Genomic DNA, 72,089 nt, shown 5'->3' on the forward strand with positions numbered 1-72,089 from the left:
CGAGGGGGCGTCGTACATGTTATAGGCAGGGGCGTACCTCCCTGATAGCGCATACAGTTAGGATTCGGTACAGGAGAGATTACGTCTTGAGGAGAAAGTTGAAAGAAGATAAGTCTAGGTACAGATAGATAAAAGATCTTCTAACTACCTAGCCTAACTCTATAGGAAACCTCCTGTCATGTAGGAAACCTCCTGTCATGTACACAATCCTCCTGTCGTATGATTGATGTTTGACACCCTCCCTTAATCACAACTTCACCAAGTAGAGACTATGTTTAAATTTTTCAAAACTACTTGTGGGCAAAGATTTTGTGAATCCATCTGCAATTTGATCTCTGGAGTGTATAAAGTGAATATCTAAGAGCTTGTTAGCAACTCTTTCTCTGAAAAAGTGGAAATCAACCTCAATTTGCTTGGTTGTGGCATGAAAGACTGGATTTACTAACAAATAAGTGGCACCCAAATTATCACACCATAAACAACGAGCTTGAGTAGTTTTCACCTACAGTTCCTTCAGAATAGACTACACCCATTGAAGGAAATATTCCCTAGAGGCAATAATAAAGTTGTTACTTATATTTCCTTATATTATGATAAATGTTTATTATTCATGCTAGAACTATATTAATCGGATGTTGGAAATATGCCCTAGAGGCAATAATAAATTGGTTATTATTATATTTCCTTGTTCATGATAATCGTTTATTATCCATGCTAGAATTGTATTGATAGGAAACTCAGATACATGTGTGGATACATAGACAACACCATGTCCCTAGTAAGCCTCTAGTTGACTAGCTCGTTGATCAATAGATGGTTACGGTTTCCTGACCATGGACATTGGATGTCGTTGATAACGGGATCACATCATCAGGAGAATGATGTGATGGACAAGACCCAATCCTAAGCCTAGCACAAAGATCGTGTAGTTTGTATGCTAAAGCTTTTTCTAATGTCAAGTATCATTTCCTTAGACCATGAGATTGTGCAACTCCCGGATACCGTAGGAATACTTTGGGTGTGCCAAACGTCACAATGTAACTGGGTGGCTATAAAGGTACACTACAGGTATCTCCGAAAGTATCTGTTGGGTTGGCACGAATCGAGACTGGGATTTGTCACTCCGTGTGACGGAGAGGTATCTCAGGGCCCACTCGGTAGGACATCATCATAATGTGCACAATGTGATCAAGGAGTTGATCACGGGATGATGTGTTACGGAACGAGTAAAAGAGACTTTCCAGTAACGAGATTGAACAAGGTATCGGGATGCCGACGATCGAATCTCGGGCAAGTATCGTAACGATGGACAAAGGGAATTGCATACGGGATTGATTAAATCCTTGACATCGTGGTTCATCCGATGAGATCATCGTGGAGCATGTGGGAGCCAACATGGGTATCCAGATCCCGCTGTTGGTTATTGACCAGAGAACGTCTCGGTCATGTCTGCATGGTTCCCGAACCCGTAGGGTCTACACACTTAAGGTTCGATGACGCTAGGGTTATAAAGGAAGTTTGTATGTGGTTACCGAATGTTGTTCGGAGTCCCGGATGAGATCCCGGACGTCACGAGGAGTTCCAGAATGGTCCGAAGGTAAAGATTTATATATGGGAAGTCCTGTTTTGGTCACCGGAAAAGTTTCGGGCTTTATCGGTAACGTACCGGGACCACCGGGAGGGTCCCGGGGGTCCACCAAGTGGGGCCACCAGCCCCGGAGACTTGCATGGGCTAAGAGTGGTAAGGGAGCAGCCCCTGAGTGGGCTGGTGCGCCTCCCACAAGGCCCAAGGCGCAGCTAGGAGGAGAAAGGGGAAACCCTAGGCTTAGATGGGCCTAAGGCCCACCCTAGGGGGCGCCCCCCTCTCCCCCTCTTGGCCGCCCCCCCTTTTCCCATCTAGGGCTGCCGCCCCCCTAGGGGTGGGAACCCTAGAGGGGGTGCACCCTCCTCCCCTTCCCCTATATGTACTTGAGTCCTAGGGGCTGCCCAACACGCGATTTGATCTCTCCCTGTTGGTGCAGCCCTACCTCTCTTTTCCTCATATCTCGTAGTGCTTGGCGAAGCCCTGCTGGATCACCACGCTCCTCCACCACCACCACGCCATTGTGTTGCTGCTGGATGGAGTCTTCCTCAACCTCTCCCTCTCTCCTTGCTGGATCAAGGCATGGGAGATGTCACCGGGCTGTACGTGTGTTGAACGCGGAGGTGCCGTCCGTTCGGCACTAGGATCTCCGGTGATTTGGATCACGACGAGTACGACTCCTTCAACCTGTTCTCTTGAACGCTTCCGCATAGCGATCTAGAAGGGTATGTAGACGCACTCTCCTTCCCCTCGTTGCTGGTTTCTCCATGGATAGATCTTGGTGACATGTAGGAAAATTTTGAATTTCTGCTACGTTCCCCAACAGTGGTATCAGAGCTAGGTCTATGCGTAGTTTCTATGCACGACTAGAACACAAAGTAGTTGTGGGCGTTCATTTTGTTCAATATGCTTACCGTTACTAGTCCAATCTTGTTTCGACGGTATTGTGGGATGAAGCGGCCCAGACCGACCTTACACGTACTCTTACGTGAGACTGGTTCCACCGTCTGACATGCACTAGTTGCATAAGGTGGCTAGCGGGTGTCTGTCTCTCCCACTTTAGTCGGAACGGATTCGATGAAAAGGGTCCTTATGAAGGGTAAATAGCAATTGGCATATCATGTTGTGGTTTTGTGTAGGTAAGAAACGTTCCTGCTAGAAACCCATAGCAGCCACGTAAAACATGCAAACAACAATTAGAGGACGTCTAACTTGTTTTTGCAGGGTATGCTATGTGATGTGATATGGCCAAGAAGAAAGTGATGAATGATATGTGATGTATGAGATTGATCATGTTCTTGTAATAGGAATCACGACTTGCATGTCGATGAGTATGACAACCGGCAGGAGCCATAGGAGTTGTCTTAATTTATTTATGACCTGCGTGTCAACATAAACGTCATGTAATTACTTTACTTTATTGCTAACCGTTAGCTGTAGAAGTAGAAGTAATAGTTGGCGAGACAACTTCATGAAGACACGATGATGGAGATCATGGTGTCATGCCGGTGACGATGATGATCATGGAGCCCCGAAGATGGAGATCAAAAGGAGTAATATGATATTAGCCATATCATGTCACTATTTGATTGCATGTGATGTTTATCATGTTTATACATCTTATTTGCTTAGAACGACGGTAGTAAATAAGATGATCCCTCATTAATATTTCAAGAAAATGTTCCCCCTAACTGTGCACCGTTGTGAAAAGTTCATCGTTTCGAAGCACCACGTGATGATCGGGTGTATAGATTCTTACGTTCGAATACAACGGGTGTTAACGAGCCTAGCATGTATAGACATGGCCTCGGAACACATGCGAAACACTTAGGTTAACTTGACGAGCCTAGCATGTACAGACATGGCCTCGGAACACAAGAGACCGAAAGGTCGAGCATGAGTCGTATGGTAGATACGATCAACATGAAGATGTTCACCGATGTTGACTAGTCCGTCTCACGTGATGATCGGACACGGCCTAGTTGACTCGGATCATGTAATCACTTAGATGACTAGAGGGATGTCTATCTGAGTGGGAGTTCATAAAGATGAACTTAATTATCCTGAACATAGTCAAAAGGTCTTCGCAAATTATGTCGTAGCTCGCGCTTCAGTTCTACTGTTTAGATATGTTCCTAGAGAAAATTTAGTTGAAAGTTGATAGTAGCAATTATGCGAACTAGGTCCGTAAACTGAGGGTTGTCCTCATTACTTCATAGAAGGCTTATGTCCTTAATGCACCGCTCAGTGTGCTGAACCTCGAACGTCGTCTGTGGATGTTGCAAACATCTGACATACATGTTTTGATAACTACGTGATAGTTCAGTTAAACGGTTTAGAGTTGAGGCACCGAAGACGTTTTGAAACGTTGCAAAACATATGAGATGTTTCGAGGGCTAAAATTGGGATTTCAGGCTTGTGCCCACGTCAAGAGGTATAAGACCTCCGACGATTTTCTTAGCCTGCAATCTAAGGGAGAAAAGCTCAATTGTTGAGCTTGTGCTCAGATTGTCTGAGTACAACAATCATTTGAATCGAGTGGGAGTTGATCTTCCAGATGAGATAGTGATGTTTCTCCGAAGTCATTACCACCAAGCTGCTAGAGCTTCGTGATGAACTATGATATATCAGGGACATATATGATGATCCTTGAGATATTCGCGATGTTTGACTCCGCGAAAGTAGAAATCAAAAGGGAGCATCAATCGTTGATGGTTAGTAAAACCACTAGTTTCAAGAAGGGCAAGGGCAAGAAAGGGATACTTCATGGAATAACAAATCAGTTGTTGTTCTAGTGAAGAAACCCAAAGTTGAACCCAAACCCGAGACTAAGTGCTTCTATAATAAAGGGAACAGCCACTGGAGCAGAATTACCCTAGATACTTGGTAGATAAGAAGGCTGGCAAGGTCGATAGAAGTATATTGGATATACATTATGTTAATGTGTACTTTACTGGTACTCCTAGTAGCACCAGGGTATTAGATACCAGTTCGGTTGCTAAGTATTAGTAACTCGAAATAAAAGCTACGGAATAAACGGAGACTAGCTAAAGGTGAGATGACGATATGTGTTGGAAGTATTTCCAAGGTTGATCAAATATCGTATGCTCCCTCTACCATCGAGATTGGTGTTTGCGTTGAGCATAGACATGATTGGATTATGTCTATCGCAATATGGTTATTCATTTAAGGAGAATAATGGTTACTCTGTTTATTTGAATAATACCTTCAATGGTCTTACACCTAAAATGAATGGTTTATTGAATCTCGATCGTAGTGGTACACATGTTCATGCCAAAAGATAGTAATGATAGTACCACCTACTTGTGGCACTTCCACGTAAGTCATATCGGTATAAAACGCATGAAGAATCTCCATGTTGATGGATCTTTGGGCTCATTCATTTTTGAAAAGTTTGAGACATGCGAACCATGTCTATTGGTGTATATGCATGAAGAAACTCCATGCAAATGGACCGTTTGGACTCACTTGATTCTGAATCACTTGAGACATGCAAATCATACCACATGGGCAAGATGACTGAAAGCCTCGTTTTCAGTGAAATGGAACTAGAAAGCAACTTGTTGGAAGTAATACATTTTGATGTGTGCAGTCCAATGAGTGCTGAGGCATGTAGTGGATATCGTTATGTTCTTACTTCACAGATGATTTGAGTAGATGATGAGTATATTTACTTGATGAATCACGAGTCTGAATTACTGAAAGGTTCAAGTAATTTCAGGGTGAAGTTGAAAGATCGTCGTGACAGGAGGATAAAATATCTATGATATGATCATAGAGATGAATGTCTGAATTACGAGTTTGGCACAGAATTAAGATATTGTGGAAATTGTTTCACAACCAATACAGCCAAGAACACCATGGTGTGATGGTGTGTCCGTACATCATAACTGCACCCTATTGGATATGATGCATACCATGATGTATCTTATCAAATTACCACAATAGTTTATGGGTTAGGCATTAGAGACAACTGCATTCACTTTAAATAGGGCACCACGTAATTCCGATGAGATGACACCGTATGAACTATGGTTTAGAGAAACCTAAGATGTCATTTCTTAAAAGTTTGGGGCTGCGACGCTTATGTGAAAAAAAGTTTCAGGCTGATAAGCTCGAACCCAAAGCGGATAAATGCATCTTCGCAGGACACCCAAAAATAGTTGGGTATACCTCCTGTCTCAGATCCAAAAGCAATAAGGGATTGTTTCTAGAATCGGGTCCTTTCTCGAGGAAAAGTTTCTCTCGAAAGAATTGAGTGGGAGGATGGAGGAGACTTGATGAGGTTATTGAACCGTCACATCAACTAGTGTATAGCAGGGCACAAAGAGTTGTTCCTGTGGCACCTACACCAATTGAAGTGGAAGCTTATGATATTGATCATGAGACTTCGGATCAAGTCACTCCCAAACCTCGTGGGATGACAAGGATGCGTACTACTTCAGAGTGGTACGTAATCCTGTCTTGGAAGTCATGTTGCCAGACAACAATGAACCTACGAGCCATGGAGAAGTGATGGTGGGCCCGGATTCCGATAAATGGCTCGAGGCCATAAAATCCGAGAGAGGATCCATGTATGAAAACAAAGTGTAGACTTTGGCGAAACGGCTCGATGGTCGTAAGGCTGTTGAGTACAAATGGATTTTAAAAGGAAGACGGACAATGATGGTAAATGTCACCATTAAGAAAGCTCGACTTGTCGTTAAGAAGTTTCCCGACAAGTTCAAGGAGTTGACTATGATGAGACTTTCTCACTCGTAGCGATGCTAAGAGTCTGTCGGAATTATATTAGTGATTACTGCATTATTTATGAAATCTTGCAGATAGGATGTCAAAACATTGTTTCCTCGATGATTTTCTTGAGGAAAGGTTGTATGTGATACAAACGGAAGGTTTTGTCAATCCCAAAAGATGCTAATAAGTATGCAAAGCTCCAACAATCCTTCTAAGGACTGGAGTAATCATCTCAGAGTTGGAATGTATGCTTTGATGAGATGATCAAAGATTTTGGGTGTATACAAAGTTTATGAGAAACTTGTATTTCCAAAGAAGTGAGTGGGAGCACTATAGAATTTCTGATGAGTATATGTTGTTGACATATTGTTGATCAGAAACGACGTAGAATTTTTGGAAAGCATATAGGGTTATTTGAAAAGTGTTTTTCAATAGAAAACCTGGATTAGGCTACTTGAACATTGAGCATCAAGATCTATGAGGATAGATCAAAAACGCTAAATGGTACTTTCAAATGAGCACATACCTTGACATGATCTTGAAGGTGTTCAAGATGGATCAGTCAAAGAAGGAGTTCTTGCCTGAGTTGTAAGGTATGAAGTTAAGACTTAAAGCTTGACCACGGCAGAAGAAAGAGGAAGGACGAAGGTCGTCCCCTATGCTTTTGTCATAGGCTCTATACGGTATGCTATGCTGTGTACCGCACCTGAAGTGTGCCTCGCCATGAATCAGTCAAGGGGTACAAGAATGATCGAAGAATGGATCACAGGACAGCGGTCAAAGTTATCCTTAGTAACTAGTGGACTAAGGAATTTTCTCGATTATGGAGGTGGTAAAAGAGTTCGTCGTAAAGGGTTCCGTCGATGCAAGCTTAACACCTATCCGGATAGCTCTGAGTAGAGATAACAGATACGTATAATGGAGCAACAATTCAGAATAGCTCCAAGTAGAACAGTTATTTGAAGTGGCTCCAAATGTAGCGTAGTAGTTGCATCCACAAGATGACATAGAAATTTGCGAAGTACATACGGATCTGAATGTTGCAGACCCGTTGACTATAACCTCTCTCACAAGCATAACATGATCAAACCCAGAACTCTTTGGGTGTTAGTCACATGGGGATGTGACCTTGAGTGTTAATCACATATCAATGTGAACTGGATTATTGACTCTAGTGCAAGTGGGAGACTGTTGGAAATATGCCCTAGAGGCAATAATAAATTGGTTATTATTATATTTCCTTGTTCATGATAATCGTTTATTATCCATGCTAGAATTGTATTGATAGGAAACTCAGATACTTGTGTGGATACATAGACAACACCATGTCCCTAGTAAGCCTCTAGTTGACTAGCTCGTTGATCAATAGATGGTTACGGTTTCCTGACCATGGACATTGGATGTCGTTGATAACGGGATCACATCATCAGGAGAATGATGTGATGGACAAGACCCAATCCTAAGCCTAGCACAAAGATCGTGTAGTTCGTATGCTAAAGCTTTTTCTAATGTCAAGTATCATTTCCTTAGACCATGAGATTGTCCAACTCCCGGATACCGTAGGAATACTTTGGGTGTGCCAAACGTCACAACGTAACTGGGTGGCTATAAAGGTACACTACAGGTATCTCCGAAAGTATCTGTTGGGTTGGCACGAATCGAGACTGGGATTTGTCACTCCGTGTGACGGAGAGGTATCGCTGGGCCCACTCGGTAGGACATCATCATAATGTGCACAATGTGATCAAGGAGTTGATCACGGGATGATGTGTTACGGAACGAGTAAAAGAGACTTGCCAGTAACGAGATTGAACAAGGTATCGGGATACCGACGATCGAATCTCGGGCAAGTATCGTACCGATGGACAAAGGGAATTGCATACGGGATTGATTAAATCCTTGACATCGTGGTTCATCTGATGAGATCATCGTGGAGCATGTGGGAGCCAATATGGGTATCCAGATCCCGCTGTTGGTTATTGACCGGAGAATGTCTCGGTCATGTCTGCATGGTTCCCGAACCCGTAGGGTCTACACACTTAAGGTTCGATGACGCTAGGGTTATAAAGGTAGTTTGTATGTGGTTACCGAATGTTGTTAGGAGTCCTGGATGAGATCCTGTACGTCACGAGGAGTTCCGGAATGGTTCGGAGGTAAAGATTTATATATGGGAAGTCCTGTTTTGGTCACCGGAAAAGTTTCGGGTTTTATCGGTAACATACCGGGACCACCGGGAGGGTCCCGGGGGTCCACCAAGTGGGGCCACCAGCCCCGGAGGCTTGCATGGGCTAAGAGTGGTAAGGGACCAGCCCCTGAGTGGGCTGGTGCGCCTCCCACAAGGCCCAAGGCGCAGCTAGGAGGAGAAAGGGGAAACCCTAGGCTCAGATGGGCCTAAGGCCCACCCTAGGGGGCGCCCCCCTCTCCCCCTCTTGGCCGCCCCCCCTTTTCCCATCTAGGGCTGCCGCCCCCCTAGGGGTGGGAACCCTAGAGGGGGCGCACCCTCCTCCCCTTCCCCTATATATACTTGAGGCCTAGGGGCTGCCCAACACGCGATTCGATCTATCCCTGTTGGTGCAGCCCTACCTCTCTTTTCCTCATATCTCGTAGTGCTTGGCGAAGCCCTGCTGGATCACCACGCTCCTCCACCACCACCACGCTATTGTGCTGCTGCTGGATGGAGTCTTCCTCAACCTCTCCCTCTCTCCTTGCTAGATCAAGGCATGGGAGACGTCACCGGGCTGTACGTGTGTTGAACGCGGAGGTGCCGTCCGTTCGGCACTAGGATCTCCGGTGATTTGGATCATGACGAGTACGACTCCTTCAACCCGTTCTCTTGAATGCTTCCGCATAGCAATCTACAAGGGTATGTAGATGCACTCTCCTTCCCCTCGTTGCTGGTTTCTCCATGGATAGATCTTGGTGACACGTAGGAAAATTTTGAATTTCTGCTACGTTCCCCAACACCGGAAACTTAGTACATGTGTGAATACATAGACAAACAGAGTGCCACTAGTTTGCCTCTACTTGACTAGCTCGTTGAATCAATGACGGTTATATTTCCTAACCATGGACATGAGTTGTCATTTGATTAAAGGGATCGCATCATTATAGAATGATGTGATTGACTTGACCCATCCGTTAGCTTATCACGATGATCGTTTAGTTTGTTGCTGGTGCTTTCTCCATAACTTATACATGGTCCTATGACTATGAAATCATGCAACTCCCGAATACCGGAGGAACACTTTGTGTGCTACCAAATGTCACAATGTAACTGGGTGATTATAAAGGTGCTCTAGAGGTGTCTCCAATGGTGTTTGTTGAGTTGGCATAGATCGAGATTAGGATTTGTCACTCCGAGTATCGGAGAGGTATCTCTGGGCCCTCTTGGTAATGCACATCACTATAAGCCTTGCAAGCATTGTGACTAATGAGTTAGTTGCGGGATGATGCATTATGGAACGAGTAAAGAGACTTGCTGGTAACAAGATTGAACTAGGTATTGATATACCGACGATCGAATCTCGGGCAAGTAACATACCGATGACAAAGGGAACAACGTATGTTGTTATGTGGTTTGACCGATAAAGATCTTTGTAGAATATGTAAGAACCAATATGAGCATCTAGGTTCCGCTATTGGTTATTGACCAGAGATGAGTCTCGGTCATGTCTACACAGTTCTCGAACCCGTAGGGTCCGCACGCTTAACATTCTGTGACGATTTGTATTATGAGTTATGTGATTTGATGACTGAAGTTTGTTCGGAGTCTCGGATGAGATCGGGGACATGACGAGGAGTCTTGAAATGGTAGAGACGTAAAGATCGATATATTGGAAGGCTATATTCGGATATCGGAAAGGTTCCGAGTGATTCGGGTATTTTTTGGAGTACCGGAGAGTTACGGGAATTCGTATTGGGCCTTAATGGGCCATACGGGAAAGGAGAGAAAGGCCTCAAGGGTGGCCGTGCCCCTTCCTCATGGACTGGTCCGAATTGGACTAGGGAAAGGGGGCGCCCCCTTCCTTCCTTTTCCTTTTCCCTTCCCTTTTTCCTATTCCATGTGGGAGGTGGAATCCTACTAAGACTAGGGAGTCCTAGTAGGACTCCACACTTTGGGCCTATGAGGGTCGGCCTCCTCCTCCCTCCATCCTGTATATACGTGGCCAGGGGGGACCCCATAGACACACAAGTTGATCATTGATCTCTTAGCCGTGTATGGTGCCCCCCTCCACCATAATCCACCTCGGTCATATCATAGCGGTACTTAGGCGAAGCCCTATTCTGGTAGCATCATCATCACCGTCATCACGCCGTCGTGCTGATGAAGCTCTCCCTCAACACTCTACTGGATCATGAATTCGTGGGACATCACCGAGCTGAACGTGTGCAGATCGCGGAGGTGCCGTACTTTCGGTACTAGGATCGGTCGACCGTGAAGACGTACGACTACATCAACCGCGTTCTCATAATGCTTCCTCTTACGGTCTACAAGGGTACGTAGACAACATTCTCCCCTCTCGTTGCTATGCATCACCATGATCTTGCGTGTGCGTAGATTTTTTTTTTGAAATTACTACGTTCCCCAACAGTGGTATGAGAGCCAGGTCTATGTGTAGATGTTATATGCACGAGTAGAACACAAAGGAGTTGTGGCCGTGGGTATATACATATTGCTTGTCATCACTAGTTGATTCTTGATTCAGCGGTATTGTTGGATGAAGTGGCTCAGACCGACATTACGCGTACGCTTACGCGAGACTAGTTCTACCAACGTGCTTCGCACATAGGTGGCTGGTGGGTGTTAGTTTTTCCAACTTTAGTTCAATCGGACTCAATGAATAGGGTTCTTTCTGAAGATCAAAAAGCAATCACTATATTGCGTTGTGGTTTTTGATGCGTAGGTAAGAACGGTTCTTGCTCAACCCGTAGCAGCCACGTAAAACTTGCAACAACAAAGTAGAGGACGTCTAACTTGTTTTTGCAGGGCTTGCTGTGATGTGATATGGTCAAGATGTGATGATATATAAATTTTTGTATGAGATGATCATGTTTTGTTAAAGTTATCGGCAACTGGCAGAAGCCTTATGGTTGTCTCTTTATTGCATAAGAGGCAAGCTCCATATAATTGCTTTACTTTATCGCTATGCGATAGCAATAGTTGCAAAAGCAATAGTTGGTGAGACGACCATGTGACGACACATTGAGAGAGATCAAGATGATAGAGATCATGGTGTCATGCCGCTGATGATGGAGATCATGACGGTACTTTGGAGATGGAGACCAAAGGCACAAGATAATGATGGCCATATCATGCCACATATTTTGATTGCATGTGATGTTTATCTTTTATGCATCTTATTTTTCTTAGTAACGATGGTAGCATTATGAGATGATCCCTTACTAAAATTTCAAGGTATAAGTGTTCTCCCTGAGTATGCACGGTTGCGACAGTTCTTTGTGCTGAGACACCACGTGATGATTGCGTGTGATAAGCTCTACGTTCACAAACAACGGGTGCAAGCCAGTTTTGCAGATGCAGAGTACTCAAGTTAAACTTGACGAGCCTAGCATATGCAGATATGGCCTCGAAACACTGAAGACCGAAAGGTCAAACGTGAATCATATAGTAGATATGATCAACATAGAGATGTGAACCATGGAAGACTACTCCATCTCACGTGATGATCGGACATGGTTTAGTTGATATGGATCACGTGATCACTTAGATGATTAGTGGGATGTCTATCTAAGTGGGAGTTCTTAAGTAATATGATTAATTGAACTTTAATTTATCATGAACTTAGTCCTGATAGTATTTGCATATCTATGTTGTAGATCAATTGCTCGCGTATAGCTTCCCTGTTTTATTTATGATATGTTCCTAGAGACAACTATGTTGAAAGATGATAGTAGCAATGATGTGGATTGGATACGTGATCTAAGGATTATCCTCGTTGCTGCACAGAAGAATTGTGTCCTTGATGCACCACTAGGTGACATAACTATTACAGGAGCAAATGCAAACATTATGAACGTTTGACAAAGCTCGGTATGATGAATACTTAATAGTTTAGTGCACCATGCTTTACGTCTTAGAACCGGGACTTCAAAAATGTTTTTGAATGCCACAGAGCATATAAGATGTTCTAAGAGTTGAAATTGGTATTTCATACTCATGCCCGTGTTGAGAGGTACGAGACCTCTGACAGTACTTCGCCTACAAGATGGAGGAGAATGGTTCAACCAGTGAGCATGTGCTCAAATTGTCTGGGTACTAAAATTTCTTGAATAAAGTGGGAGTTAATCTTCCAGATAAGATAGTAATCGACAAAGTTCTCTAATCACTATCATCAAGTTACTAGAACTTAGTGATGAACTATAATATGCAAGGGATGACGAAAGTAATTCCCAAGCTCTTCGCGATGCTGAAATCGGCAAAGGTAGAAATCAAGAAATAGCATCAAGTGTTGATGGTTAACAAGACCACTAGTTTCAAGAAAAGGGCAGAGGGAAAGAAAGAGGAACTTCAAAGAAGAATAGCAAGCAAGTTGCTGCTCCCATGAACAAGCCCAAAGCTAGACCCAAGCCTGGAACTGAGTGCTTCTACTGCAAAGGAAATGGTCACTGGAAGTGGAAATGCCCTAGATACTTGGCGGATAAGAAGGATGGAAAAGTGAACAAAACTATATTTGATATACATGTTATTGATGTGTACTTTACTAGTGTTTATAGCAACCCCTCAGTATTTGATACTGGTTCGGTTGCTAAGAGTATTAACTCAAAACGGGAGTTGCAAAATAAACAGAGACTAGTTAAGGGCGAGGTGATGATGTGAGTTGGAAGTGATTCCAAGGTTGATAAGATCACCATCGCACACTCCCTTTACCTTCGGGATTAGTGTTGAACCTAAAATAAATGTTATAGTGTTTGCGTTGAGCATAATATGTTTGGATCATGTTTATTGCAATACGGTTATTCATTTAAGACAAAGAATAATTGTTATTCTGTTTACATGAAGAAAACATTATGAGGTCATACACCCAAGGTGAATGGTTTATTGAATCTCAATCGTAGTGATACACATATTCATAATATTGAAGCCAAAAAATGCAAAGTCAATAATGATAGTGCAACTTATATGTGGTAAGATTGGTTCTTGCTTAAGCCCGTAGCAGCCACGTAAAACTTGCAACAACAAAGTAGAGGACGTCTAACTTGTTTTTGCAAGGCATGTTGTGATGTGATATGGTCAAGACGTGATGAGATATAAGTTGTTGTATGAGATGATCATGTTTTGTTGAAGTATTAGCAACTGGCAAAATCCTTATGGTTGTCTCTCTATTACATAAGATGCAAGCATCCAATAATTGCTTTACTTTATCGCTATGCGATAGCAATAGTTGCAAGAGCAATTGTTGGCAAGACGACCACGTGATGACACATTGATATAGATCAAGATGATGGAGATCATGGTGTCATGCCGGTGACGATATAGATCATGACAGTACTTTGGAGATGGAGATCAAAGAAGCAAGATGATGATGGCCATATCATGTCACATATTTTGATTGCATATGATGTTTATCTTTTATACATCTTATTTTTGCTTAGTTTGACGGTAGCATTTTAAGATGATCTCTCACTAATTATCAAGAAGTGTTCTCCCTGAGTATGCACCGTTGCGAAAGTTCTTTGTGCTGAGACACCACGTGATGATCGGGTGTGATAGGCTCTACGTTCAAATACAACGGGTGCAAAACAGTTGCACACGCGGAATACTCAGGTTATACTTGACGAGCCAAGCATATACAGATCTGGCCTCGGAACACGGAGACCGAAAGGTCGAGCGTGAATCATATAGTAGATATGATCAACATAGTGATGTTCACCAATGAAACTGCTCCATCTCACGTGATGATCGGACATGGTTTAGTCGATTTGGATCACGTGATCACTTAGAGGATTAGAGGGATGTCTATCTAAGTGGGAGTTCTTATGTAATATGATTAATTGAACTTAAATTTATCATGAACTTAGTCCTGGTAGTATTTTGCAAATTATGTTGTAGATCAATAGCTCGCGTTGTTGCTTCCCTGTGTTTATTTTGATATGTTCCTAGAGAAAATTGTGTTGAAAGATGTTAGTAGCAATGATGCGGATTGGATCCGTGATCTAAGGTTTATCCTCATTGCTGCACAGAGGAATTATGTCCTTGATGCACCGCTAGGTGACAGACCTATTGCAGGAGCAGATGCTGACGTTATGAACGTTTGGCTAGCTAAATATGATGACTACTTGATAGTTTAGTGCACCATGCTTAACGGCTTAGAATCGGGACTTCAAAGACGTTTTGAACATCATGGACCATATGAGATGTTCCAGGAGTTGAAGTTAATATTTCAAGCAAATACCCGAGTTGAGAGATATGAAGTCTCCAACAAGTTCTATAGCTAAAAGATGGAGGAGAATCGCTCAACTAGTGAGCATGTGCTCAGATTGTCTGGGTACTACAATCGCTTGAATCAAGTGGGAGTTAATCTTCCAGATAAGATAGTGATTGACAGAATTCTCTAGTCACCATCACCTAGTTAGTAGAACTTCATGTTGAACTATAGTATGCAAGGGATGACGAAAACGAATCCCGAGCTTTTCATGATGATGAAATCGATGAAGGTAAATATCAAGAAAGAGCATCAAGTTTTGATGGTTGACAAGATCACTAGTTTCAAGAAAAGGGCAAAGGAAAAAAGGGGAACTTCAAGAAAAATAGCAAGCAAGTTGCTGCTCATGTGAAGAAGCCCAAGTCTGGTCCTAAGCCTGAGACTAAGTGCTTCTACTGCAAAGGGACCGGTCACTGGAAGCGGAACTACCCCAAGTGATTGGCGGATAAGAAGGATGGCAAAGTGAACATAAGTATATTTGATATACATGTTATTGATGTGTACTTTACTAGTGTTTATAGCAACCCCTGAGTATTTGATGCTAGTTCAGTTGCTAAGAGTAGTAACTCGAAACGAGAGTTGCAGCATGAACAGAGACTAGTTAAGGGTGAAGTGACGATGTGTGTTGGAAGTGGTTCCAAGATTGATATGATCATCATCGCACACTCCCTATACTTTCGGGATTAGTGTTGAACCTAAATAAGTGTTATTTGGTGTTTGCGTTGAGCATGAATATGATTTGATCATGTTTATTGTAATACGGTTATTCATTTAAGTAAAAGAATAAATTGTTGTTCTGTTTACATGAATAAAACCTTATATGGTTACACACCCAATGAAAATAGTTCATTGGATCTCGATCGTAGTGATACACATATTCATAATATTGAAACCAAAAGATGCGAAGTTAATAATGATAGTGCAACTTATTTTGTGGCACTGCCGTTTAGGTCATATTGGTGTAAAGCGCATGAAGAAACTCCATGCTGATGGGATTTTGGAATCACTTGATTATGAATCACTTGGTGCTTGCGAACCATACCTTATGGGCAAGATGACTAAAGACTCCATTCTCCTGAACAATGGAGCGAGCAACTGACTTATTGGAAATAATACATACTGATGTATGCGATCCGATGAGTGTTGAAGCTCACGGCGGGTATCGTTATTTTCTGACCTTCACATATGATTTGAGCAGATATGGGTATATCTTCTTGATGAAACAAAAGTCTGAAACATTTGAAAAGTTCAAAGAATTTCAGAGTGAAGTGGAAAATCACCGTAACAAGAAAAATAAGGTTTCTACGATCTGATCGCGGAGACAAATATTTGAGTTACGAGTTTGGTCTTCAATTAAAACTATGTGGAATAGTTTCACAAATTCATGCCACCTGGAACACCACAGCATAATAGTGTGTTCGAACGTCACAACCGTACTTTATTGGATATAGTGCAATCTATGATGTTTCTTACCGATTTACCACTATAGTTTTGGGGTTATGCATTAGAGACAGCTGCATTCACGAAAAAAGGGCACCATCTAAATCCATTGAGACGACACTGTATGAACTATGGTTTGACAAGAAACCAAAGCTGTCGTTTCTTAAAGTTTGGGACTGTGATGCTTATATGAAAAGGTTTCATCCCGATAAGCTCAAACCCAAATCGGAGAAATATGTCTTCATAGGATACCCAAAGGAGACAGTTGGGTACACCTTCTATCACAGATCCGAAGGCAAGACATTCGTTGCTAAGAATGGATCCTTTCTAGAGAAGGAGTTTCTCTCGAAAGAAGTGATTGGGAGGAAAGTAGAAAACTTGATAAGGTAATTGTACCTTCTCCCTTATTGGAAAATAGTTTATCACAGAAATCTGTTCCTGTGACTACTACACCAATTAGTGAGGAAGCTAATGATGATGATCATGTAACTTCAGATCAAGTTACTACCGAATCTCGTAGGTAAACCAGAGTGAGATCCGCACCAGAGTGGTACGGTAATCCTATTCTGGAGGTCATGTTACTTGACCATGACGAACCTACGAACTATGAGGAAGCGATGATGAGCCCAGATTCCGCGAAATGGTTTGAGGCCATGAAATCTGAGATATGATCCATGTATGAGAACAAAGTATGGACTTTGATGGATTTGCCCGATGATCGGCAAGCCATAGAAAATAAATGGATCTTCAAGAGGAAGACAGACACTGATAGTAGTGTTACTATCTACAAAGCTAGAATTGTCGCAAAAGGTTTTCGACAAGTTCAAGGTGTTGACTACGATGAGAGTTTCTCACTCGTATCTATGCTTAAGTCTGTCCGACTCATGTTAGCAACTGCCGCATTTTATGAAATCCGGCAAATGGATAAACAAAACTGCATTCCTTAATGGATTTATTAAAGAAGAGTTGTATATGATGCGACTAGAAGGTTTTGTCGATCCTAAAGGTGTTAACAAAATATGCAAGCTCCAGCGATCCAACTATGGATTGGTGCAAGCATCTCAGAGTTGGAATATACGCTTTGATAAGTTGATCAAAGCATATAGTTTTATACAGACTTGCGATGAAGCCTGTATTTACAAGAAAGTGAGTGGGAGCACTACAACATTTCTGATAAGCATATGTAAATGACATATTGTTGATCGGAAATAATGTAGAATTATTCTGCAAAGCATAAAGGAGTATTTGAAAGGAGTTTTTCAAAGAAGGACCTCGGTGAAGCTGCTTACATATTGAGCATCAAGATCTATAGAGATAGATCAAAACGCTTGATAAGTTTTTTCAATGAGTACGTACCTTGACAAGATTTTGAAGTAGTTCAAAATGGAACAGTCAAAGAAAGAGTTCTTGCCTGTGTAATAAGGTGTGAAATTGAGTAAGACTCAAAGCCCGACCACGACAGAAGATAGAAAGAGAATGAAAGTCATTCCCTATGCCTCAGCCATAGGTTCTATAAAGTATCCCATGCTATGTACCAGATCTATTGTATACCCTACACTGATTTTGGCAAGGGAGTACAATAATGATCTAGGAGTAGATCACTGGACAGCGGTCAAAATTATCCTTAGTGGAATAAGGATATGTTTCTCGATTATGGAGATGACAAAAAGGTTCGCCGTAAAGGGTTACATCGATGCAAGTTTTGACACTGATCCGGATGACTCTAAGTCTCAATCTGGATACATATTGAAAGTGGGAGCAATTAGCTAGAGTAGCTCCATGCAGAGCATTGTTGACATAGAAATTTGCAAAATACATGCGGATCTGAATGTGGCAGACCCGTTGACTAAACTTCTCTCACAAGTAAAACATGATCAATTTTTGGGTCTTAATCACATAGCGATGTGAACTAGATTATTGAATCTAGTAAACCCTTTGGGTGTTAGTCACATGGAGATGTGAACCAATCACATAAAGATGTGAACTATTGATGTTAAATCACATGGCGATGTGATCTAGATTATTGACTCTAGTGCAAGTGGGAGACTGAAGGAAATATGCCCTAGAGGCAATAATAAAGTTATTATTTATTTCCTTATATCATGATAAATGTTTATTATTCATGCTAGAATTGTATTAACCGGAAACATAATACATGTGTGAATACATAGACAAATAGAGTGTCACTAGTATGCCTCTACTTGACTAGCTCGTTAATCAAAGATGGTTATGTTTCCTAACCATGGACAAAGAGTTGTTATTTGATTAACGGGATCACATCATTAGTTGAATGATCTGATTGATATGACCCATTACATTAGCTTAGCACCCGATCGTTTAGTATGTTGCTATTGCTTTCTTCATGACTTATACATGTTCCTATGACTATGAGATTATGCAACTCCCGTTTGCCGGAGGAACACTTTGTGTGCTACCAAATGTCACAATGTAACTGGGTGATTATAAAGGAGCTCTACAGGTGTCTCTAAAGGTACATGTTGGGTTGGCGTATTTCGAGATTAGGATTTGTCACTCCGAATGTCGGAGAGGTATCTCTGGGCCCTCTCGGTAATGCACATCACTTAAGCCTTGCAAGCATTGCAACTAATGAGTTAGTTGCGGGATGATGTATTACGGAACGAGTAAAGAGACTTGCCGGTAACGAGATTGAACTAGGTATTGGATACCGACGATCGAATCTTGGGCAAGTAACTTACCAATGACAAAGGGAACAACGTATGTTGTTATGCGGTCTGACCGATAAAGATCTTCGTAGAATATGTAGGAGCCAATATGGGCATCCAGGTCCCGCTATTGGTTATTGACCGGAGACGTGTCTCAGTCATGTCTACATTGTTCTCGAACCGTAGGGTCCGCACGCTTAAGGTTTCGATGAAAGTTATATTATGAGTTTATGAGTTTTGATGTACCGAAGGAGTTCGGAGTCCCGGATGAGATCGGGGACATGACGAGGAGTCTCGAAATGGTCGAGACGTAAAGATCGATATATTGGACGACTATATTCGGACATCGAAAAGGTTTCGAGTGATTCGGGTATTTTTTGGAGTACCGGGGAGTTACGGGAATACGGGGCGAGAAGTATTGGGCCTTATTGGGCCATACGGGAAAGAGAGAGGGGCTGCCTAGGGCAGGCCGTGCGCCCCCCCAAGGCCTAGTCCGAATTGGACTAGGGGGAGGGGCTGTGCCCCTCCTTCCTTCCCTTCTCCCTTCCCCTTCCTTGTCTCCTACTCCTACTACATGGAAGGACTCCTAGTTGGACTACGAAAAGGGGGAATTCTACTCCCGGTGGGAGTAGGACTCCCCTAGGGCGCGCCATAAAGAGGGCCGGCCCTCCCCTCCTCCACTCCTTTATATACGGGGGCAGGGAGCTCCCCATAGACACACAAGTTGATCTTCGTGATCGTTCCTTAGCCGTGTGCGGTGCCCCCCTCCACGATATTACACCTCGATCATATTGTAGTGGTGCTTAGGCGAAGCCCTGCGACGGTTAAACATCAAGATCGTCACCACGCCGTCGTGCTGACGAAACTCCTCCCCGAAGCTTTGCTGGATCGGAGCCCGGGGTGCGTCATCGAGCTGAACGTGTGCCAAGAACTCGGAGGTGCCGGAGTAACGGTGCTTGGATCAGTTGGACCGGGAAGACGTACGACTACTTCCTCTATGTTGCGTCAACGCTTCCGCTTTGGTCTATGAGGGTACGTAGACAACACTCTCCCCTCTCGTTGCTATGCATCACCATGATCTTGCGTGTGCGTAGGAATTTTTTTGAAATTACTACGTTCCCCAACACTGGGCTCACCTAGTTCACTTGTAGAAGACATGAGACTATATTTGGTTACATGCTTATAATTAACAAGTTGAATTAAACCTTGTTGTAGCCTTGTGCGATGTGGTATTGTTGCAGCAGTATTTTGTGGCGTAGAAGATCCAGGAGCCCGAGCAGGAGACAATGAACCTGCTGGCGATCCCGAGGCGGATCCATCAACAGCAGCAGTTTCCGCGTGGTTGGGAGTTGTCTCCACGCGGGTCGGATCCTCTATGGCAACCGACATCTGCTCCATTGAAGTGCGAGCCGCAGAAGATCCCAGGCGAGCGGGCGTCTCGGGGCTGTGGGAAACAGTGCCCGACCCCCGCAGCTGGCGAGTGACTCGTGATGCGCCGCTTGTAGATCATGGGTTGGGCTGCAAAGCGCCCACCGTCCAGTCCAGCCGTAGGCTGCCGCGTGGCAGTTGACGATTCATGCGGACCAGGGGCGCGCCTGGCCCAGCTGGAGACGCCCACATGGCTGGTGCTGACTCGTGGGCAGCTGTGCGACCACCCGCGCCTGCCGCACCTGGTGGTGTCGGTTCTGCCGAAGGAGCCAATCCCGAGGCAGATCCCCTGCACTGCTCCAACGCAGATCTCGAGGAAGATATGCTTCCCATGCCGCGACACATGAGATATGGCTCATTTGAGCTATTTTCTTCATCATTTTTATTTATGTTTTCTTCGCTGCTTGTCTCATGTGTCATCACAAGGCTCATGTGCACTATTAGGAGAGTTAGTCAACATATGATCATCCCGATTATTATTTCCCCCTTGATCATAGCCGGAAAGGTGAGGTGGTAGGAGAAGAATTTCTTGGCGAAGTAGGGCTCCGACATTAGGATGAAGATCCTCAAAAGGGAATTTGGTCTCATCAAAAACAACATCACGGGAGATATAAACGTGACAAGTTGAGATATCAAGACATTTTACACCCTTATGTTGAGCACTATATCCAAGAAAAGCACATTGTTTAGAGCGAAACATGAACTTGCGATTGTTGTATGGATGGAGATTTGGCCAACAAGCACATCCAAATACACGAAGTGAGGTGTAATCTAGTTTTGTGTGGAGAAGTCTTTCTACTGGTGTGTCTTTGTTGATAACTCTACTAGGGAGCATGTTTATGATGTGAACAACAGTAAGAAAGGCCTCATCCCAGAATTTGAGGGGCATGGAGGCCCCAGCTAAAAGAGCGAGGCCAACCTCAACTATGTGTCTATGCTCGCGTTCAACAGAACCGTTTTGTTGGTGAGTGTGAGGACATGACACAGGATGGGAGATGCCAAGAGTTTGGAAGAAGGAATTTAACTTTTCGTATTCCCCTCCCCAGTCAGATTGGACAACAATGATCTTGCGGTCAAACTTGCATTCAATGAATGCTTGAAAGTTTTGAATAACTTGAAAGACATCGGATCTTTTCTTAAGAAGATAAATCCATGAATATTTGCTAAAGTCATCAATGAAGATCACATAGTACGTGTGTCTACCAACAGAGCTAGGGGCAGAACCCCAAACATCAGAAAAAAAATAATTGCAATGGTTGTGTAGAAACATTAGTGGATATGGGATAAGGCAATTAATGACTTTTTTCTCATTGACATGGATCACAAATGGTTTCAACATGACGCTCACCAACATACGGGAGCTTATTTTTCCTAAGCAAACGTTCAACTAAAGAAAAAGATGCATGCCTAATCCATCGTGCCACTGTGTTGACGAGAGTTTGACAACACCATAGGCTTGTTTATTGAATCCTCTATGCTCTGGAATCAATGGGTAAAGCCCTCGAACACATCTACCTCGATAGAGTACTTTCTTCATTGCCTGATCCTTAATCAAAAAGAAGAAAGGATGAAATTCAATGGAGACATGATTATCAATAGTGATTCTATGAACTGATAGAAGATTCTTATTGGCACTAGGAACATGCAAAAAAATCAAAGATGAATTTTACGATGAGGGGTATTAATAAGTGAATGACCAATGTGACCAATTCTCATACCTGCACCACTAGCAGTGTGGATCCGATCTTTGCCATGGTATTTCTCCCTTAGGTTTACTTTTTCAAGTTCGCCCGTGAGATGGTTTGTGGCGCCATTGTCAAGATACCAATTGGTATCGATTCCATAGGAACCATTAGCGGCAGCAACAACTTTTTCTTCGTCTTGGGAGGAGTCCCCGTCTTCATCGAAGCGGTACCAGCATTCTTTCGCAGAGTGCCCGAGCTTACCATAGATCTGGAAACGCATGGCGTCTGGATGAGACCGACTGGAACCACCGTGGCGACCCTGATTGTTGGTGGAGGAGGGCCGACCGCTGCGAGGGTTGGAGTTGCCGCTGTTATTCCCGCCGCCTCCCATCTTGCTCTTGTTGCAGGGAGGTCCATGGTAGTGGGAGTTTCCGCCGCGTCCACGGGTGGTAGCGTTCGCGGAGGATTTAAACCCACCGGCGCTGCCAGATCGCTGGTGCGCCACCATGTGTTGGTCGAAGTTACTCAACATGGCGAAGAGTTCGTCGATGGAGTCCGCGGTGACGTGAGCGTCGAGCGCTGAGACGAGGGGCTAGTACTCCATGTCAAGGTCGTGAAGGATGTAGGAGACGAGCTCGTCATCCTGCAGTGGCTTGCCAGCGGCGGCGATCTCATCAGCGAGGCCGCGCATCTCGGCGAAGTAGGAGGTCACCGTCTTGTTGCCCTTCTGCGCGTTCACGAGGGCAGTACGGATGTTGTTGATGCGGCTGAGGGGCTGCGAGGAGAACATACCTGCCAACGCCGCCCAGAGCTCGCTCGCCGTGGTGATCGCGGTCACCTGGATGAGCACCTCTTGGTGAGATTGTTCAGCAAGTATCCAAGGACTTGCTGATCCTCCCTGACCCAGATGGGATGGTGAGGGTTGGGCGCAGAGCTGTCTTTCCCATCCTTGTCCTTCGCGGGAAGCACCCTGACCGGCTTCGCTATGCTGTCGTCGACGTAGCCGAAGACCCCTGTGCCCCTTAGCTGCGGCGTAACTTGCATGCGCCAAAGGACGTAGTTTGTGCGGGATAGCTTTTTTGTGACTTGACCATTGAGGCCAGCCTGGGAGGAACCGAAGGAGGACGACATGGTTTGCACTGGTGGAGATTGAAACTAGATGATGTGGAAGAGAATGGTTCTGATTACCATGTGCGATGACGGAAAGCATCGTGCCTCAACTTGAGGGGACGCCGTACATGTTATAGGCAGGGGCGCACCTCCCTGATAGAGCATACAGTTAGGATTCGGTAGAGGAGAGATTACATCTTGAGGAGAAAGTTGAAAGAAGATAAGTCTAGGTACAGATAGATAAAAGATATTCTAACTACCTAGCCTAACTCTATAGGAAACCTCCTGTCACGTACACAACAATCCTGTCGTACCATTGATGTTTGACACTTCGAAACAATCTGAATTTTCCATTAACATAATACTAATTCCTAGTTTTGTTTTCTTCCCAATAAAGAACATACAGTATTATTATGCGCTTACCAGCTTCTGTGATTAACCATTCGATGTTCTAATTTCTGACCTAATTGTTGATGTTCAACTTCTAGAGGTTAGTTTTAGTTCTTTGAACATTCTTCCTCTGCTTCAGTTCAGATATTGCTGAAACTTCTTACCTTTTGCTGAGAAGGGACAACTAAGCCACATCAGTCTTGTTAATATAGACTAGTGAAGGAGTCTCGGGTCTGAGGCTTAAGAAAAGGAAACTCAGGTCTTATTACAATCTAGCCAAGCTAGTAAAAGAAGTAAGTGTAAAAACAGCTTGAAGCAGTGTTTAGATTTCCACGAAGAATGCATTGGCCGATCCTGAGACTAGCTACCTGCAGGATGACGATAAGACGCAGTCCTCATGCCTGCAAAGTCACCAGAGGTGGTTGCAACCCGGCCAATGATCGTCACAGTGGACACACGATCCATTTCCTATGCTGGGTCCATAATTGTGCGGCTCGACTTTGTACTAAAGACTATGTTATCTGTTAAACCACACACAGCAAACCTGGTTGATGCCACATGACACATTGGTGCGATAATGGCATGCATCATGTATCTCTTTCTGATGCCACTCATTCCCAAGTGGAATCAATGTAAGAATAAGGATGTATGCCATGGTCTAGGCCTTAGTTTCAAGGCTTAATTAATTGGCTGGAAAGCATTATATTTAATTCCTTCCTACACGCTCTTCTCTCATAGAGATATGGCGATCGAGTAAAAGAGTAACCGAATTAAAGATGGATGTGGATGCAACAGGAACACCGGTCTCATATATAAGAGATGGAGACATACAAAGCAAGAAGACGACGGTAATATGTCACGAGATGGAGTTGGCACCTGGGATTAATATGCCATGTCATTATTAAGGGGTGCATGTGGCCATTGACTTATGAAGTGATGGTTGTCTCCCTCACGGTGGAAGACAGTCACACATATACACGATGTACCTCTATGAAGATGCACGTGTTATCTTGCAAAGGTGTATGCACATGATATCTTCTTCTTCTTCTTCTTGCTCACCCACTTCATCACCCTGCCTCTCCAATCCAAGCTCCCCACCTCCATCAATGGCGCAACCGACTTGCGGAAGGTTTGCTGTAGTACAATTAATCAAGACAAAGTTAGGAAAGAGCTTGATAACCAATTAGATGTCTAACAACATAGCAGGAAATGATTAGATCGTACATGTGCTAAGTGAGGAAATGAGACGAACCCTTACATCTCTGAAGTAATTGTTGCTCGATGCCTTTGAACATAGTGCAGTTGCTCAGCAATGTTTGGGCAGGTTGCAAGTACCGGATACAACGCTAAAGACATAAATCCCCATGATTGTTTCTTTCTTACATCGAAAATTCCCTTGCATGCTGACATGCGGATAGCTTAGACCAGCATTATGAGATGAGTTATGCAGATTCAAACTAGTATTAAATTGGTTGATGTCATAATCTTAAAACATGTCTATAATGCCAAAATACAATATAACGCCATCGCCTCACATATGGCTGTTTGGTTGTCTGTATGTGCCTACTTGATATTAATGGGACTTGTTTATTGCTTGCATGACAACTCTAGACCAGGCTAACATGAACCTTTCTGATCATCAAAAAATGGAAAAGACATGAACCTTTGGGCATGTACAATAAACCTAGAGGTATCTGACGACTCTTTCATTTTTTTATCATCTGGACGTATCATAGAAGTATATAGTCGTACTGTGGGTTTTGTAGTTATGAAAACTGACGACCACATAGTAAGAGACATCAATCTTCTGGAAGCTAACCTCGCAAAAAAAAAACTTCTTGAAGCTAAATAGCTAAAATTGTAGATATCTACAAAAAATATTTGTGAATATCACCCTATATCAGTCAAATTTTACAAGATCACCAAAACTATGAACCGTACAATTACTCAATACTAAGCCACACTGGATTTATTCAAAATAATTTCAGAAACAATCCGTTTTTCAATCACACAATCATTTCTATTCTCCCAAAAAGGACAATAAAATAAAGACACACTATTATATGCACTTATAGCCTTATGTGATTAGCCGTTCAATTATATTGAGGCCCATATTGATGTTCCAGTCATTTTGGAGTTTAATATTTTTAGTTTATTTAAACATAATATTTTCAGCTTGTTAGTTTAGTTCTCTGAACATGAATTCTTTGTCGCCGATTCTGAGATGTGTATGACTTTTTTTGCAAGAAGGGACAACTACTTCATCCAGCTGTGCATCTTCTTAATTTTTGGCCAATGAAGAAATGTCTCAAGTGTAGAAAAAAGGTTCTGAAACTGTGTTCGACTTTCCAGGAAGAGGCAGGCCGATCTGTGTTCCTTTGTCTACGACAAGGGGATTCTTGCTAACCTTGGTGAAATGCATTCTCATTTTCTCGTATCCCGTGAAGGCCTTACAGAACAGGAGTGATAGACTATTAAGATGCTTCTCGATGCCCCCCGTTCTGAACAAACAAAGCAAAACAAAATTCTGCCTTCGCTTGGGCATCTAAGACACTAATGCATTCTCGCCGAGAGAGGATTGAGTTTGTGTCCTCACATGACTAAAACAGAATTGTGCATGTATATATTTATAGATGCAGAATAAGAAAGAAGAGTCATCACAAAAAGAAAAGAGAAAAACAAGGAAGACTAACCAAAGGTGGAAACATTTAAGAGTTTAGGTGCATATAAATAAGAGGACGTACTGCTCCATAAAAACTTTGTGAACTACTTTGGGCATGATAGATTGATAGGTAGGCTGCATCAACACCGATCAGGCATGTCAAAATGCAAGCTATGGGTGTTTGGTTGTCTGTATGGCCCAACAGATGTTAATAGGAATCATTTGGTTGCTTGCATATGACTACTCTAGACTAACATGAACCATAAAGCATCATTGTGCACGTAGAATATATGTAGATATATCCGAGAACTCTTGCACTTCTTTATCATTTAGACTTAAGATAAAAGTATATAGTTCTATAGTAGGGCTTGTAGTTACAAAAATTACTGTATTGTATACCATCTGTTAGACTTGTCAAAGGGGAGTGACCTTACTAGCACTTATGCCATCTTTGTAGTATGGCATATGAATCAATTCACATTTTGTTCAAATGTTACAACCCATGTTGCATGTGTGGTAGGCCTTGGCACCTCACCAAAACACTCGGAACTTATTCTACTCCAAGCATATAGGTACGCATTTTCAAGAGTAGTGGAAAGCGTCATGCGCAGTACTACTTGGTCTCAGGGAAGGGACTTTGTATATTGATCGTACTTGTCAATTTGCTCAAGCTTTGGAAGGGGTGGAACACCTGGGTCTTCAATAACAATAATTGACAACCAGTGGAAAATGGGCCGAAAATCCAGAAGACAAGGTAGACCTGCCAAGTTAAACTACACCCGAAGCACAACAACACTTCCAGCCTCCAAATACACCACAACACCCTACACAGCATGTGGGCACCATTTTTCCAAGCCACCGCCCCTACATTCAACACTCACACTGCAAGCTATAACGCCGACACGACCTAGATGGCCAGAACCCAGGTTGCACCCACACTTTTGGTAGAATCGATAAACCAAGACATAACGCTTATGCATTTCTCCATACCTTAAATTGAGACATGTTAAATTTAAATACTTATCCGTAGCATAAACGAAGCCATAACGCAAAGTGGCATCAAAGAATATACGTCCAATAGTCTTCTGTTCTCGAAAAAACAAATTAGTCTCCTATTGATCGCCGGATGCACAAAGTTCACTACCATTCTATTCTTGTTCTATTTATCTAAATTATCTTCAGCCACAAGAACACCTCCATAGAGGAACTAAATACTGGATATATTAGCACATTTTGGATTAATGTAATCCAGAAGTAGAGATAATAAACATGGCAATCACAGTATGCAACTCATACTGATATCTAAGCATGTGAGTACATACAATACATAGAAGCGAAACATCTATGAACACAATATATAAGGCTAGAACATGAACGAGCAACTAGGGAATGAACAAATCATACCCTCCGGTTGGCTAGGCCAACGTGGCAGCGGCAACCGCACCCTCAGCATCGTCCGCGGCCTTCTTCTTGGCGGCTTCGCCAATGGCCATGGAGTCGATGCAAGGGAAATAGTCCAAGCAGAGGAGGACGGGGATGTACCGGAGTAGTCACCCTGAGAAGCTCCCCAAAAACCTTATCGACCTTCTCTCGGGCAGGATCCCGAAGGACGGGGTTCCGAAGGCACCTGCTCTCCCGACCAACCATGCACGCGGTCGTCCGGATGGGATCGCCGGAGACGGCACAGTGAGAGAAACAATAGATGACGGCTAGGGTTGCGCGAGGAGGAAGAAAGTGCTGGCTGCACTGGCCAACGCCTCCTTATATAGGCCCACGACCAAGTCCGTGAATAGCCCACGGTCCAACGTCTTGGACAGTGACACTTCTGTTAGCGACTCATTAATTAATTCAAGATTAATTAATCATTCCTAACCGATAAAAATAAAGCGCATAGGTGTGAGATCGGCTCAGCTCATTCTAGCGGCGCGCGCGGCGGAGGAGGAGCATACGTGTACGTCTCCTCTTTTCAAACTCCCAACGGCATGTCGAGAGCAATCCTTATAAAGGGATCCAACTTTCCTCCACTAACATCATGTTTATTTTTTATTTTTCATTACATTACATTACATAATCATTCATAGGGAAAGTATCGGGTGCTCCCGGTGCTCCAATGTCAAAAAACATTTTTTATATTCAACAAAATTCTGAAAATAATGTGAATGTTCACAAGAATGTGACTACAACCCCTAAACATTTCAGGTCCAAACTCATAATGCACATTAATAAACAAAAAAATACAAATTCATATGTGAATAGTGTCAAGGTTGCTTTTGTCTTTTTTTACACTATTCATGCTAGATTTCACTTTTTTGTTTCTTAATGTGCATTTCGAGTTCGGATCTAAAAAATTTAGGGACCGTAGTCATATTCGTTGTGAACATTCACAATTCTTTTGGAATTATTTTAAACATTTAAAAATATATTTTTGACGTTGGAGCACCAGGAGTACCCCAAGGCTAGGAGCACCGACGCCCAAAAACACTGAGGCCCGAGTGTTGATGACTACAGAGTTCATTTTTTTGTGATTTGCCAGTTAATTTCTCCTAGCAATATTCCTTGCTTTGACGTCCGTTGTGAGACTATTCCGGATAAATAAAACTAATTCATCCAGCTACTGCATCTTGTTCATTTCTTATTCTATGGCAGAAAACTCATGTACGTATAATAATCTGCCCAGGCTACTGAAGGGAAGTCTCAAGAGTAAAAAACGTTCGAATCAGGGTTCAGCTTTCCAGGAAGAGTGTACATCAGAAACAGGCCGGCCGATGAGTGTTCGTCCGTAGGACGATTTGGAGACTTGCTCTACCGCTACCGTATAATAATCCCGATGAAAATCCCCGGAAAACTGACGGAAAATGGATGGAGAAGGCACAGAAAAACCCCCGTCCTACGCCGCGGAGTCACATTCCTTTTCAATTTCCCCGAATTCTTATTCTTATTTATTTATTTAATTATTTAATCCATTCAGCAGAGGGAAGCATCGCAGGGATTACCCCTTCCGACCCCCGCACGCGTACAGGCGACGCAGCGTGTCCATCGTTCACACACACATGCAGGACTTCTTCAGCTAATGGCGGCGTGTCCATCGTTCACACACACATGCAGGACTTCACACACACATCGGTTTTCCCTGGCGGTGGCCTGTCAAACGTGACGACAGAAGTACACATACCTGCTGCCCTCTGCAGCAATACATGCATGAAGACGGACAGCTCTTGCATTGACCCGTAAAACTCTGCGTTTGCAGCGATCGATCTCTGCATGCTGCACAGTGAGAGGGCAACAGCGAGACGAGGAAAGCGACAGAGAAATTAACGGGCGGACTCGGGCTCTTGTTCTTCCCACCCATCTCCACTCCATTCCACCTCCGCATGTCCCTCTTGTTCCTCTCCACCGCTAAACCTCTTCGTCCTCTCGATCTGCAATCGCCTCCCCTCTCCTCCTCCTCCTCCTCCTCCTCCTCCCCCTTCTCCTGACTGGGATATCGATCGGATCAGATGGCCGACGCCAGCGCCGGCAACAATGCGGGCAGCACGAGCAACGCCGAGGTCCAGATACAGATCCCTGCAGGTCAGATTGCCATCACTCTCCGCTTGTCGAATTTTCATCCGTTTTGGACGGTTTACTTCTGTTCAATCCGTCCGGCCGTACGTTGGGCTGTTCGTTGCCTTCGCTAAGCCCACGGTCCAATGGCGCGAACGCGGGCTTAAATTGATTTACAGTGTTGTTCTTCCAAGGGTGAAATGTGAACATGAGGGAATAAAAGGAAACAATTTTACTTGTCAAACTCATAGTGATTCTGTCATTGACGTCACTGAATTTTACAGTTCTCGCTGTAAACCACAGGGCCACCCAAAGCCGAGCCGGGGGCACCATCCAAGAACTCCGGCGCCAAGAACTGGCGGTGGTGGATGATGGTGTCGGTGGACGTCTTCTTCGTCGTCGCCGGCCAGACGTCCGCGACGCTGCTGGGGAGGTACTACTACCACCAGGGCGGCAGCAGCAAGTGGATATCAACGTTCGTGCAGACCGCTGGCTTCCCCATACTGTTCCTCGCCCTCTTGTGTTTCCCCAAGTCGTCCGGCGGCGGCGGCGCCAGCGGCGACGCCCCGGTCGCCAAGGTCGCGGTGATCTACGTCGTCCTGGGGCTCGTCATAGCCGCCGACGACATGATGTACGCCAGCGGCCTCAAGTACCTCCCGGTCTCCACCTACTCGCTCATCTGCGCCAGCCAACTGGCCTTCAACGTCGTCTTCTCCTACGTGCTCAACTCGCAGAAGCTCACCGGCCTGATCTTCAACGCCGTGATCCTGCTGACGCTGTCGGACGCGCTCCTCGGGGTGAACCACGACGAGACGGAGGACATGAGCGGCATGCCTCGGGGCAAGTACCTCATGGGCATCCTGCTGACGCTGGGGGCGTCGGGCACCTACTCGCTCATCCTCTCCCTCATGCAGCTCACCTTCGAGAACGTGATCAAGAAGCACACCTACACAGCCGTGCTCAACATGCAGATATACACGGCGCTCGTCGCCACCATCGCCTCCATGGTCGGCCTCTTCGCCAGCGGCGAGTGGAGGATGATGACGGAGGAGATGGACACCTTCCGCTCCGGCCAGTTCTCCTACTTCATGACGCTGGTGTGGACGGCCGTGTCCTGGCAGATCACCTCCGTCGGGGTGGTGGGGCTCGTCTTCGAGGTCTCCTCCCTCTTCTCCAACGTCATCAGCACCGTGTCGCTGCCCATCGTGCCCCTCTTCGCCGTGCTCATTTTCCACGACACCATGGATGGGATAAAGATCATATCCATGCTCATCGCCGCCTGGGGGTTCGTTTCCTATCTCATGCAACACTTCATCGATGACAAGAAAGCTAGGAAGGCGGCAGCTGGTGGCTAGTATAGTATATATATATGGTCCTTGGTGCGCTAGGAATTAATATTTTTGCTCTCTTCCAACCTAATCTGTTAGCTGCGAGGACCTAGGAGGTGTTGCTAATGCTATATATGTTGCAGGATTTTCTTCATAGAGTACTGCCTTCTGTATTATCTATGTATGCTACTGAATAATAATAGAATCTTCCCATTGAAAACTCTCTTATTTCTATCATCTTGTCTCCACTCCATGTCAGAAGTTGGAAATTACCAATACAGACTTACTTCTACTCCTCCGTCCCATAATGTAACTTTTCGAGTAGATGATTTTTCATATAAAAAACTTTTTCATCCGAGTTCGTATGCAAAAGTTATGCCCATTTTACAAATTCCAGAGAGATTTTGTAAATAAAGTCGAAATTCATATTTGTAAATTTTCCCAACAACTAGACCACATATCACCTGTGAAACTTATTTTCTTTTATTTTTTTGACATTTCCATCATTTTCTTTTATTTTTTTTAAAACTGAAAAGGCGATCCACGCGGGGAAGGGGGGGGGGGTATAGTTTGAAAATGGGACCTTTAGTACCGGTTCGTGGCACGAACCGGGACTAAAGGTCTCATCCCCATTAGTCCCGATTCGTGCCTCAAACCGGGACTAAAGGTCTAATCTTTAGTCCCGGTTTGTGGCACGAACCGGGACCAATGGTTGTGGGCCAGGAGCGAGGCCCATTGGTCCCGGTTCATCCCACCTGTAAGACTTAGGGTTTTGGGAAACTGCACGACACCCGTTAAGGGTGTGGCTATCTCATATATATAAGGGGTACACCAAGGTGTACGATACAATATACAAGACATATACAGAAGTTATATGTAAATACAGTCTAACACCCTCCCTCAATCTTAACTATGCCCTGAAGTACAAAGTATGTTAAGATTGCGCCTGCAGCCTACAAACTGAGGTTGTGGAAGAGGCTTCGTGAAAATGTCAGCAAGTTGATCTTTGGAGGAGATGAACTTGATGTGGAGTAGCTTCTGTGCAACACGTTCCCGTACAAAATGATAGTCAACTTCTATGTGCTTTGTCCGAGCATGAAACACTGGATTAGATGAGAGATATGTAGCTCCAATGTTATCACACCAAAGGACAGGCGGTTGAGTTTGAGGAACTCCCAACTCTCTCAATAAGGACTGTACCCATATGATCTCAGCTGTAGCATTTGCAACGGCTTTATATTCTGCTTCAGTGCTACTCCTGGACACTGTAGCTTGTTTGCGAGCAGCCCAGGCGATCAAGTTAGGACCAAAGAAGACAGCATGTCCCCCCGTGGATCGCCTGTCATCTGGATTACCAGCCCAGTCAGCATCTGAAAAAGCAGAAAGCGTAGGAGACGGTGCTGGCTGAAGGAGCAAACCATATGAGGCAGTAAGGCAAACATAACGAAGAATCCGCTTCACCGCTGTCCAATGAGAAGTCCGAGGAGCATGAAGAAATTGGCAGACACGATTGACTGCATATGAGAGATCTGGCCGAGTGATAGTTAAGTACTGCAGGCCACCAACAACGCTACGATACTCAGTGGCGTCATCAGAGGTGAGAGGATCGCCATCAAACGCAGACAGACGATCAGTAGCAGACATAGGAGTCATGACATGTTTGCATTTAAGCATACCTGCCCGTCGCAACAGGTCCATCGAATACTTATGCTGTGTGAGTGTCAAGCCAGCAGAAGAACGTGAAACTTCCAGCCCAAGAAAGTAATGCAACGTTCCTAAATCCTTCACCGCAAAATCTCCACTCAAGGAAGATATCAGATGGTCAGCAGCAGCATCCGAGGAGCTAATGAGGATGATGTCATCAACATATACCAGAAGATACATCGTCACCTGAGGTCGATGCAGAAGGAAGAGCGAGGTGTCAGCAGTAGAGGGAACAAAACCAAGTGACCGAAGAACAGAGCCCAATCTGGCATGCCAAGCACGAGGAGCCTGCTTCAACCCATAGAGCGCCTTGACCAGGCGACACAGATGATGAGGACGAGCAGGATCAACAAAACCAGGGGGCTGACGCATGTAAACCTCCTCATCCAGAACACCATGAAGAAAGGCATTCTGAACATCCAGCTGACGAAGAAACCAGCCCCGAGTAACAGCCAAGGACAACAGAAGTCGAATAGTTGTTGGTTTGATCACCGGACTGAACGTATCCTCATAGTCAAGACCATACCTTTGCTTGAACCCTTTCGCCACTAACCGTGCCTTATAGCGTTCAATAGAACCATCAGCATGCTTCTTAACCTTGAAGACCCACTTGGAATCAATGACATTGACACCAGAGACCGGAGGAACAAGCTGCCAAGTACCATTTGTCAACAATGACTGATACTCTTGCTCCATAGCTTGACGCCAATGAGGAATCCCGAGAGCAACCTGGAAGTGACGCGGTTCAGCTGAAGGATCTTCCTTGACATGAGCAACACATGCCGCAAGCCAGGCGACCGTCCCATCTTTGCGTTGCTTGGGACACACAATACCGGATCGACTGCGAGTATGTGGTCGAAGAGGAACGGCCGCAGGTGGTGCAACCAGTGGCAACGGCCCCGGCGATGAAGAAGTATCCGACGCAGCCGGTGACGATGCAGCGGCGACAGGCGAGGACGAGGCCGACCCAGGCGAGGCCGACCCTGGCGACAGACTCGACTGGATGGGCAAGTCAGTCGGCTCAAGGCCAACCGAGGCGCGGCAGCCCAGCCCAGGCGAGCTCACCGGCTCAGGAGAGGCCGGCCCAGATGGGAGCACCAGCTCGAGTTTCGGTCCAAACTTTGTGTATTTCTTGGGGTTTTGGGAAACTGCACGACACCCGTTAAGGGTGTGGCTAGATGAACCGGGACCAAAAGGTCTAGATGAACCGGGACTAATGCCTTAGCCGCACGAACCGGGACCAATGCTCACATTAGTCCCGGTTCTAGACTGAACCGGGACTAATGGGCTGAGCCGGCCTGGACCATAGCCATGTTTTCTACTAGTGTCAATTTCATCATGGGTGCAGAATTCGTTCATATCGCACACACGCAAATTCCATTTCTTGCACAACAATATCTTTTACTACCTATCTCGAGAGAGAGCACGGTGAGGCCAGTGCCGCTTTTGGGATCGAAGTGGACAAAGATATTTAATGCTCCTTTATTAATGAGGGGGGTAGCACTAGTAGAAAAAGGGTCATTAGTCCCGGTTCATAAGGGCCTTTAGTCCCGGTTTTCGAACCGGGTCGTTACTAAAGGCCCCCCTTTTAGTCCCGGTTTCTTACACGAACCGGGACTAAAGGCCCTCCACGTGGCCGCTGGCTAGAGCTCCACCAGCTCCACCTTTAGTCCCGGTTTGTAACATCAACCGGGACTAAAGGTAAAAAAAATTTAATTTTTTTCTCGATTTTCAAATTTCTGAATTATTTTATAATTTAATCTCTAATCACCCATCCCTCATCACTGCTCAATTTAACCTCTAATCTCTAATCACCCCTTATCATTCCAAATCATCCGACCGGTCACCCATCCCTCTCACTACTCCAGCCCGATCACGCTTAACTTTCGGGTTCTATTCTCCTTCGTTTCCAAGTCTGCACTTGTTGTTTTCCTGACAATAGTAAGATGTCAATCCTATTAACCCTCGGGAGTTTAGCTTGAGCATGAAGTCACACATTTCACTGTTTGAGTTTGAAACTATTATTGTACAAAACAATAAGTATTTAGTAACACTAATATTTCTTGAATAAATAGTTTGACCATAGTTTGACCACAGTTTGACCAGATTTGACCAAAATTCAAAAAAATCAAAATAATTATTTAGTAACACTAATATTTCTTGAATAAGTAGTTTGACCATAGTTTGACCATTGTTAGACCACAATTTGACCAGATTTGACAAAAATTCAAAAAAACTGAAATAATTATTTAGTAACACTAATACTTCTTGAATAAGTAGTTTGACCAGATTTAACGAAAATAAAAAAAAACTGAAATTTGAGCATAACTTTTTTTCCTTTTAGAATTTGAGGATTCTAAAAATTTGCAAACATGCCGTAGGCTGTCAAAATCGGGAGCGGATTTCGTTCTGAACATTTTGATATATTATACGTAGCCGTTTTATATTTTCCCTACATTTTTGCAAAACATATCCAAATTTAAGTTTTTAAATTTTCCTAACTAGTAGATGTAGTAATATAACTACCTCTCGAAGGATTTTATTTTTTGAAGTTTTTATCATTTTCTTTTGATTTTTTCAAAACAAAAAAGGCGATCCACACATATCCAAATTTAAGTTTTTAAATTTTCCTAACTAGTAGATGTAGTAATATAACTACCTCTCGAAGGATCTTATTTTTTGAAGTTTTTATCATTTTCTTTTGATTTTTTCAAAACAAAAAAGGCGATCCGGGGGGGGGGGGGGGTGGGTGGGTGGGTTAGAGTTTGAAAATGGGACCTTTAGTCCCGGTTTGAGACACAAACCGGGACTAAAGGGTGCCCTTTAGTCCCGGTTTGTGTCTCAAACCGGGACTAAAGGTCTCTTTAGTCCCGGTTTGAGACACGAACCGGGACTAAAGGGCATCGCACCCTTTAGTCTTGGTTCGTGTCTCAAACCGGGACTAAAGGGCTCAGGTGAACCGGGACTAATGCCTTAGCCGGACGAACCGGGACCAATGCTCACATTAGTCCCGGTTCGTGACTGAACCGGGACTAATGTGAATATTGCCCTGTGACCAAAACCATGTCTTCTACTAGTGTAGCTAGCTTAGTTCATTTAATGAGTGTGAGAGGTAGGTGATTATAGCCCCTCCTAATGCTCCACCTTGTACCAATGCGAAGGTTGTCAACTAAGCAAAAATTCTGATGTGACATGTTAATTAAGAAGTAAGGTGACCTCAGACAGAAACATTGCTAAGCGCGTGTACCTAGGTGGAAACACAAATCCGAGTCTATACCTAATTAAATGGAGGGAGCTTGGCAATCAAAAGCTAAGAACCAATGCATTGGGAAGTCTAGTTGCTAAGCCTTTTAATACAATTAGCACCTCATCCAAGCACTCATGCACTGGAAGAGGTCAAGTAGTAGATGTACTACTTTGAGGAGACGAGTCTAACTAGCTAGTGGAGAGGGAGAGAGAGCTAGTGAGTGAATGGAGTAATGGAGGGGTAAGAGATATGGGGAGAAGGGAGAGAGAGAAGAATGCAAATGAGAGAAAGATGAGACATTAATGGAGGTGATGGAGGGGAGAGAATAAAAAGAGAAGAAAGCAAGTGTGAGAAGAAAGTAAGGAGAGAAGGAAGGGGGGAGGGACACAGAGGGGGAGGGGAAGGTAAAAAGGTGGTTACTGCGCTTGGCAGTAGCGCGGGGTATAGGGCCGTACTACTTCTAAGCCTAGTAGTTGCAGCGCGGGACGTTTGGATCGTGCTAGTGACAAGTGGGGCCCATAGCAATAGCGCGGAGTTCCTGGGCCCCCGCTGCTGCTATCTAGTTAGCTGTAGCGCAAGTTTTGTACCCCATGTTGTTGTTGTGTCCTATCCTGGGGACATGATGAGGACCACTTAGCAGTAGCGCGGGGTCCCTGTGCCCACGCTACTGCTAAACTTTACATGTAGCACTTGTATCTAGCCCATGCTACTGCTAAGTAGCAGTAGCGCTGCCACTTTACCCCACGCCACTGTTAAGTGATTGTCAATAGGAATTTCCCTAGTAGTGGATGCTTTTAAAATTTGAAATAATATGCTGCTAAAAATACAAAGAGTTGTAAATCTTGAGATTCTACATCCCATGAATACATTGGCCCACTTTATACATGGTGTGAAAGTAAGCTCAACCAGATTCTTTTGATTCGATCTCTCCAACCAAACACAAAAACGGAATCAACTCATTCTACATTTCTACAGCTATCAAACACAGGAATAGAACCGACCTGTTCCACTCGAATGGGACCAAACATTCCATTCCATTTGGTTCTGGAACCAAACACACCCTTAGGAGCCTATGTCACATAAATAAGAGGAGGTACTGCTCTGTAAAAATATTGATCATGCATGTCAGGTGCAAGCTATATGGTTGTTTGGTTGTCTGTTTGCTCCCACCAGATATTAATAGGAGTTGTTTGATTGCTTGAACCTTTGAGGTCGTTAAAAGACACATGAACATCTGGGCATGTACAATAAATATAGAGATATTTGAGGACTCTTGCACTTTATTATAATACAGACTTATCATAAAAGTATATAGTTATACAGTGGGTTTTGTAGTTAAAAAAACTGACGACCACATAGTAAGAGACATCGGAAGAAACTATGAATTTGTAGATAGCTTCAAAAAATATTTGTGAATATCATCCTATCAATTGGATTTTACAAGATCACAGAAACTATGAACCGAGGGATGCACTTACTCAATATTCAGCCACATTGGATTATTCACAACAATTTATAAATCAATCCGTTTTTCAATTACATAATCATTTCTAGTCAAATTAAGACACATTATTATATTCGCTTATAACCTTCTGTGATTAGCCGTTTAATTATATGGAGGCCCGACATGATGTTCCACTCATTGAGGAGTTCAATATGTTTCAGTTTTTTTCAAACCTAATGTTTTCAGTTGGTTAGTTTAGTTCTCTGAATCTTTTGAGGTCTGTTCTGAGAAGTGTATGACTATGCTTTTTGCAGGAAGACACAACTATTTCATCCATCTGCATCTTCATAAATTCTGGCCAGTGAAAAAGGATCTCAAGTGTAAAAAAAGGCTCCGGAATTGTGTTCGACTTTCCAGGAACAGGCAACTCGATCGGTGTTCCTCTGTCTAAGATTAGGGGATTCTTCGTAACCTCAATGAAATGCAGTCTCGCATCCCACAAAGGCAAGGCCAAAATACCGAGAAGATCCCCTGAAAACCGCCGGAAAATGGATGGTGAAGGGACATGAACTCCTCATCTTACCGTCTACCATCATCGCCATCAACTATAACTTGCCGTCCAACAACTTCGTCATGTTCCTGCACGCTGCTAACACACTGCTGGCAGGCCGCGCGAGATACACTGCCAGGGCCGATGGTCGTCTTTGTTGGTATGCAGTCTCTTTTGGGATATACTCATCTCATATTCCTTATACTAATTAATGATCTCCGTATTCCTAATACTACTTAACAATCTCTTCATTTTCTCGATGCAGGAGCAGGGGCTTAGCTAGGACCTACGATGTGCATTCATACGGAGGCAAAGTGTTAACACACTTCTCGATGCCGCCTGTTCCGAAGAAGCAAAGCAAAACAAATTTCTCCCTCCGCTTGAGCATCTAAGAAACTAATGCATTCTCACCGAGGATTGAGCTTGTGCGTCACATGAGTAAAAACAGAAGCGTGTATGTATATATTTATAGATGCAAAATAATAATGAAGAGTAACAAAAAAAAGAGTAACGAAAGGTGGAAACATTTAAGAGGCTAGGTGCAGCCATAAAAACTTCATGAGATCTTGGGCATGCTAGATTGATAGGTAGGTTGCATCAACATCGACCAGGCATGTCATATGAAGGCTATGGTGTTTGGTTGTGTGTATGCGCCCGCCAGATATCATTAGGAGTCATTTGCATGATTGCATGACATTATTGTTGTTAGGATATCTAGAAAAGTATTTAGTTGAAATTTACAAGATGTCTCAAAAATTATATGCTGTGAGATTTGATTGCTCAAATACGTCGAGATTGGATTATTCAATTTTTCATTACATGATCATTACTAGTTAGTTTTTCTTCCAAAATCGAAAATGACAATAAAGATCCTACATCCATTGGCGTTCAAAAACACTGAGGCCTGAATATTGACGTTCAGTTGGCTGTTTCGGTCATGTACTTCGATCTGTGCTTTATCTACAAAGCGTGACGAGAGACTGTTCCGACGAATGTTGATGTTGAGTTGGATGCAGAGTCCAATCTTTTTGACTGGCCGGTTCATTTCTCTGAACATTATTTATCTGCTTTGACGTTCGTTCCGAGGCTGTTCCGAGAGATACTTAGAACTAGTTTTTGACAAGACGGGACAAAGCTACTTCATCCAGCTGCATCTTTACTCCATTATTTCACTACTTTAGAGAACTCATTTATTAAAATCCGTCCAGGATAGTGAAGTAAAAAACGGTAGAAACCTCGTTCAGCTTTCCAGGAAGAATGCATATCAGGAAAAGGCCGGCCGATCAGCGCTCCTCCGTTGGAGGATTGGAGACTGGCTCTATAGGTTAATCTCGATGAAATGCAGTCCTGCATAGTCTGACCAAAACGCCCAGAAGACACCCTGAAACCTCACGGAAAATGGACGGAAAAGGCACAGAAAAAAAAAACGTGCTACGCCGCCAAGTCAAGTCTCCGCTCCCCGTCTTCGCGGTCCTCTTTAACCCCGTCCAATCCCCGCACCCGCGCAGGCGACGCAGCGTCTCCATCGTTCACACACACATGCACGACTTCTTCAGCTAATGGCGGCTTGTGCGAGATATATAGACGGCCCGTGCCGTCTCCTGCTCTTCATGTTCGCGCGCGCTAGCTAGCTGGTAACACGCTGCAGCCTCTCACTTTGTCTCGGAGGGATGATCGATCGATGCATCAAGCTGGTTGGGATCGGTACGTGTGTGGTACCTTTGTAAGTTACTACGCATTTTGTATTTTATTTATACTGGTTAATTGGTGGTCTTTGCATTTTTCTCGACGCAGGAGCATTATTATACTAAACGGCCTGCTAACAATATGACAGAGAAATTGTATACAAGCTATATGACAAGTTGTTGCTAGTATCAGAGCCAAGAGATTTTGAATTCAAGACTTGTCTGTCGTTTCCTCTTGCTTGGAAAGCTTGCCGGCACAAGAAAAACATGGTGGCGTTGGAGCAATCCTATAGCTAGAGACATTTTTTCACAGAGCCAGACCTACAAGCGGAGGTGGCATCACTTAATTTAGAAGAAGGAGGCCCCACCCTGGAAATCTGGGAGGGAGGGATGAATTAGGAGGCAACACGTCTGCCTATAAGACTCTTAGTGTAGATAGAGTCCGTAAGTGGAGCATTTTCGGCGGCTTTGACATTTGGATATCTCTCCTCCAACCTACTCCCTCCGTTCACTATTATAATATGTTTTGGATACTCTAATATGAACTACATACAAACTAAAATAAATAAACAAATGCTAAAATGTGTCTATATACATCCGATTCAGAAAATAAGTTAAAAACATCTTATAACGGTAAGAGCCCCCGCTTCAATATACCCCCCCCCCTCTCACTAATAAATGTATAAAAGGTAATATGTACCTTTGGCAAATCGTACTCACTTTCGCATGTGTGATGGGTCACCCGCTGGAACGCATATGCCTTACTTTACGTTTTTTTTTCCTTTTTTTAGCACTCGAAAGCCGCTGGAACATATGAGCCGTACTTTACGTTTTCCTTTTTTTAACCTAAAATAATAGGTGTGCGGAGTGAGTTCGAATTTCTGGACCTACTGGTTTATTTCAACCCGCTATAACCAACTGGGAAGCCAACTAGTTTGCATAGTTACTTTTTTTCTTCGTGTTGCGTGCTTTCCCACTTTGGTTTTCTTTCCTTTTTTGGTTTTGTTTGGACTTTTTTCTTCTTTTTCTATTTTCTTTCCCCTTTTCTTAGTTTCATGAAATTTTCTAATTCATGAACATTCTTTTAAAAACCATGAACATTCTCTTAACTTCGAATTTTTTTTATCAAATCCATGAACTTTTTAAAAAACAATTTAACCTTTTCGAAATTAAAAAAATGACAAAATTGGAAAATTCACAATTTTTGACAAAAACATTTACAAGTTTGACAAAAAGTTCTAAGCGTCAAATACGCGATGAGCGCGATTTCGCTGCCTAGTTGGCCCAAGGCCTAAGCGTTTTTTATTTTCTATTTTTTGTTTTGCTTCTCTTTTTTCATTAATTTATTATTCTTGTTTTTGAACTTTATTATTCCACTTCAAATCTGTTAAAAAGTTTGAAATATTATTTGGAATACCAAAAAATGTTCTTATTTCAAATATTTTCTATTTTTTAAGAATATTCTAGATTTCAAGAAATGTTCTTGTTTTCAAAAAAAAAATTTGTTCACCAATATAAGAAAGTTTGCGTTTTAAAAAATGATATATTTTAAAAGGTACGAATTTTGCAATTTGTATTCAAAATTTTCATTAATTGTTGGATCTTTTTAATAATTTTAAAAAGTGTTCAGGTTTGTAAAATTTTCATACAAAATTTGAAATTCAAATTTCTTTTTGCAAATTTCAAGAAATGTTTTGGGCATAAGAAATATTCATGTTGGTTGATAATGACAGAAATTGCTAATAGCACAAGTATTTAAATCAGAAAAAACTACATGCTCAGGGATGCCCCCGTCTAGCCTAGTCTCGCACACTCCTCTAAACTGGGGATTTTTGGACTATGGTTAAATGAGCCCAACTTCTTGCAGCAGCTTGGCACAAAAATATGAGGCATCCATGCTAGGTTGAACGACTTCTGACACCGTTTGTACGTTGCGGCATATCCGTCCATTTATCGGCCTTTTTTCACCAAGAAACTGTAGAAAAGGCAAAACTTGTCGAAAACCCAAACAACTTGGCATGATGCCATGAATTTGTCATAAAATAACATGAAAATAATTGACGGCATTTCAAGGATGTCGAGAAACAACGAGCTCATAGACAGAGCCTTCTGGCCTATGTGGACACCCTCTCTTGAATATGGTCTATTTTTGGACATTCTTAAAATGACCCCAACTTTTGCAAGCAGGTGGACATGCCCATGATAGGCATCCATGACATATTTAAATCATTTCCGGCACCAACTAGGCGACGATATCGCTCCCTTCAGGCGCCTATTGGGGAAGCCCAAGCTCTCACGGATTTGGAAAAATTCATCGATACAAAAATGTTCCTGTTTTCAAAGTTGTTCACTAATTCAATTTTTTTTATTTGTTCAAATAATCAAAAAAATTCTGGGGAGTTTCAAATAATGTTCATGCTTTTAATGTTTTTTCGGAATTTAAAAATGTTCCTATCTTTAATTGTTTTTCTATGCAAATATAAAATAATTTCAGGGAAATTCAAAAAAATCGCTTGAATTTTTTGTTCATACTTCTGAGTTTTTTAGTTTCAATTTTTTAGTCTATTTTTCAAAAATGTTTGTGTTCCAAATTTTCTTTGCTCTTTTTTAAAATGTTCATGTTTTGACATCCTGAGCAATTTTTAAACATACAAATATTTTTTTTCAAATTTATGTAAAAGCTTTTAAAGTAAGTTTTGAATAAAATTTGAAAGTTCAATTTTTTGGGAAAAGAGAAAAGAATCAAAAAAGGATTTTTTTTTTGAAAAAGAACAAAAATTAAATAATGCGAGAAAGACCAGTTTCACTATGGTAAACTGGTCGCTATCATCAATTTTTTTAAACAAATTGTGAATTAAAAAATACAAAATACAATTTTTCTTAATTTTTTAAAAAAATCATGAATATTAATAAAAGCAAAGGAAAATGAAAAAAATAAAGAGAAAGAGAATAAGAAACAAAAGAAGTAAGACCGGCTAGGCAAAACCAGAAAAAATGGAAAACAAAATAACCCTCAACCTCCTCGGCCAAACAAAACCATAAAAGAAGAAATGTAAACCTGCGACCTCCTCGTTTAGTGGGACACGAACAGAAGAAAGAAGAAAGAAAGAAATATAAGTATTCACATTAGGTGAGTTGTCTGGTTGGCTACTACAGCGTACGCTTAACAAGGATGTCGTGGGTTTGAATCACGCCCCGCCCACTTTTTTAAACGTAGGGGTGTTTGTGTATGTACGAGCAGTATGTACACATACCGGCGCGGGTGACATACTTTTGAAAAAGATCATCCTACCCTTTATTATGAAAGGGGTATAAAGAGATCTCCTTTGACGTGTTTAGAAGGTTGTAAGTGTAACGGTGAATGGATGGAATAGCTTTTTCTTTTTCTTTTAATCACGAATGGAATAGCTTTTTTTCTTTTAAATCGCGGATGGAATAGCTACTAGGCTACCCTTTTTTCAGATGATGAAAAGGGAATCTCTCCCTTTCTCCCACAAGCGCAACCCACCCTCCACCCCCTGTCTCCGCTTGGCGTTGACTAAACGAATTCCTTCCGTTGATGGGATCAAGCTTGTTCTTCGTAATCGGCTAACCTCTACTGCCGTCGCAAAACTCACTTCTTTAAACTCGTTGTTGCAGGACTGTTTGCTTTCTTAGGTCCTGGATACCTGTCGCTTGCTCAACGGTGTTGCCTTCTCCACTCGTGGCACGTATGCTGCTCTCTCGGTTCAGCTTGCTGAACCAAGGCTTGCTAAAATTTGCGATTCAAAGGTGCCAAAAAAGTTTATGATTTTTGGTTAGTTGTTCTACCTTGATCGCCTTAATACAAGGCACAACCTGCACAAGAAAAACATCCTAGATACTGAAGTTTTCCCAAGATGTAGTCACTTGGTGGAGGATCGCGACCATCTCTTCTTTTTCTGTCCAGCAGCCCAAGGGATTTGGAGTGCAACGGGCATTTGGCCTACGACAGCGCCCATTAGCGAGCTCTTCAACACTCCGCTTCCCGCGCAGCTGCCCACTTCAATTCATCCCTTCATGTTCCTTCTCATCCTTTTGGAAATATGAGATGCCAAGAACAAGAAAGTTTCACAAGGCCTTGATATTGACACGTCTATTTCTGTTAGAGCTATCATGGATGAGTTGGTTATTTGGTCTCATCAACTTAAGTCTGATACCTTAGAGGGCACACCGGCTTGTGGCGTGAGTTCCTCTCCTCATATCACTTGTAAACGCTTGTAATGTCGGCTGACTATTTTTTGAACACAATACAGACGCAAGCGCTTATATACACACGCATACACTCACCTCTATGAACGCACTTGAAATATATTCAGGTGAGGAGTCTCCCCCCCCCCCCCCCCCCCCCCCCCCCCACCCGGCCCCCCCACCCAACCCAACTGAGCTACTCCTTCCTCCCAACGCGCCTGGCCGCCTGCGCTCGCCGGCCTCCCTCCTTAATTCCACTGAACCATGGCATACTCTGTAAATACGGCTGCTAATGAGGCGCCAATCAAACGATCATATGATGGTGGACTAGCCGACGACTAGCATGACCCAATGAAATAAAGCAGCGCGTTCTACATCGTTTATAGTACAATGACTGCCATCTTGACCGACTCTTTTGCCAAAAAGCAAATCTTGAGCAACTCCACAATTTTCTACCGAGTTCATCCGCTATATTCTGGTCGATCCCTTCCTTCCTGGATGTGATACTCGGCTACGGTTCAGGGCGCGGCGTCACCAGTCTCACCGCCGCCTCCGCCAGCAAGCAGCAGGCCTGGACGCCTTCGTGGACTCCAAGACTCCAATCTTCTGCCGGCCAGCAGCCCCCCCACACTCGCCGGCCTCTACCAAGATCCTCACTCTTAATGCTTTCCCCATGCTAACTCTCCCTCAGATCCATCGGATGATTTTGAAAGTCAATGCATTTTTGCTATCATCACAGCTCTGTGTTACTGTCGGGTTTGCAGTTGACAACAGTTTGCTCTATGTGTAAATTATCATGTACTTCCTCCGTTTCTAAATATAAGCCTTTTTAGAGATTTCAATAAGAACTGCTGTATAAGCTGGATCTTATTTGTGCAAGTTCCATTCATCTATACATATTTTTGGGAAGGCTCGATTTGCCTATTGTTAGAGGTCAATAAGGAGAAGGTGAGTCGCCCAACTGATGAGGAGTCAAATATAACATTTCTTTCTTTCTGCAACAGCATGGACGATGCAGGTTCAGAGTCAACGGCTGTGCCCCTCGATTTATTACTACAAATCACAGATGGTTTTTCCGAGGAGCGGAAACTTGGTAGTGGTTCGTTTGGAGAGGTTTACTTGGTAAGATAATAGATTGTTTACATGGCTTCCTGACATCAACAATATCAAACTAGTATCATACTACTACCGTATTTTGAACAAGAGGTATTTGGTGATTTGGTCAATGTATAAGATCCGTGATTTACCTACTATCGTCTTTAGTAGGTGTCGCATATGAGTGCCTATGTGTGCATGAGTCTACAAGTTGTATACTCTATTTACATATAACCTTTAGGCCAGATTTAACCATAACAAAGATCAGCAAAGTCTGCATCAGGTTCAGTTGAGCACAAAGGATTTCGCCTATCGCTGATAAAATTATAACTAGAAGTTCCAGGCTTCAAGCTGCGTGAGTAGACCAGAAAAAAAAAAACTAAGTAACAGCAAACACGGAGTATTAACAAAACCTCTTTTTACAACAGGACATAGGGCTGCAAAAGATATATATATATATATATATATATATATATATATATATATATATATATATATTATATATATATATATCCCAATGACCACTTATGAACCTGGTTTCATTCAGAAGGATTTCCACTCGGTTTGTATCGTCTCCGTCATCTCCAAGTCCGGCAACCCCCAGCAACAATGGACCCCGGGAGTAAACTTGTCGACCACCAGCCCCGTCAACTTTAGTGATCTAAACGCTCTTATATTTCTTTACAGAGTGAGTACTATATATATTTCTCTACTGGTCTTGTTAATGATGAACTCACGTACATTCCTGTAGCAGTAAATGATTTGTGTTTCCACATTCAAGCATAGCATTTTCTACTTTACAAACAGTAAATTAAACCATGTGAAATGTTGTGCAGGGTGTGCATCCAGACGGGCAAAAGATTGCTGTGAAGAAGATCTATGATATGCCCGGGGTTGACGAGGAGCAATTTCATAATGAGTTTAAGAACCTTGCAAGGCTGCAGCACCGAAATATTGTGCGGTTAGTTGGCTATTGCCACCATATTCAGGAAGTACCAGCAATGTACGAAGGAAAATTGGTTCTTGCGGAAAAGATACATAGGGCGCTCTGCTTGGAGTATATGTCTAATGGAAGCCTTGAAAAATATATTTCTGGTAAAGATGTTGTTCTCCTTGTTTTACTTACCATATTAAGGTTTCTTTTTTTTCGAGACCATAGCATGTTAAGGTATCATCCTTAGAATTTACCTCTCGAGAATTCCCCTTATTTGGTGCTGCAGATGAATGTGATAAATATGATTGGCACACAGGCTACGGAATAATTAAGGGGATTTGCCAGGGTTTGAAATACCTCCACACTAAATTAGAGCCACCTATTTATCATTTGGATTTAAAGCCAGCCAACATATTGCTGGATGAGAACATGGTTCCCAGAATTGCAGATTTTGGGATATCTAGGCTGTTTGGAGATGAACGAACGCGAGCTACAAAAAGTACTTTAGGAACACAGTAAGCATTCTTCATATGAACTGAAATTGGAGAAGGTAAATGTATTTTGGATTAGATGTGTAGTAACAGTAACATTTGTATAACATGTGTGATGCAGAGGGTACTTACCGCCGGAATACATACGCAACTATTTAATCTCAAGTAAATTTGACATATTCAGCCTGGGTGTCGTAATCATAAAGATAATGGCAGGACGGGCGGGCTACTACAAAAGCGCTGAAATGTCTTCCCACGAATTCACTAATTTGGTAAGAGAACGTGCTGCCTTTATCAAGATAATGTGCATGTAATTCATAAAAATACTTTGATTATTCTAAGATATTATCATTTTTTTGTACTCTAAATCGGTAGGTACAGGAAAATTGGACAAATAGACCACATGAAACATCGAGTCTGATGAAGGCATATTCCAAGCAAGTAAAGATATGTATTGAAATAGGTTTAAGTTGTGTGCAGGAGGATCGACACAAAAGGCCAACTGTAAAGAATATTGTTGATAGACTGAATGAGACAGAAACTGAGTGTACCTATGCGTATAAGAAATTTGACGTGCAGGAGAACCCAGGGGGGCTCACCCCTAATTATTTCATGAACAATGGCCGCCCTGTCAGTGAAGTGCCTCTGAACAATGATGCAGGCCCTTCCAAACAAGCTAGAATGGCATGGCAATATCCTACAGACATGACTGCACAACAAGGTGAATTTTAATACTATGTTCCACCACTGATCTTGTTTGTTACATTTTTCTCAAAATTTAAGCTATTGCAGAACTTGGTGAACGACAAGCAGCTTTGCTTCCTAATGGAATTTATGAGCCTCCTAGGTATCTGGCATTTTTTTTTTCTGGCCGTACATGTTTTTATTTTCCTTTTGGAACTGTCTCACTCATCTTCTTTTAAAATTTAGGCAGATATCGGCAGGTTTTCCTGAATCTGGAGGCACCACTAGAGTCAAGCTGCGCTTTGTTGATGTTGAAGGACCAAAAGACCCCCTTTACACTGGTTGTCCAGTACAATGGCTGAATGGAGAAAATGCTAAGGTAGTGATATTTGAAAACGATAAGCAAATCACACAGGGCGACCTTTCTAAATTGCAAATTGAGATTTTAGCAGTCCATGCTGATTTCTTTACTGAGCGAGGACAAGCGGACTTCACCAAAGAGGAATTCAACAAGCAGATACATATGTATAATGGGAAAGAGTCAGTCTTAACAGTTGTAGTTAATTTAACAAATGGTGAGGCCTGTATTGGCTCCTTTTTCTTCACGGAGAGCTACAGGAAAAAGTTAAGATTGACAGCAAGAGTTGAAAGACAGGATCTTGCGGTCAGAGTTCAAGAAGCAATTACTGATCCTTTTGTCGTCAAAGACCACCAAAGCGCATGTGAGTATACGAGTATACCCTTTATCTATTCGGGGCATCAATATTTTTAATTGTACTGCATTGGAAATTTTAATACAGTGGTGCAATCTGCTCATTCAATGAAACGTTTATTGTTTGACATTGTCAGCTGAGAAACATGTTCCTCCTCTAAGTGGCTGCCAAGATTATTCAAGTAAAAAAATAATTTAAGCACACATCATATCTTTCATAAAGTTTTATGGCCTTATACATGCAGTGGCATTATTTATCTGGAAATATGAAGTCTTGGCACTAATGTTCTGCTTTTGGAAGGGAATGGCTAGTTCTGTAACAAAATTGAGATTGCAATTTTCTTTGCTCAATACATATTTTATTTTGAGTTATCCATTTCCTGTGGAATACCGAAAGAATGGGACCGTCTTAATTTTCTAATGTTTGTATATTTGGTCGTAGATCAGTAATATGCATGGTAAATCGATTTGCAGCTTACCATGTACATTAATCCTTTGCTGAATGCTATTATCATCAGACACAGTGGTATCCATAATGAAACGATCCTATATATTGGCATAAGACATCCAACATTTGTTTACTTTCAGTAAATGGAAAGAAGTATCCTCCATCTACAGAAGAAGTGGTACATCGTTTGGAGAACATTTCTCTAAAGGAGAAGCTTTGCAATGACCTAGCTGATAAAAATATTACTACAGTGAAGCGCTTGATGCGTCATTATCACAGAGATAAATCTGGTCTCCAAAAGGTAAATGTATAGTTATAGACTTTTAAAAATGCAATGATGTTTCTACAGTCTTTAGTGTTTCAAATTACCTGCAATAGATATAATTAATACGCCCAGTACCTCCTAGGACTTGTTTGGACTGCATAATGCTAAATGTTCATGTGGACTATAATATCTGCTAGCACTTCATTATTACCGAAAAAAGCTTTCGCCCCGCTTTGTATGTAAAGCAAACCGCCCAATCCACAAACATGGAACACGAATACAGCCACACACACGCACAAGGCGTGAAGGTTCACAAATGCACTCACACACACAACAAGGTACCAAGGTTAATGCTGAGGGCACAGCTCAACAAGCCCAAAAAAGGAAAAAAAAAAGAGGCCGGCACACCGGCCCAACGGAGATAGCCGGAAGCCTAGTCTGGCTCTGGAGGAGGCAGCGGAAGCGGGGGCACCACACGGAAGGCCATCGCTCGAAGGTCGGAGATGAGGGTGTTGATGGCGTTCCAATCCTGGATGCGGCTAAGCGGCCGCCAGAGCTGCAAGAAACCACATATTTTAAAGATGGCGCAGTCGCACGTCGAAGAGGAGTGTGCTGGATGACAAGCACTTCATTATTTGCTGAGGAAACTCTTAACTTCTGGCAAATAGCTTACTGGCATGAAGGATGAGGACTGGAGTACCATGGTAACACATGCCACCACGTGTGATCCTGGGGTTGAGATCTATTCTTATGGAGTTGCAGAGGAAAATTGTGAACTCTTATTCAATGTTTTTATGATCTTGTCGGTGTGCTGACCAATGGAGATTATGTTCCTGTCAGTGACCTTGATCAGTTTCAGCAGGTATGCATGTGACACTATTCCATGTCCATCATAATTAGGCTGTTGATATACACTAAAGTAATAGTGTGCTGGCAATTAACTTGCAAATGTTGTCGCGGTAACAAGGTATAGCAAAATTTGCTTGTGGAACTTTGAATACTTCAGCGTCACAATGAACAGCTATTGGCTAACCTATAACTGCATTGCTGAACAAAAACAAGGTAAATTGATGTTAGAGAAGTGAGCCTAGCTTACTTGGTTGGGGGAGTGGAGTACAATCCCACCACCGGGGTTCAAGTACCCGAGGACATGAATTTTGGTTTGTATCCTATTTATACCGCCGGGGCCCCCGTTACAGTTTTCCTTCCAAAAAAGGTAAACTACTAATGTGGAGTTTATTATTTCCTATAAGCGTATGATAAAAGCGTGTTGTTAAACCCCTTCAATCACAGTAGAATTCAACATAAGGGGGAGCTAGCGACAACCCCGGTGCACCTAAAGAAAACCCATAAAAAGACAAATTCATCATAAAAATAGCAGGGAAAATAGAAGCATTTTGCTGGCACCAATACATTGCTATCACACTAAAATATTGCTTTTCGATGATGTAGAAGCTTTATAAAGTTATGATCATCAGATGCTTTGCTGCAGTCCAAATAAAAGCAAGCATGTTCTAGTACATTATGACGGTGATGACATAAAAGAAAGATTCTGTTACAGCTTAAAGTGAAGAGCAGGAAAATGTCCGCATTAAAGAAACTCGAGGAGCGGGAAAGATCAGGGGTTCTTATTCCTGATTATTTGATGATGAATGGCTGCCCTGTCCGTGCAGTGCCTCTGAACAATGATGCAGGTCCTTCCGTACAAGCTAAAAGGACATCGCAATATCCTAATGACATAGCTGCACAGAATGGTGAGCTTTAATACTGCGTTCCATCAATGAACTTCGTTGTTGTATGTTTCTCAAAATTCAATTTATTGCAGAATTTGGTGATCGACATTCATTGATTGGGTTCTCACTGGCCGAAGTCCTGTCAAACAATGACGCTGGTGATTCGAAGCAAGAACAGACGGTGCATCAAGGTCAATATTAAACACCTGCCTAGTTTTGCATCACACATCCTCAATACTGTAATTTCTGTTTCATTGCAAGATTATTATTGTTATTACTACTACTATTATTGTTGTTGTTTCTGATAGTTTTGGGGATCAACTTGCTGTAGGACATGGTCAGCCCGATGCTTCTATGACACATGCAAATATCTTAAATGATCAGGGATCACTTTCAGCACAGCCAACTCCGTTGCACAATTTTCTACCAGTAAGTAAAGTTACCTACTGCTATGGCACAATCAACAATTCCATCCTGCATTTTTCCATGAACCACCTAACGATTCCTGGATTCTAGGTTCCAACGGATGAGATGATCACAGGTGCAAGTCTAACTGACGAACAGACTGAATACTTCTCGACAACTGATTCTCTTGGCACTTGTGAAACAGCGGAGAACGTCGTACCTCTCTCGAGGCGACGGTTTCGTGTTAATATAGGCAGGCGCATATCCCTGATAAGCATACAAGTTTGTTGAGATTACATCTTGAGGTACAAGGAAAGTAGAGATAAGATATACATGAGGAGATTACAACCATATACTCTAACCAACCTAGACCGAAACTTATCTCAACTAAACCGGTGCGTGATGCGCCCCTTGGACCTGAACATTATATGGTTTAACACCCTCCCATAATCACAACTTGGACAAGTTGAGATTACGCTTAAATTCTTCAAAACCTCTGGTAGGCAAAGCTTTAGTGAAGCCATCTTCAACTTGGTCTTGAGACCGAATATATCCAGCTTTTTTTTCTGCTACTCTTTCTCTGACAAAGTGAAAATCTATTTCGATATGTTTTGTTCTTGCATGAAATATTGGGTTAGCAGAAAGATAGGTGACACCCAGATTGTCACACCATAAGCATGGAGCCTGTTTACTATGTATCCCAAGCTCTTTCAGTAATGACTGAACCCAAATAATTTCTGCAGTAGCATTTGCTAGTGCTTTGTATTCTGCTTCTGTGCTGGATCTAGACACAGTAGCTTGTTTCTTAGCACACCATGAGATTAAATTTGGACTAAAGAACACTGCAAAACCACCTGTTGAGCGTCTGTCATCAAGACAATCTGCCCAATCAGAGTCAGAAAAGGCACTTACAAGTGTTGATGGTGACTTGGTGAAGGTGAGTCCAACACTGAAAGTATTCTTGACATATCTGAGTATGCGTTTTGCAGCTGTCAAATGTACTGTAGTGGGTACATGAAGGAACTGACATACTTTGTTCACAGCAAAAGAAATATCAGGCCTAGTCAGAGTTAAATATTGCAGTGCACCAACCATACTTCTATACCTGGTGCTGTCCTCTTGATTCAAGAGTTTCCCTTCTGTTAAGGATAGTTTCTCAGAGCTGGATAGAGGTGTTGGAGCTGCCTTGCAACCTTGCAACCCTGCTCTTGCTACAAGATCAGTGGCATACTTCTCTTGGGACAAGTGAAGCTCATCTCCATTTCTTTTTACTTCAATGCCAAGGAAGTAGTGCAAGTCTCCTAGATCCTTGAGAGCAAACTCAGAGTTCAAATCCTTGAGCAGTGCTGAAATAGCTTCATCAGATGAGCTTGTGACAATAATATCATCAACATATATAAGTACAAATATAGATGTATTTGACTTGTTGAAAATAAACAGTGAGGTGTCAGACTTGGATGGAGCAAACCCAAGTCCTTGAAGCTTTGAACTCAACCGAGAATACCATGCTCTAGGAGCTTGTTTTAATCCATATAGAGCCTTGTCAAGCTTGCATATGTGGAGGGGTTTTTGTCTATTTTCAAACCCAGGAGGTTGTTTCATGAACACTTCCTATTCCAGAACACCATAAAGAAACGCGTTCTGAACATCTAGCTGGAGTAGACTCCATCCTCTGGATACGGCAATAGACAAAACGAGGCGAATAGTAGCAGCCTTTACTACAAGACTAAAAGTATCCTCATAGTGTAAACCGCACCTTTGTTTAAAACCTTTTGCAACTATTCTAGCCTTATAACGATCTATGGTGCCATCAGATTTCTTTTTAATTCTGAAGACCCATTTACAATCTATAACATTTTTACCTTTGCCTTGACGTGCTGGAACTAAGTGCCAAGTTTTATTTTTGTGGAGCGCCATGTATTCATCTTCCATAGCCTTCTGCCACTTGGGATCGCCTAGAGCTTCTGCAACAGAGTGTGGAATATCTGGTTCATGTGAAACACAAGCAAGTCCAAACTTTGCTAAAGACTTGTAATTTTGGGTTGAGTAACTCCCCTCTGAAGCCTAGTGCGAGGTGGTGTAGAAGGATCAGCAGAAGATCCAGCGCCAGGAACAGTTGCAGGCTCGCTGGGCGAGGACATGCGGACCGGATCTTCTGTGGCCGGCGCACGTGAAGCTGAAGAAGAAGTCGCTGCAGAGGATCCCGATCTAGCAGGGGGCGCATGATTTCGCAATGATTGCGCCGGTGGGACAGGAGCTGCAGCGGGATCCGCACCAGAATTAGCGCCCGTATCCTGCCGCGATGGGCGCCGCGCGTAGCAGCGCGTGTCGGGGCCAAACCGACCAGGTGCGGGGCCGGGCGCGGGGCCGGGCGCGGGGTCAGGCGCGGGCGGCTGGAGTTGGCGCTGGTTGGTTGGCGCGGAGCGATGACCGGGCGATCCACCGAGCCGCTGGTGGCGTGTGGCGATGCGGGGCTCGAGGCAGATCGGCCTGGCGCGGAGGGCGCGGATCTCGTGGGGGCCAGGGCGGCAGACTGGCGCAGAATCGATCCCGAGGAGGATGCGCCTGGATCCCAAGGTAGATCCGCGCCGATGATGCTGCTGTTTTGTCCACGAAGCATAAAATGATGATTTGGGCTGATTTCTTCACCGATTTCTGCACAATTTTTTTTCTGTTGCATCACAAGACTCAAGACCATCACCAGTAAGAGGATTAGTCAACAATTGATCATTAGTGTCTAAAACATCCCCATTGGCACGACCCGTGAGGTGTGAAGGTAGAAGAAGAATCTCCTTTTGAAGAAGGGCTCCAGTGTTGGGATGAAGTTGTGCAAAAGGGAAAACAGTTTCATCGAACACAACATCACGGGAAATATAGACACATCCGGTGGATACATCAAGACATTTTACACCCTTATGTTGTGGACTATAGCCCAAGAAAACACACTGTTTGGATCGGAAGATGAGTTTGCGGTTGTTGTATGCCCGAAGATTCGGCCAACACGCACACCCAAACACTCATAGAGATGTGTAATCTGGTTTTGTGTGAAGGAGACGTTCTACTGGAGATTCATTGTTGATGACTCTACTTGGCAACATGTTTATGAGGTGGACTACGGTGAGAAAGGCCTCATCCCAGAATTTCAAAGGCATAGAGGCAACAGCAAGTAAGGCCAGCCGACTTCAACTATATGCCTGTGCTTGCGCTCGGCTGATCCGTTTTGCTGGTGAGCATGGGGGCATGACACGTGATGTGATATGCCAACTTGCTGAAAAAAGGAGTTGAGGTTGCGGTACTCCCCTCCCCAATCGGATTGGAGAGCTAGGATTTTGCAATCAAACTTTCTTTCTACTAGTGCTTGAAAGTTGTGAAAAACTTGAAAGACATCAGATTTCTTTTTGATGAGATAGATCCACGTGTACTTGCTATAGTCATCGATAAAACTTACGTAATAAGTGTGTCTGCCAACTGATTTAGGTGCAGGACCCCAAACGTCGGAAAAAGTGAGCTCAAGGGGTTTGGTGGAGATGCTTGTAGACACAGGATAAGGTAGTTGATGACTTTTAGCACACTGACATGAATCACAAATTGTTTCACGATCTCGCTCACCAACAAACGGGAGCTTATTCTTTTTAAGCAAATGTTCAACTAAAGAAAAAGATGCATGCCCTAATCTATCATGCCATTGTGTTGAAGAGACTTTGGTGACACCATAGGCTTGTTTATTCAATCTCCTAAGCTCCGAAATCAACGGGTACAATCCTCGAACGCATCTACCTCGATACAAAATTTTCTTCGTGACCTGATCCTTGATCAAAAAGAAAAACGGATGGAACTCAAGGAATACATGGTTGTCAATGGCAATGCGATGAACTGAAAGGAGATTTTTAGAAGCACTAGGGACATGCAAAAATTTTCTTAGACGGATATTTCTATGGGGGGTCACTGAATGACCAACGTGGCTAATGCTCATACCTTCTCCGTTGGCAGTGTGAACTTGGTCTTGTCCATGGTACTTCTCACGAACTGTCACCTTTTCCAGCTCGCTCGTGATGTGGTCAGTTGCACCACTGTCCACGTACCAGTTCGTGTCGATGCCGTAGGAGCCATCAGCAGCACCTGCAACCTTCTCATCTTGTGAGGATTTGCCATCATATTCATAGCAATACCAGCAGTCGCGGGCGGTGTGGCCTAGCTTGCCGCAGATTTGGCATCGCGGCGCATCAGGGTTGGCGTGAGGCCTGCCACCACGGCGGCCCCTATTGTTGTTGTTGGAGGGCCGCCCGCCGCCACCGCCGCCACCACGGGAGGAGTTGCCGCCGCTGCTGTTTCCGCCAGATGGCGGCTTGCCCTTGCCGCACGGAGGTCCACGGTAGCGTGAGCCGCCACCGCCGCGGCCGCCGCCGCGAGAGCCCACATTGGCAGATGACTTGAAGCCCCCACCCGAGTTGTTGTTGTAGAGGGCGAGGCGCTGATCAAAGTTGCTCATCTAAGCGTAGAGGTCATCGATGCTGATGGTGTCGGTGCGCTTGTCATTGGCGGAGACGAGGGGTTGATACTCCATGTCGAGGCCGGCGGTGATGTAGGACACAAGCTCATCGTCATCGATGGGCTTTCCGGCGGCTGCGAGCTCATCGGCGAGTGCTCTCATCTGGGCGAAGTAGGCGACAACAGATTGCATCCCCTTCTGCACCGTGGAGAGAGCAACCCGGATGTTGTTGATGCGGGCTCGAGACTGCGACGAGAACATGTGGGCGAGAGCCGCCCAGAGCTCGTGCGGCATGGCGATGGAGGTAACCTGCACGAGGACCTCTTTGGTGAGAGTATTGAGCAAGTATCCGAGTACCTGCTGCCCTTCTTTGAACCAGATCGGATGGAGAGGGTTCGGCGTCTGCTCTTCTTTCCCATCTTTGTCCTTCGTGACGAGGATCTTGATAGGTTCCGGCATGGAGCCGTCGGTGTAGCCGAAGAGGCCAGCCCCTCTCAGCTGCGGTGTCACCTGCGCACGCCACAGGACGTAGTTGGTGCGGGTGAGCTTTTCTGCAACCTGCCCAAGGGAAGCCTGGACGGTGCTGGAGGAGGACGACATGGCTGGCGGTGGATGGGTTTTGCTAGATGCGATGGATAGAGGTGGCTCTGTATACCATGTGAAACAGCGGAGAACGTCGTACCTCTCTCGAGGCGACGGTTTCGTGTTAATATAGGCAGGGGCATATCCCTGATAAGCATACAAGTTTGTTGAGATTACATCTTGAGGTACAAGGAAAGTAGAGATAATATATACATGAGGAGATTACAACCATATACTCTAACCAACCTAGACCGAAACTTATCTCAACTAAACCGGTGCGTGATGCGCCCCTTGGACCTGAACATTATATGGTTTAACAGCACTCTAGAAAATGCAATTCTTGGGCCTGAATTGGACATATCCTGTGACAGCCCCAAGAGCTTATTGCAAGCCAAGAATCTTTTGAAACAAGGTAACTGGAGACAGGTTCTGGGAATTAATACAGGAGACTTGAAGCAGGTGATCATAGCATGTGGTAAGGCTGCTGCAGAGAATGATATACATACAGAAGTGCTGATATCTGAGCTACGTCAGCTGGTGTCTATCTCTGGAGATCCAATGCAACGCCTAGGAGCATACATGTTGGAAGGGCTTGTGGCCAGGCTCTCTTTCTCTGGAAGTAAGCTGTATAAATCCTTGAAGTGCAAAGAACCTACAAGCTCTGAGTTAATATCTCACATGCATCACCTTTGTGAGATCTGCCCATTCTACAGGTTTAGTTACATGTCAGCCAATGGTGCCATAGCAGAGGCTATCAAAAGCGAGAACTTCGTTCACATCATCGATTTCCATATCGCACAGGGGAGCCAGTGGATAACTATCATTGAGGCTCTTGCAGCGAGGTCTGGGGGTCCACCATGCCTAAGAATCACTGGCATAGATGACTCAAACTCTGCTTATGCCCGAGGTGGTGGACTGGATATGGTTGGGACAAGATTGCATAGTGTCTCTGCGTCGTGTGGCATGCCCTTTGAGTTCAATGCTGTTCATGCTGCTAGCCATGAGGTTTATCTTGAGCATCTTGATATAAGGCCCGGGGAGGTCATTGTAGTGAATTTCGCCTATGAGCTGCATCATACTCCTGATGAAAGCGTGAGCACGGAAAATCACCGGAACAGGATTATAAGAATGATCAAGAGCCTATCCCCCAGGGTTGTGACTCTTGTTGAGCAGGAGTCGAATACAAACACAGCTCCATTCTTCTCAAGATACTTGGAGACCTTCGAATACTATACGGCAATGTTTGAATCAATAGATGTTGCTCGCCCAAGGGATGATAAGAGACGGATTAGCACAGAGCAGCACTGTCTTGCAAGGGATGTCATCAATTTAATAGCGTGTGAGGGTGCTGAAAGGGTTGAGAGGCTTGAGGCGTTTGGGAAATGGAAGGCAAGGTTTGCAATGGCTGGATTTAGGCCGTACCCACTGAGTTCGCTGGTGAACAACACCATCAAAACGCTGCTGGATAACTACCACAGTTGCTACAGGCTTGAGGAAAGGGACGGAGTCCTTTACCTTGGTTGGAAGAGTAGAGTATTGGTCGTGTCTTCCGCATGGTGCTGACATGTCTTCAGAAGAAGCTCATGTATGTGCACTGTTTTTATCGTTGAAACTGAACCGTGGAGTGATTTTGTGTTACGTTGATCCACGATATTTCTATAGCCTGACTTATCCTGCCCCCAGTTTCAGATGGAACCTGTGCTTATAATTAAGGGCTTTGCTGCTTGTCGGTTCAGTTACCTGTCTACTCACTGCTCATCTAATTCAGAGGAATCGGCACCAGGAGTTGCTGTGATAATACCGCGACAGCCATAACGTAGAAGAAGGCGTAGTGATCGCCTAAATAAATATGTTTATAGCTAGGAATTTGGTGTGTTGTGGTTTGCCCCCGTTGTAGGATTGACATGATTGTACGTAATATACTGTACTAATTAGAGCATGTTTCGCTAGTAGAAAAAAGATCAAACGTGAAGCATAATAGTGCCGGTTTGAATTTCAGCCGGCACTAATGTATATAATAGTACCGGTTCGTGGCGGCGATCAATAGCACCAGTTCGTGGCGAACCTTTACTACCGGTTCATGCCATGAACCGGTACTAAAGAGGCTGTGTCAGCCTGCGGTCAGGCTATGGCCTCACCATCACCATTTAGTGCCGGTTCATACCACGAACCGGTACTAATGAGGTTATGGCAAGCTGTTTTTAGTCCCACCTCGCCAAGAGAGAGGGACTAGGAGCGGTTTATAAGCCCTGAGTGCAGAGACGATGAAGAAGAGGCTCAATGCTCACGTTGCTTAGCTTCAAGCCTTCACGAATATGGTAGATTGCACGGAGCTACGCACAGTGCAGTTTACACTATTCTGAAAGGCTTGAAGCAAATTAACGAGCATTGCACCTCTTTTTTATTTTTACTAACTTATTACAACTCCGGACTTCTTCTGTTATGGCAAAAACTAATTGCACGTCGGCATTTCTTTTTTTTAACTTTGGTTATAACTCCAGACTTTGACCATCTAGTTTTGCAGAAAAGAAAAAATAGCAGAAAAGAAAAAAATAGCAGAAAAGAAAAAAAACTATAGCTGGAAAGAAAAAAACTATATAAAAAACTACTCAGAAATAAATAAAAGAAAATAAATATATCAAAAAAGAAAAAACTACTCAGAAATAAATAGAAGAAAAAATAAAGCAGAAAAGAAAAAAAAAATATTTGCTATTTTTCAATCGTTCACAAAATGACCGTGAAATTGAAAATCACTACAAAATGAACTCTAAAGATGTTAAATTTTGGCAAACTAGATGAATAAAACTACTCACAAATAAATAGAAGAAAATAAATATAACAGAAAAGAAAAAACTATACAAAAAACTACACAGAAATAAATAGAAGAAAATAAAGCAGAAAAGAAAAAAAAACTATAAAAAAATTGGGGCGCTGGCCTGTGGGCCTGCTAGGCCACAGGCGTGCAATTACAGGCCTTAAAGGCCCAGCAGACTCACAGGGCAGCGCGCAGAGTTTACGCCCACAAGCCTGCTATATAGAGGAGTTCGAAGAGGTAGCCGCGACTAGGTTTATAAACCAGTGCGGCTGCCCTTCGCCCGGCGAGGTGGGACTAAACTTTGGGGTGGCAGCGCGAGGCCTTTAGTACCGGTTGTTGGCTCCAACCGGTACTAAAGGTCTTTCCTATATATACAACACTTACGAAAATTCAGTTAGATCTCCCCACTTCTTTCGTCTCCAACCTCTCGCGCGCCGCTCGAACGCGTCCTCGCCGCCCGTCGCCCGTCGTCCGTCGTTGTCGTCGTTGTCCCCGCCGCCGCCCGTCGTCGTCGCCGTCTCGCGCCGCCGCCCCGAACGCCGCGCGCCGCCGTCCGTCGTCGTCCCGCCGCGGTCCGGTACGTTTCTCGCTCTCGCGTATACCCGCCGCGCCGCCGTCCGTCGTCGTCGCACCCGGCCCATACGGCGGCGCCCCCGCCCGTACGTACGCCGCCGCCCCCGCCCCGTACGCCGGCGCCTCCGCTCGTACGTACGGGGCGGCGGCGTACGGGGCCGCACACATACACACATACACACACATATATACATACACACTACACACACACACACACACACACACATTTTTTACTTATTTTCTGTTTTTTAGAAAAGTTAATTAGATGATCGAATGTTTGATTAATGTCGAATGTTAGATGAATTATCTAGATAGAAAATTGTCGAACTAGAGATTTGAACTTGTTGAATAATTAATATAACTAGTTTATTTTTAGTAAGAAAATTATCGAATTAGTTTATTTAGGTATATGAGATTTGAACTAGTTCAATAATTAATATAACTAGTTTATTTTTAGTAAGAAAATCGTTGAACTAGTTTGTATTTAGGTATATGAGATTTGAACTAGTTCAATAATTAATATAACTAGTTTATTTAGGTATATGAGATTTGAACTAGTTCAATAATTAATATAACTAGTTAATTTTAGTAAGAAAATTTAGGTATCTGAGATTTGATGATCTAATTAAAATATTATTTGTTAATGAGTTTTTCTGTTTATTTAATTTTTCATATATTTTGAGTTTATATAAATGTTAGATTAATGTCGAATGTTAGATGAATTAGATAGAAAAGTTAAATATATAGTAATGTCAATTGTTAGAGATGGATATAGTTAGATATATTAATGTCAAATGTTAAATGAATATATATTTGGCTAGATATTAATTAATGTTAGATAGTAATAGGTGTTTAATGTTTCACCTATATGAACATAGGAAATGTCATCTGACGACGAAAAAGATTTCATTATGTTAAAAACAGAGTAACGCCTTACGCAAGATGACATGATGTAGAGAGATAAATTCATGCAATATGAAATAAACCCCATCTTGTTATCCTCAATGGCAACGATGCAATACGTGCCTTGCTTCCCCTTTTGTCACTGGGAAAGGACACCGCAAGATCGAACCCAAAGCTAAGCACTTCTCCCATGGCAAGAACTACCAATCTAGTTGGCCAAACCAAACGGATAACTCGAAGAGACTTGCAAAGATAACCAATCATGCATAAAATAATTCAGTGAAGATTCAATTATTATTCATAGATAGACTTGATCATAAACCCACAATTCATCGATCTCAACAAACACACCGCAAAAAGAAGATTACATCGAATAGATCTCCACGAGAGAGGGGGATAACTTTGTATTGAGATTCAAAGAGAGAGAAGAAGCCATCCAACTACTAACTATGGACCCGAAGGTCTGAGGTAAACTACTCACACTTCATCGGAGAGGCTATGGTGATGTAGAAGCCCTCCATGATGACGGCCCTCTTCCGGCAGAGCTCCGGCACAGGCCCCAAGATGGGATCTCGTGGATATAGAAAGTTGCGGTGGTGGAATTAGGTTTTTGGCTCCTGTTCTGATCGTTTGGGGGTACGTAGGTATATATAGGGGGAAGGAGTACGTCGGTGGAGCACCGAGGGGCGCACGAGGCAGGGGGCATGCCCTAGGGGGGCGCCCCCACCCTCGTGACCTCCTATTTGATCCCTTGCAGTAGGGTCCAAGTCTCCTGGATCACGTTCGGTGAGAAAATCACGTTCCCGAAGATTTTATTCCGTTTGGACTCCGTTTGATGTTCTGTTTCTCGGAAACACTGAAATAGGTAAAAAAACAGCAATTCTGGGCTGGGCCTCCGGTTAATAGGTTAGTCCCAAAAATAATATTAAAGTGGAAAATAAAGCCCAATATAGTCCAAAACAGTAGATAATATAGCATGGAGAAATCAAAAATTATAGATACGTTGGAGACGTATCAGGCATCCCCAAGCTTAATTCCTGCTCGTCCTCAAGTAGGTAAATGATACAAAGAGAATTTTTGATGCGGAGTGCTACTTGGCATAATTTCAATGCAAATCTTCTTAATTGTGGTATGAATATTTAGATTAGAAAGATTCAAGACAAAAGTTTATATTGACATAAAAAATAATAATACTTCAAGCATACTAACAAAGCAATTATGTCTTCTCAAATTAACATGGCCAAAGAAAGTTATCCCTACAAAATCATATAGCCTCACTATGCTCCATCTTCCCCACACAAAGTATTTAAATCATGCACAACCCCGATGACAAGCCAAGCAATTGTTTCATACTCTAACTTTTTCAAAACTTTTTCAATCTTCACGCAATACATGAGCATGAGCCATGGATATAGCACTATGGGTGGAATAGAATTGTGGTTGTGGAGAAGACAAAAAGGATAAGATAGTCTCACATCAACTAGGCGTATCAACGGGCTATGGAGATGCCCATCAATATATATCAATGTGAGTGAGTAGGGATTGCCATGCAACGGATGCACTAGAGCTATAAATGTATGAAAGCTCAACAAAGGAAACTAGTGGGTGTGCATCCAACTTGCTTGCTCATGAAGACCTAGGGCAATTTTGAGGAAGCCCGTCATTGGAATATACAAGCCAAGTTCTATAATGTAAAATTCCCACTAGTAAATGAAAGTGATAACATATGAGACTCTCTATATGAAGAACATGGTGCTACTTTGAAGCACAATATATGAGACTCGCTATATCAAGGTGCTACTTTGAAGCACAAGTGTGGAAAAAGAGATAGTTGCATTGCCCCTTTTTTGGACCTTCTTTTTTTCTTTGGCCTTTCTGTTTTTTTGGGACAATGCTATATTGAATGATGATAATCACACTTCTATTTATTTACAACTCAATGACTACAACTCGATACTAAAACAAAGTATGACTCTATATGAAGGCCTCTGGCGGTGTACCGGGATATGCAATGAATCAAGAGTGACATGTATGAAAATTATGAACGGTGGCTTTGCCACAAATACTATGTCAACTACATGATCATGCGAAGCAATATGACAATGATGGATGTGTCATGATGAACTAGATGATGGAATGTTACATGGCAATATATCTCGGAATGGCTATGGAAATGCCATAATAGGTAGGTATGGTGGCTGTTTTGAGGAAGGTATATGGTAGGTGTATGATACCGGCAAAAGGTGCGCGGTATTAGAGAGGCTAGCAAAGGTGGAAGGGTGAGAGTGCGTATGATCCATGGACTCAACATTAGTCATAAAGAACTCATATACTTATTATAAAAATCTAGAAGTTATCAAAGCAAATTACTACGCGCATGCTCCTAGGGGGATAGATTGGTAGGAAAATACCATCGCTCGTCCCCGACCGCCACTCATAAGGAAGACAATCAATAAATAAATCATGCTCCGACTTCATCACATAACGGTTCACCATACGTGCATGCTACGGGAATCACAAACTTCAACACACGTATTCTTTAAGTTCACAACTACTCCACTAGCATGACTTTAATATTATCACCTCCATATCTCAAAACAATTATCATGCTTCAATCTTTTCTTAGTATTCAACACACTCAAAAGAAAGTTTCACAAATCTTGAATACCAAGCATATTATTATTAAGAAAATTACCATGCTATTAATAGACTCTCAAAATAATTTAAGTGAAGCATGAGAGATCAATAGTTTCTTTAAAACAAATCCACCACCGTGCTCTAAAAGATCTAAGTGAAGAACATAGAGCAAAACTACTTAGCTCAAAAGATATAAGTGAAGCACATAGAGCAAAATTACTTAGCTCAAAAGATATAAGTGAAGCACATAGAGCAAAATTATAACGCTCAAAAGATATAAGTGAAGCACATAGAGTATTCTATCAAATTTTAATTCATGTATGGCTCTCTCAAAAGGTGTGTACAGCAAGGACGATGATTGTGGCATACTAGCAAACAAAGACAAAAATAATACAAGACTCTCCAAGCAAAACACATATCATGTTGGTGAACAAAAATATAGCTCCAAGTAAAGTTACCGATGGAAGTGGACGAAAGAGGGGATGCCTTCCGGGGCATCCCCAATCTTTGACTTTTTGGTGTCCTTGGATTATCTTGGGGGTGCCAACGGCATCCCCAAGCTTAGGCTCTTGCCACTCCTTGTTCCATAATCCATCAAATTCTTACCCAAAACTTGAAAACTTCACAACACAAAACTCAAAATAGAAAACTCGTGAGCTCCGTAAGTGAAAGAAAACAAAATACCACTTCAAGGTACTGTAATGAACTCATTCTTTATTTATATTGGTATTAAACCTACTGTATTCCAACTTCTCTATGGATTATAAACTATTTTACTAGCCATAGATTCATCAAAATAAGCAAACAACACACGAAAAACAGAATCTGTCAAAAACAGAACAGTCTGTAGTAATCTGTAGCTAGCGCAAGATCTGGAACCCCAAAAATTCTAAAATAAATTGCTGGACGTGAGGAATTTATCTATTAATCATCTTCAAAAGAATTAACTAAATAGCACTCTTCAAATAAAAATGGAAGCAGTTCTCGTGAGCGCTAAAGTTTCTGTTTTTTACAGCAAGTTCAACAAGACTTTCCCCAAGTCTTCCCAACGGTTCTACTTGGCACAAACACTAATTAAACACACAAAAAAAACCAAAACAGAGGCTAGATACTTTATTTATTACTAAACAGGAGCAAAAAGCAAGGAATAAAACTAAAATTGGGTTGCCTCCCAACAAGCGCTATCGTTTAACGCCCGTACCTAGGCATAACAAGCGAGGATAGATCTAGGTATTGTCATCTTGATTCTTAATTCTTTTAGCGATGTTATGCTCAAATCCAGGAGGTTCTTTACGTTTCCCTTCATATTCAGAGATCTTGAGATCTAAGGAATCCAACCGCTTATTGCAAAGAGTAATCAACATATTCATGCGGTGAAGATTTACGCTAACGCTCTTAAGAGGTTCCAAAGATTTCTGTAAAATCTTAGTTACTTCGCAAATTTTCTCAAAAACATGCATTTTCTCTTGGGTATGATGGGGCCCCTTTTGTTGAGGTAAAGTTCCTATTATACCTTTTATAATTTCATGCGCGATACTAGGATCAATTTCAATAAAATTGCCTTTGGCAACACAATCCAAAAGTTGTCTATGAGACATATTAAGCCCAACATAAAAGTTGCGAAGCAAAATTCTGAAATTTACTTCTAGGGTGCATTTACGATAAGATTCCATCATTCTAAACCAAGCATCCTTTAAGTTTTCTCCTTGCCTTTGTTTGAAGTGAAGGACTTCAAACTCGGGGGACATAGGACCAGAAAGAGACTAGCCATGACAACAAGCAAACAAACTAACACACAAGCAAACAAAGAGGCAAACAGAGAGGGAGGATAGAGAGAGAGAGGGCGAATAAAATGGTAAGGGTGAATTGGGGGGGAGAGGAAAACGAGAGGCAAATGGCAAATAATGTAATTGTCGGAGTAAATAGCCATGGGTAGCCTAACCGGCTTCCCCTGGCCCTTCTGAAAAAATTACAAGCTCGTCCGGCTCTCAAGAATCCAAGACGTGGGGCCGCCTTCCCTTTGTCGGCTGTTATCCAGGCCGGCTTTCGGGAGGCGGCCCGACTTTAGCCCTCATGAAGAAAGCCATGGGAAGGCCGACTTCACGAAGCCGGCCGCGAGAAGGCCGACTCCGAGAAGCCGGCTCCCATAAAGAGGTCAAGACCGTACCCCGAAGTTTGCATCAACCTAACGGCGATGAGACGGGGCATGGCTACAGTGAAGCCCGCCGCCCCCGAATCCCGGAGCACGACTGGCACAGTGCGCCGTACGGGTGGCCATGACCCGTCCGGCGCGGCACTGTTGCCATGTCGACCCTGACGCCATCCATGACGGACTGCCAGCGCAGCCCACGGGCGGTGGGTCCCTTCGGGCAGAGAGACCCCGAAGGCGGCCATGCCTCCCCCAGTCGGCCCAAGAGAAAGCCGGCTCCCCGCAGCCGGCTTGCCATCTTCCTCGAAGGAGACGCCCCATTAAGGAGACAAGACACGGTAAGGCTACAGTAATCGCCCTCCAGGCGGCGGTACTGTAGCCACGCTTACCACGACGAGGCCCGCGTCATCAAAATAGAGCAATAGTGACCAGCCACCGACCAGGCCCTGACCAGTGGGGCCTGCCTGTCGACCGAGGATCCGGCAGCCGACGGGACCCACCAGTTGGCGGGCCCCAGCGGTCGGCGCAGAAGCCGGCGAGCGCAGTCACAGACGGTTGGGCCCCGCGCCCAGTAGGATTACCATTGTACCCCCGGGGGTAGGCATATATAAACCCCCCGGGGCACCCATGCAAAGGGTTCGACCCTAAGCTAGGTTTAAACACCATACGAGGAGAAGAAGCAGGCTAGCCGTGCCCTTCTTCCTCCTTCCACCCGAACAGCTCAAGGAGCATTGTGTAGTTACTTGTCCATCTAGTGATCATGCGGAGACCCCGCAGAGCAGCAGTAGGGGTGTTATCTCCACGGAGAGCCCCGAAGCTGGGTATGATCCGCCGGCGTGCATGTCTTCGCCTCATCCCGTTTCCAGGCACCGGCGATGTCTTACTGGCTTCCACAATGATAAGACACCCGTTGGCATATGTCGCACCTACCACCCGACATTTGGCGCCCACCGTGGGGGCAGGTGCACCGTCGTCCGGAGACCTGTTCTGGACGGGAACCCTCTTCCTCCCCAGCGAGCGTAGCCAGCCCGGCACGCCCGATGGCGCTTGCCACAATGCGCTGCAAGGCGTCACCAACATCTGCGCAGCGAGCAGCCTCGCCGATCTCCTCGACGAAACCCGCATCTCCGACGAGCTTGCCTCCGATGCGGGCACCGATCACCTCGCCAACCTCCTCGGCCAGCTACATGTCTCCAGGGAGCCCGCTGCAGATCTGGAGTCGGTTGGCTCCACCGACCCGATGCCTGTCGACTCCGACACGGCCTCCTTCGACACCTTCCCCACCTACGTCGCGGTCTACAACGACCCGCTTCCTCGGACCGACGGCGGCGATACTGTCACCGCCGAGGTGATGGTCATCGGCCACGGCGGCCCGGCCGACGAAAGCGCCCACGACGCCCCGCACGCGGCGGCCCACGACTTGTCCGTCCCCCTCCCGGCCGATGCCGATGATGAAGCACTGGAGGCACGCCGCCTCGCCCTCCTCGCGGAGGGCCGGCGGCTGGCTTCCGTGAGACGCCTCACTGAGGCCTACCAGCGCGAAGCTGACCGCGCCGCCTTCGGCACGCCGGCCCCGGCTGGGCCCAGCCGGGCCGGCGTCGTCAAGCAATGCGGCACCGTCATCGCCGACACGCTGGGAGTCGACCGCCTGGTCTATGCCACTCCGCTCGAGAACCTGCGTGCTGCCCAGGCGGCCGTGGACGAGCTGGACGGCTTGGAGGCTGAAGAACTCCTCCACATGACCCGGTGCATCCAGCAGCTGATTGACGCGGCCGCGCAGCGGCACGAGGCCGACGCCCGCGCGGGAAGCCCTCCCTCGCACCGAGATCACGGTGCGACGTCCCGAACGCCGACTACGAGCAACACCCGCGCGCGGCGCGCGAGAGAGCCGGCGGCCAGCTGAAGCCGGACCCGAATCTCCATCGAGCGAGACGCGGACGGCCATCCCCGAGCCATGGAATGGCGGGGCAACCCGCCTCCGCCTCGAGCCCGTGGGGAGAGATATCCCACCCCGCCGCCAGTGGCGCACCCGACTCTCAGCGGCCGACTAGGTTGCCGCGAAGGAGTCGGCGAGAACGACGCCTGCCATCGGATCGACCGCCTAGCGCGATCCCTGGCGCTAGAAGAGGAAGACGATGTCGGCCCGCCTTGTTTCGGCCCACGCATCCGCGACGAGCCTTTCCCCAAAGGGTTCTCGCTCCCAAGAGACACGCCCAAATACAACGGCTCCGTGAAGCCGGAAGATTGGCTGATCGATTACTCCACGGCGGTCAGCATAGCCAACGGCAACCGGCGCGTTGCCGTGAAGTACGTGCCCCTCATGCTGCAAGGCACGGCGCGGACCTGGCTCAACAGCCTCAAGCCTCTCAGCATCAACAGCTGGCTAGATTTCACCGAAGCTTTCATCCGCAACTTCACCAGCACCTACAAGCGGGCTCCCAAGCCCAGGCAGCTCTCCCTGTGTGTACAGGGCCCAGCCGAGTCCACTCGCGACTACCTCACGCGTTGGGCCGAGCTCCGCAATTCTTGCGAGGGGGTGCACGAGGTGCAAGCCATCGAATACTTCACTGCCGGGTGCCGAGAAGGTACCCTCCTCAAGCACAAGCTCCTCTGCGACGAGCCGACTACCCTCGACGAGCTTCTGGACATAGCAGACAAATACGCCACCGCCGACTCTTCGATGAAGACCGAGCTCTGGGTAGACGCATCCGGGAAAGTACTCAACCCGGCGCCCAAGACGCCGGCAGGGGATTCCGGCCGACGCCCACACCCGAACGACCACAAGCGCAAGGGCCCTGCGCCGCCTCCCGCCAGTCGGCAGGTGGCCACGGTCGAAGACGCGCTGCCTGAAGGGCGACCCGCGCCCAAGAAGCCCAAGGGCGGCCGGCCGGCTTGGCAGCCGGCTTTCTCCTACGAGCAAACTCTCGACGCCCCGTGCAAATTCCATAGCGGCGCGAAGCCGTCCAACCACACAACCCGGAAGTGCCATTGGCTCACCCGAATCTCTAAAGGCGAGGGGCTCGCGCCGCCTCCGCCTGCCGGCCCGCCGCCTCCGGCTCCGCCGCCTCCGGCCGCTCGGCCCGCAGTCGGAGCCGTGCACGACGAATTCCCCGACGAGCAAGCAACCTACATCGTCTTTACAAGCCAGCTCGAAGACCGGCGCGGCAAACGCCGAGAGCACCAGGAAGTCAGCGTGGTCGCTGCCAACCCCGCCGGACACATGCATTGGTCAGAAAAACCCATCAGCTGGAGCCGGGCCGACCATCCAGAGGTGATGCCGTCTCCCGGCTCTTATGCGTTGGTCCTGGAAGCCACCCTCGCGACGGACAGACGCGCTGCCCGCTTCTCCCGCGTGCTGATAGACGGCGGGAGCAGCATCAACATCCTGTACCGTGACACCCTGGAGAAGCTAAATGTCAAGACGAAGCAGCTCATGCCTACTCGGACAGTGTTTCATGGCATCGTACCCGGCTTGTCCTGCGCCCCCATTGGCAAGATCAAGATTGATGTACTCTTTGGGGACAAGGAGCATTTCCGCCGGGAAGCAATCTGGTTTGAAGTGGTGGACCTGGAGAGCCCCTACCACGCGTTGCTTGGCCGACCCGCCTTGGCCAGGTTCATGGCAGTTCCCCACTATGCATACCTCAAGATGAAGATACCAAGTTCCAAGGGCGTCATCACCGTAGCCGGCGATTACAAGAAGTCTTCCGAGTGCGCTGCCGCCAGCAGCCGGCTGGCCGAGTCCCTTGTGATTGCCGAAGAGAAGAAGATGTTGGACCGGGTCGTGGCCATGGCCAGCAAGCAGCCGAACCAGTCCCCCGACCCCAAGGAGTATGATGCCCAAGGATCTTTCCAGCCGGCCAAAGAAACCAAGAAGATACCCCTTGACCCCGAGCACCCCGAGAGGTTTGCCGTCATCGGGGCAAGCCTGAACAGCAAATAGGAAGGCGAGCTCGCCGATTTCCTCCGTGAGAATCGGGACATCTTTGCATGGTCCCCCAAGGACATGCCGGGTGTTCCGAAGGAATTCGCCGAGCACAAACTACACGTCCGAGAAGACGCGAAACCAGTCAAGCAGCCCCTCCGCCGACTATCAGAGGAAAAGAGAAGGATTGTAGGGGAGGAGATAGCCCGGCTTCTGGCAGCCGGCTTCATTATGGAAGTCTTCTTTCCAGAGTGGCTTGCCAACCCGGTCCTCGTGTTAAAGAAGAACAACAAGTGGCGCATGTGTATAGACTACACAAGCCTCAACAAGGCCTGCCCTAAAGATCCCTTTGCCCTGCCGAGGATTGACCAAGTGATAGACTCCACGGCCGGATGCGAGCTGTTGAGTTTCTTGGATGCTTACTCAGGATATCACCAGATAAAGCTAGATCCGGACGACCGCCTGAAGACCGCCTTCATCACGCCATTTGGAGCCTTCTGCTACCTGACTATGACATTCGGCTTAAGAAATGCCGGTGCCACTTTTCAGCGTTGCATGCAGAAGTGCCTCCTCAAGCAACTCGGCAGAAACGCTCACGTCTATGTGGACGACATTATGGTGAAGACGGAGAAGCGCGGCACCTTGCTGGAAGACCTCAAAGAAACGTTTGAGAACCTACGCCGGTTCCAAATCAAGCTCAACCCCGAGAAATGCGTGTTCGGAGTGCCAGCCAGTCACCTCCTAGGCTTCCTGGTCTCCGAACGCGGCATCGAATGCAACCCGGTAAAGATCAAGGCCATCGAGAGAATGGCGATCCCCACCCAGCTGCGAGAAACCCAGAAGTTCACCAGATGCTTGGCCTCCTTGAACCGCTTCATCAGCCGGCTCGGAGAGAAAGCTCTCCCCCTCTACCGCCTCATGAAGAAGAGCACTCACTTCGAGTGGAACGACCAGGCCGACCAAGCTTTTCACGAGCTGAAGAAGATGCTGGCCACGCCGCCCGTCCTAGCGGCGCCGACTGAGAAAGAGCCCATGCTCCTTTACATTGCCGCAACCAGCCGGGTGGTCAGCACCGTCATCGTAGTCCAACGCCCAGAAGAAGGCCGAGCCCAGCCGGTCCAAAGGCCGGTGTATTATTTGAGCGAGGTGCTGTCCGCCTCAAAGCAGAACTACCCGCACTACCAGAAGATGTGTTACGGCGTGTACTTCACCGCCAAGAAGCTGAAGCCCTACTTTCAAGAGCATCCCGTCACGGTCGTATGCACCGCCCCGCTGGCCGAGATCATAGGCAGCCGGGATGCATCCGGCCGGGTGGCGAAATGGGCCATCGAGCTGGCCCCTTACACAATCTTCTACCAGCCCCGCACCGCCATCAAGTCCCAAGCACTGGCCGACTTCCTCGTCGACTGGGCCGAGACCCAGTACCTGCCGCCGGCTCCCGACTCCACCCATTGGCGCATGCACTTTGACGGGTCCAAGATGCGCACCGGCTTGGGAGCCGGCGTCGTCCTTACCTCTCCCAAAGGCGACAAGCTCAGATACACGCTGCAGATTCACTTTGCCGCCTCCAACAATGTAGCCGAGTACGAGGCACTCATACACGGGCTCCGGCTTGCCAAGGAACTCGGCATCCGCCGGATCCTATGTTATGGCGACTCGGACTTGGTGGTTCAGCAATCATCCGGCGACTGGGACGCCAAGGACGCAAATATGGCAAGCTACCGCTTCCTGGTTCAACAACTCAGCGGATACTTTGAAGGATGCGAGTTCCTCCACGTACCGCGAGCCGACAACGAGCCAGCCGATGCCCTGGCTCGAATAGGCTCCACTCGGCAAGCAATACCAACCGGCGTCGCTCTACAACGCCTCCTCAAGCCGTCCATCAAGCCGTCTCCAGAGTCCGATTCCATCTTCGTACCGCCTGACCCCGACGCGGCCGGGTCCGGCTCGAAGAACCAAGCAGGCGACCCCGGGACTTCAGTAGTCGGCCCGGGGACTTCGGCAACCGGCTCGGGGACTGCCACACCCGGCTCGGGGACTGCAGTAGCCGGCCCGGGGATGCACCAACACAACAGCCGGCGGCCGACTCCAGCATTTCACCACCCAGCCCGCCCACCCTGGTGGCAGTAGCCACATTGGCAGTAGGAGAAGTCGCGGCTCCGTCATGGGCTCAGTCCATCCTCAACTTCCTAGTAAACCAAGATCTGCCGGCTGACGAAACAGAGGCAAGACAAGTCCAACGTCGAGCCGGAGCATACACAATCGTCAACAGAGAACTCGTCAAGCGCAGTGTCACTGGAGTCCTCCAACGGTGCGTCGAGCAAGAGAAGGGCATTGCAATCCTCAGAGACATTCACCAAGGAGAATGCGGCCACCATGCGGCTTCAAGATCACTCGTCGCCAAAGCTTTCCGCCATGGTTTCTTCTGGCCGACTGCTTTGGATGACGCCAAAGAATTAGTTAAATATTGCAAAGGGTGCCAACTCTTCAGCTCCAAGCAACACATGCCGGCTTCGGCACTCAAGACCATTCCCCTCACCTGGCCCTTCGCCGTTTGGGGACTGGACATGGTGGGCCCATTCAAGACGGCGCGCGGCGGCATGACGCATTTGCTCGTCGCCGTGGACAAATTCACCAAGTGGATTGAGGCAAAGCCGATCAAGAAGCTGAATGGGCCGACTGCCGTGACATTCATCGCAGACATAACAACTCGGTACGGCGTGCCACACAGCATCATCACCGACAATGGCACGAATTTTGCCAAAGGAGCCTTGGCACGTTTCTGCGCAACGCAAGGTATCCGGCTGGACTTAGCGTCCGTCGCCCACCCGCAGTCAAACGGCCAGGTCGAGCGAGCCAACGGCCTCATCCTCTCCGGCATCAAGCCCCGACTGGTCGTACCACTGGAGCGTTCAGCCGGCTGTTGGCTCGATGAGCTGCCGGCTGTCCTCTGGAGTCTGCGCACTACCCCAAACAAGTCAACCGGCTTCACTCCTTTCTTCCTCGTGTACGGTGCCGAGGCGATCATCCCAACCGACATCGAGTTCGACTCGCCCCGGGTAACCATGTACACGGAGGCGGAGGCCAAGGAAGCACGAGAAGACGGCGTCGACCTGCTGGAAGAAGGCCGGCTGTTAGCCCTCAGCCGGTCTGCCATCTACCAGCAGGGTTTGCGCCGCTACCACAGTCGGAAGGTCAGGCCAAGATCCTTCCAAGAGGGCGACCTTGTGCTCCGGCTGATCCAGCGAACAGCCGGCCTGCACAAGCTCTCAGCTCCTTGGGAGGGCCCCTTCGTCATCAACAGAGCTCTAGGCAATGACTCCTACTACCTAATCGACGCGCAGAAGCCCAAGGCACGC

At 45.0% G+C, this 72,089-nt stretch overlaps 2 protein-coding genes and 1 pseudogene across 2 annotated transcripts; 2 read left to right on the forward strand and 1 right to left on the reverse strand.

The window, feature by feature from the left end:
- The first annotated feature begins 29,463 nt into the window (after window positions 1-29,463).
- On the forward strand, window positions 29,464-31,288 carry LOC123107906 (probable purine permease 11). The gene is made up of 2 exons (XM_044529800.1): window positions 29,464-29,750; window positions 30,027-31,288. Exons 1-2 carry the CDS (start codon window positions 29,678-29,680, stop codon window positions 31,076-31,078), a joined length of 1,125 nt encoding a protein of 374 aa, XP_044385735.1. The 5' UTR covers window positions 29,464-29,677; the 3' UTR covers window positions 31,079-31,288.
- Window positions 31,289-44,530: 13,242 nt separating this feature from the next.
- Window positions 44,531-57,291, forward strand: LOC123105235 (uncharacterized). Its single transcript, XM_044527260.1, has 14 exons — window positions 44,531-45,012; window positions 45,533-45,673; window positions 45,822-46,080; window positions 46,206-46,434; window positions 46,532-46,682; window positions 46,786-47,131; window positions 47,203-47,257; window positions 47,341-47,816; window positions 48,395-48,555; window positions 50,081-50,273; window positions 50,345-50,443; window positions 50,584-50,681; window positions 50,769-50,851; window positions 56,052-57,291. The coding sequence occupies exons 1-14, from the start codon at window positions 44,896-44,898 to the stop codon at window positions 57,289-57,291; spliced, it is 3,648 nt and encodes a 1,215-aa protein (XP_044383195.1). The 5' UTR covers window positions 44,531-44,895.
- On the reverse strand, window positions 55,131-55,269 carry LOC123109264 (uncharacterized; annotated as a pseudogene).
- Window positions 57,292-72,089: the final 14,798 nt, after the last annotated feature.

This window comes from Triticum aestivum, chromosome 5A (genome assembly GCF_018294505.1).
Source record: "Triticum aestivum cultivar Chinese Spring chromosome 5A, IWGSC CS RefSeq v2.1, whole genome shotgun sequence".
NCBI lineage: Eukaryota > Viridiplantae > Streptophyta > Magnoliopsida > Poales > Poaceae > Triticum > Triticum aestivum.

What these genes read in the sequence shown, in the direction of transcription:
- LOC123105235 (XM_044527260.1), top strand. Translation starts at nt 44,896, where the DNA reads ATGGACGATGCAGGTTCAGAGTCAACGGCTGTGCCCCTCGATTTATTA. An exon ending in CCTTGAAAAATATATTTCTG is followed by an intron (nt 46,081 to 46,205) that starts GTAAAGATGTTG and finishes TTGGTGCTGCAG; the next exon opens with ATGAATGTGATAAATATGAT. An exon ending in CGTTGCACAATTTTCTACCA is followed by an intron (nt 50,682 to 50,768) that starts GTAAGTAAAGTT and finishes CCTGGATTCTAG; the next exon opens with GTTCCAACGGATGAGATGAT.
- LOC123107906 (XM_044529800.1), top strand. Translation starts at nt 29,678, where the DNA reads ATGGCCGACGCCAGCGCCGGCAACAATGCGGGCAGCACGAGCAACGCC. An exon ending in CCAGATACAGATCCCTGCAG is followed by an intron (nt 29,751 to 30,026) that starts GTCAGATTGCCA and finishes TGTAAACCACAG; the next exon opens with GGCCACCCAAAGCCGAGCCG.